General features: G+C 38.9%; 1 non-coding gene and 1 pseudogene across 1 annotated transcript; both read left to right on the forward strand.

Moving 5' to 3' along the window:
- The first annotated feature begins 42,048 nt into the window (after nucleotides 1–42,048).
- Nucleotides 42,049–42,155, forward strand: LOC118730981. Its single transcript, XR_004991705.1, has one exon. It is a non-coding gene; the product is annotated as a U6 spliceosomal RNA (small nuclear RNA).
- Nucleotides 42,156–55,376: 13,221 nt separating this feature from the next.
- On the forward strand, nucleotides 55,377–56,282 carry LOC118728677 (annotated as a pseudogene).
- Nucleotides 56,283–64,375: the final 8,093 nt, after the last annotated feature.

The raw sequence follows: 64,375 nt of genomic DNA on the forward strand, positions 1-64,375 counted from the left end.
TAATAATAAACTTTTACTATATGTCACTAATTTTATTAGGAATCTAACTTCCATATAGCTCTATTGCTTTATTTTATTTTTATTGATTGATTTGAGAGAGCGAGAAAAAGAGCTAGGGAAACATTGATTTGTTGTTCCACTTATTTATGTATTCATTGATTATTTCTTTTTTTAAAATATATTTTATGGATTTCAGAGAGGAAGGGAGGAGGAAAGAGAGATAGAAACATCAATGATGAGAGGGAATCATTGATTGGCTGCCTCTTTTGGTGTATCGAGCCCGCAACCCAGGGATGTGCTCTTGGCCAGAATCGAACCTGGGACCTTTTAGTCTGCAGGCTGACGATGTAACCACTGAGCAAAACCAGCTAGACCTCATTGATTATTTCTTGTACATATCCTGACAGGAATCCAATCTACAGACTTGACATACCAGGACAACACTCTAACCAACTGAGCTAACCTGCCAGGGTTCACTTTAACTTTTTTTTAAAGTTATAGAAAAAAAGTATAAATTATGAGTTCTTTGATGTAGTAATTTACCGTACTATGGGCAACATAGAGATTGGACTGAGTGAGGTGTATGTGCTTATGTGTGTGTGTGAGAGACAAGGATAAGTATACTTAAAAACAACAGGAGAAAATTAATGGAAATTCAAGTCTAAATTGCCTGAATCAAGGTTCATGCTGTAAAGAAATAAAAGCCTACATAAAGATTGCAAACACTTAAGGAAAATTGGGAAAGAAAACATAACAGGATTCTTACATAAGAGCTTTGGGAGGCATACATTGTTAAAGAGAGAAGAACAAGCAAAAAATAACAAGAGAAAACACTGAAGAGGGAGCAAAAGAAGTAAAAACATACACTATAATGGAAGTAAAGAGAGATCCATGATAAATGCTGCACAGTGTCAAGAAAATTGCTGCCAAATCCGGTTTGTCTCAGTGGATAGAGTGTCGGCCTGCGGACTGAGGGGTCCCAGGTTTGATTCCGGTCAAGGGCATGTACATTGGTTGCGGTCACATCCTCAGTGGGAAGTGTGCAGGAGGCAGCTGATCGATGACTTTCTCCTCGATGTTTCTAGCTCTCTATCCCTCTCCCTTCCTCTCTGTAAAAAATCAATAAAATATAAGTTTTTTAAAAAAGAAAATTGCTGATGAAGAAAAGGCCTTCAGAGTGAGTCATACATAAATGTATTATAGTAACATTAATTTTCTTTTGATTTATAATGAAACACATTCATCATTAAATTTGATGAAATACTGAAAAGCATTTGGAAGACACCAAAGATGTATTGATGACATTTCACTACAACATAATTAGTTCTGGAGAACATGCTGAGTATACACATGTCTATTTTAGTTAGAACTGCAGAGTCAGGGACACAGAGACCTGTTAGCATCAAAAGATGTGTGCTCACGCCGGGACCGGTTTGGCTCAATGGATAGAGCGTTGGCTTGGGGACTGAAGGGTCCCGGGTTCGATTCCGGTCAAGGGCATGTACCTTGGTTGCGGGCACATCCCCAGGAGGGGGTGTGCAAGAGGCAGCTGATTGATGACTCTCTCTCATTGATGTTTCTAACTCTCTATCTCTCTCCCTTCCTCTCTGTATAAAATCAATAAAATATATTTAAAAAAAAAAAAAAAAAAAAGATGTGTGCTCAACCAGTAAGAATGAGACGGAAGGAGATAAGTCCAAAGTTAATCCTAGGGGAAGTTTTACATAATTAGGATTTGTTAACGAAAAGCACTTTGGCCTGGCTGGCATGGCTTAGTGGTTGAGCATTGACCTATGAACCAGGAGGTCACAGTTCAATTCCTGATCAGGGCACATGCCTAGCTTACAAGCTTGATCCACAGTAAGGAGCGTTCAGGAGGCAGCTGATCAATTATTCTCTCTCATCACTGATGTTTCTCTCTCTCTCTTCCTCTCCCTTCCTCTCTGAAGTCAATAGAAAAAAAATTTTTTTTTTTTTTTTTTTTTTTTTTTTTTAAGAAAAGCACTTTGGATTCAACCAAGCTTTGGTTCAACTTTGAGGGCAACTCAATTCTTTTCTGGCTGTGTGACTTCAGATAATCATTTAATCTCTTCAAGCTTCCCTGTAGTAATCCCCCTCACCCACAGTTTCCCTTTCTGAGATTTCAGTTACACATAGTCAGCCAAGGTCCCAAAATATGAAGTGGAAACATTCAGAAATAAACAATTCATCAGTTTTACACTGTTGGCAGTTCTGAATATGATGATGAAATCTCATGCTGTCTGGTTGCATCCCACCTGGGAGATGACTCAGCCCTTTGTCCAGTGTCTGCATGTATACAGCCCCTGCCTGTGAATCACGTAGTGTAGCCACCCAGGTTATCAGATTGAGTGTGGTGGCATCACCTAAATGCTGTGTGCAAGCCATCCCTGTTTTACTTAATAAGGAACGCAAAGTGCAAGAGTAGTGGTGCTGCCACAGAGAAGCTGTGAAGTGCTTCCTTTCAGTGAAAGGTGTCACAGTGAGTACAGTACAGTGAGGCAGCGAGAGAGACCACAGTCATATAATTTGTATTACAATACGTTTTCACAATTGTTCTATTTTATTATTGTTATTAATCTCTCCCTGTGCTTAACTTATCAATTAAACTTTATTATAGGAATGTATGCATGTAAAAAAAAAAAAAAAAAAAAAACACCCACCAAACCTATAGTATCCATAGGGTTCAATGCCACCCATGGTTTCAGACATCCACTGGGGGTTTTGACATAACCCCCATGGATAAGGGAGGACTACTATATTCTTTGCTATAAAATGAAGGAAGTCCTACCTATCTGAGAGTTGCATTTAATAGTATATGCAAATGTAGTTGGTAATACATAAAGTGCTCAGTACTGCAGTCATTTTTTTAATACCTATACCTATGCAGTAAGATTTCAAAAGCTCCAACTTGCTATTTCCCTTCTTCCTCACCCCTACCACCATCAGAAAGAAAGAAGAAAAAAGAAACACCTCCTCCTGATACTTAGATTGAAACCTGATAAATCTCATTTTAGATTAAACCACTTGGCTAAAGACTGTAAATTTCAAAATTTAAAAAATACTGAAAGATAACACATTAGGCTTGTGTCCATCATTTCTACCTCAATGGAAACATTTATGAAATCCTTGGCTGAGAAGGTATGTAATAGAAAGTCTATGAAAGCCCTGAACTTATTTGCTGGCATAGATGCATCCTCCCAAGAAGGAAAAAGGGGAACCTGAGAGCACAGAGACGATTTTATCTTCTCCATGGTTATTTCCTAGGGACTAACTTAGAGTTTGGAAAGTGTTATTTGGGTGCGTAGCAAGGTCTGCTTGATAGTCAACAGTTGTGACTTTGTAGAGTGTCACAAGGATAAAATATAAAAGCCTTTATTAATATTCAGGCATTCATAATAAATTTTATTTATACATAGTCTTTATTCCCAGAGCTCTTGGCACTTTGCAGATACATTACCACTCAGCCTCAATTTATCTTTACGTGTGTGTCACTAAAGTGTGTAAGGAGGAGGTATAACTCTATTATCTTCAGAAGACACATACAGAAAAGGAAGCAGAGGCAGATAAAGCACTTATCTGTGGTCTCATTACACGTAAGGGAATAGAATTGGTCATAAAATAGATATCTCTTTTGTCAGATAAGGACACCAGCATTCCATCCCAGCTGGAACCTGCTCTTTTCTGAACCCTTAGACCTGAGTGATGGAAGGCTGGGGAGATGGGGTCCCATTAAGAGAAGTAAAAAATGAAGAGTTCAGTCATTCAGACAAATCATTGCCGTTATGGTTGCTATGGATTTGGTGACTGTTAGCTGAGACAGGCGTTGAGACAAGTCTGAAGCCCAGAGCATCTTTCTGTTCATTCGATGAGCATCTGTGTTCTGTGTGTCAAGCCTTCGGGGACCCTCCGCTGCTGCCCTTGCACCATACCCTCCTTTAATTAGCTTCAACCCCAGTGTTGTTGAGCAAGTCACTTTGCAACTCTGGCAGGGCTGAATGCGTCTTGAATCTTAATGTAGCGTCTCCACCCACCAAACCAGAATCACACCACAGCCGTGCGATTAAGATTAGAACACATGCAGCTCTGCACTGAGTTAGTTCTGATGCAAGACTTTCCCTTGATTTTTCCACCACTATCCCCCTCCGCCCAAAGGTCATTGTTTAGATGGAAACAAAGGAAAACCTAGTATGAGTATTTTCACAAAAGGGTAATAAACAGGCTCTCATTCATTCTTTTTGTTTAAAAATGTCTACAACCTCCCTGGCTTCTTCTTTTTTTTTTTTTTTTAATATATTTTTATTGATTTTTTTACAGAGAGGAAGAGAGAGGGATAGAGAGTTAGAAACATCGATGAGAAAGAATCATCGATCAGCTGCCTCCTGCGCACCCCCCATTGGGGATATGCCCGCAACCAAGGCACATGCCCTTGACCGGAATCGAACCTGGGACCTTTCAGTCCGCAGGCCGACGCTCTATCCACTGAGCAAAACCGGTCTCGGCCCTCCCTGGCTTCTTGAGAAAAGTGAGATGAGATGGTAGGATAAACATTAAAACTGAATGTTTAAGATTAAATGCTTAAGACCACTTATTGTGGTTAAATGTGTAAAAAAGATATCTAAAGCCTTAAAGTCTCCCATATTGCTTGTGATTATGCCCAGCTTGAGTTTAGGTAAGAAAAACCAGATTCAAAATTCTCTGAATGGTTTAAGTGCAAACACTTCCCTCTGACACTTAAAGCAACCAAAATAAAGTTTCCATCTTTTTTTTTTTTTAATTAAGACCTTCTTTTAGAACAATTTCAGAATCGCAGCAATATTGAGGGAAATGTACAGAGATTTCCCATATACCCTTAAGGGCATATGCATAGCCTCCCCCATTATCAACCTCCCCACTAAAGTGACACATTTGGCAAAACTGATGAACCTATACTGATACATCATAAGCACATAAAGACCATAGTTTACATTACCATTCATTAATAGTGGTGCACATTCTAGTGGTCAACAAATTCATTAGTCAACAGAGCCAAATATCAACAGTACGATTGAAATTTCTTTTGAGAGCCAAATCTTTAAAACTTAAACTTCTTCTAACGTCATTTCTTCAAAATAGACTCACCCAGGCCATGGTATTTTGTGGAAGAGCCACACTCAAGGGGCCAAAGAGCTGCATGTGGCTCGTGAGCCGCAGTTTGCCGACCATTAGTTTAGGCAAATGTATGTTAACATGTAGTCTTCTTATGGTATTGTGAAGAGTATTTGCACTGCCCTAAATATTCTCTGTACTCAGCCTTTTCATCCCTCTCCATGTCCCAACCCCTGGCAAAACCCAGTTTCCAGGATGCTGAATAGTTGAAATCATACAGGATGTAGCCTTTTCAGTTTGGCCTCTTTCACTTAGTAATATGTATTTAAGTTCCTTCCATCTCTTTGCCTGGCTTGATAGCTCCTCTCTTTGTAGTGCTGAATAATGTCCTATTATCTGGATGGACCACAGTTCAGTTATCCATTCACCTACTGAAGGACATCATGGTTGCTTCCAACTTTTGGCGATTCTGAATGAACAACCATGTGCATGTTTTGTATGGACATATGTTTCCCACTCCTTTGGTAAATACAAAGGAGCACAATAGCTGGATTGTATGGTGTGTTTAGTTTAATAAGAAACCACTAAACTGTTTTTCCAAAGTGGCTGTCACATTGTGCATTCCCACTAACCATGTGTGGGAGTCCCTGTTGCTTCATCAAGGACTCCCATTCTCACCAGCATTTGGGGTTGTAAGTGTTTTGGATTTGAGCCATTCTAATAGTAATAGCTCATCGTTTTAATTTTCACTTCCCTAGTGACATGTGATAAGGAGATCATGTCATATGCTTATTTACCATCTGAATATCTTCTTAGTGAGGTCTCTGTTTAGGACTTTTGCCCATTTTTAAATCTGATTGTTTTTCATATTGTTGAATTTTGTTTTTCATATTTTGTCTTCTCATTCTCTTGACAGTGTCCTTCATAGAGCAGTTTTTCATTTTGATGAAGCTCAGCTAATAAATTATTTTGTTCTGGTGTTGTATGTAAAAAAGCATCACATACATAAGGTCATATAGATTTTCTCCTATGACATCTTCTAGGAATTTTAAATTTTAAAAATTTGCATTTAGCATTTAGGTCCATGATCCATTTTGAGTTAATTCTTATGAAAGGTATAAAATCTGTATCTAAATTCTCTCTCTCTCTCTCTCTCTCTCTCTCTCTCTCTCTCTCTCTCTCTCTCTCTCTCTCTCTCTCTCTCCACGAGGATGTCCACTTATTCCAGGATCATTTGTTGAAAAGACTATTTTTGTTCAATTGTATTGCCTTTGCTCCCTTGTCAAAGATCAGCTGACTACATTTATGTGGATCTATTTCTAGGCTTCCTATTCTATTCCATTGATCCATTTGTGTATTCTTTCAACACCACATGGTCTTGCTAATTGTAGTTTTATAATAAGTCTTGAAGTCAGGTAATGTCATTCCTCTGACTTTGTTCTTCTCCTTCAATATTGTGTTAGCTAGTTTGGGTCTTTTGTCTCTATACAAACTTCAGAATCATTTTGTTAATATTCACAAAATAATTTACTTGGATATTGATTGGAATTGCATTGAATCTCTAGATCAAATTGGGACGGAGTGACATCTTAGTAATATTGAGTCCTCCTATCTATGAACATGGAGCACCTATCCATTTCTTCAATTCTACTTTGATTTCATTCATCAGAGTTTTGTTGTTTCCCTCATAAATATTGTACACATTTTGTTATTTATACCTATTTTATTGTGGGGGGTGATAATATAAATGGCATTGTGTTTTTCATTTCAAATTCTATTTATTTATTGCTAGTATATAGGAAAGCAATTGATTTTTGTATATTAACCTTTCATCCTATAATACTGCTATAATCATTTATCAGGTTCAGGAGTTTTTTGCTCAATTCTTTCCGTTTTTCAACATAGATGATCATGTAACTGTGAATAAGGACAATTTTATTTCCTTCTTCCCAGTCTGTATTTTATTTTATTTTCTTCAATTAACTAAAACTCCCAGTAAAATATTGGAAAAAGAACAGTAGTGAGAGTGGACATCCTTGCCTTGAACCTGATTTTACTGGGAAAGCTTCAGTTTTCTTACTGTTAAGTTTAGGGTTCGTTGTAGTATTTTTGTAGATGTTCTTTATAAAGTTAAGAAAGTTTTTTATCAGGAATGGGTGTTCGGTTTTTGCCAAGCACTTTTTCTGCATCTAGTGATAAAATCATGAGATTTTTAAATTTTATTTCAGCCTATTGTAATGGATTGCATTAAGCTTTGAATGCTGAATCAGCCTTACATACCTGGGATAAATTACACTTGGTGGTGGTGTATAAGTTTTTTTATACATTGTTGGATTTAATTCGCTCATAGCTTGTTGAAGGTTTTTGCATCTATATTCATGAGAGATACTGGTCTGTAGTTTTTTGTTTGTTTCTTTGTTTGTTTGTTGTAATGCTTTCGTCTGGTTTGGGTAATTTGTTAAGAAGTACCCCTTGGCCGAAACCGGTTTGGTTCAGTGGATGGAGCATCGGCTTGCAGACTGAAGGGTCCCAGGTTCAATTCCAGTCAAGGGCATGTACCTTGGTTGCGAGCACATCCCTAGTAGCGAGTGTGCAGGAGATAGCTGATTGATGTTTCTAACTCTCTATCTCTCTCTCTTCCTCTCTGTAAAAAATCAATAACATATATTTTTTTAAAAAGAAGTGCTCTCTGCTTATATATTCTGGAAGATATTGTAGAGAATTGGTATAATTTCTTCCTTAAATATTTGGTAAAATTTACCAATGAACCCTTCTGGGACTGGGACTTACTTTTTGGAAGGTTATTAATAATTGATTTAATTTACTTAATAGTTATAGGCAATTCAGATAATTTACTTCTTCTTGTGAGAATTTTGGCAAATTGTTATCTTTCAAGGAATTGGTTCATTTCATCCAAATTATCAAATTTGTGGGTATAGAGTTGTTCATAGTATTTATTATTGTTGTAATGTTCATAGGATCTGTGTTAATAGCCTCTCTTTCATTTCTAATGTTAGTAATTTGTGTTCTCTCTTTTTTTCTTAGTTAGCCTGGCTACAGACATATTGATTTTATTGATCTTTTCAAATAAGCAGCTTTGGTTTCATTGATTTTTCTTTATTGATGTCCTGTTTCTAATTTCATTGATTTCTGCTCTAATTCTTTTTCCCCTTCTGCTTACTTTGGATTTAATTTGCTCATCTTTTTTTAGTTACCTAAAATAGAAGCTCCAATAATTGATTTTATATCTTTCTTCTTTCCTAATACATGCATTCAATACTTATTAAGTTCTTTCTACACAGTACTTATCACTGCATCCCATAAATTCTGGTAAGTTGTTTGATGAACAAGAATAGATCTAGAGACAAATGGTGAGAGCGAGGGGGAGGTTAGAGAGCAACCAAAGGACTTGTATGCATGCATATCAGCATAATGAATGAAGACAGACACTGCAGCAGTGGGTGCTGGCCCAGGGTGGGAATGACTGGACAATGCCATGGAGGGGGGGGATAATAGGGGGGGATCAATTGGGGAAAAAGGAGACATATGTAAAATTTTAGACATTGAATAAATAAATGAATAAATGATTCTAAAATAAGAAAAGGATGCATGAATTTTTGAAAGTTGGATTTCTCTTTATGAGCAAACTTATACTGTGAGTAAGGATCAAAATTCATTTTTTGTGACCTTGTTCAAAAACAAAATTTATTGGAGCATGAAAAAAATTTTTTGGTAAGTTGTATTTTCATTTTTTTCTTAGTTCAAACTAATATTTTATTTCTCCTAAGATTTCTTTCTTGATCCATGTCTTAAGTGTGTTGCTTAGGCTGGCCAGTGTGGCTCAATGGTTGAGCATCAACCTATGAACCAGGAGGTCGTAGTTTAATTCCCATTCAGGGTACATGCTCAGGTTGTGGGCTCAATCCCCAGTGTGGGATGTGCAAGTCACAGCCGATCAATTATTCTCTCTCATTGTTGATGTTTCTACCACTTCCTTCCTCTCTGAAATCAATAAAAATATATTTAAAAATAAAAGTCTATTGCTTAATCTCCACATATTTTAGGATTTTTCTATTTATCGTTGTGTTATTGATCTCTAGTTTAAATCCATGGTAGTCTAAGAGCAAATATTGTATTATTTTTATTCTTTGAATTCTTTAAGGTTTGTTTTATGGTCTGACTCAGTGAATGTTTCATGGGAGTTTGTGAAGAATGTGTATTTTTTTGCTACATGAAATAATCTGTAGATGTCAATTGTATCCAGTTGATTGACGATCTCTTGTAATTTTACAGCTTCCTTTCCCCTTTTAAGTGGACCTCACAATACAATTAAATGACATTATTTCCTATCCCAACATATATTTCACATTTTCCTCTACCTGTACTTTGTTTAGTGTTCCACTGCTTAGAAGGCACTTCATCATCCCAATAATAATAAATGGTTTAACTCATCAGAAAGGTATAACAATTCTAAATTTATATAAATCTAGTAACATAGTCTCAAAGTATAGAGAGCAAAGTTCTATCAAAACTACAAAAAGAAGTTTTCAAACCCACAAACATTTTTAACACAACTATTACTAATAGAATAAGGAAACAAAAAATCAGTAAGGATATAGAATATTCCAATAACATGAGAGTAAACTTCATCTTTTCCAATATACATAGACTATTTACAAAAACTGGCCTCTCAAGAAAATAGTGGAGAATAGAAATTAAATCAAAGAAATAAAGGGGAAGGAATTATAAAGGAAAGAGCAGGAATTGAGATCTTTGTCAAGCTGAAACCGGTTTGGCTCAGTGGATAGAGCATCGGTCTGCGGACTGGGGGGTCCCAGGTTCGATTCCGGTTGGGGGCATGTACATTGGTTGCAGGCACATCCCCAGTGGGGGGTGTGTAGGAGGCGGCTGGTCGATGATTCTCTCTCATCGATGTTTCTGGCTATCTATCTCCCTTCCTCTCTGTGAAAAATTAATAAAATATATATTTAAAAAAAGATCTTTGTCAAATATTTTTGTGTGCATATGTTGTTGTTTATTTTTAATAGCCCTTTAAAATATAAAAGTCATTCATAGATCATGGGTTCAAACAAAAGCAGGCCATGGGCCAAATTTGATCTGAGATCTATGTTTTCCTAACTTCTGCCTTAGATCATACAGACATAAAAATGATCTCAATAGGATGTTATGAAAAGCTTCGTGTAATAATCTTTAAAATTTAGATGTATGAACAAAAACATAATTTTCCACATCTAACATAGTAATAGAAAGTTGAAAAATTTCTATAACTATTTAGAAACTGGATTCTCAGTTTAATTCTTTCCCACAGAGAAAAACAACAGGCCCAGATGGCTTTGCTGGTGAATTCTACCAAACATTTAAACAGACTTTTCTACCGAACAGTAAATGAGGGACTATTTCCCATCATTTCCCATAACCTTGAAATCAAAACATGACAAAAACATTATGAGAAAGAAAAACTCCAAGCCAATATTACCCAGAACACAGATTGAAAAATTTTACAGAAAGTATTAACAAATCAAATTTAACAAAATATTAAAATTTGGGTTTATTCCAGAAATGCAAGGTTGGTTGAACTTATAAAAATTAATCAATGGAATGTATCACCTTACTAGAATCAAAGTGCAAAATGATATGACCATCTTAATAAATGGAAAATACATTGGAATAAAGTTCACCATCTATTAATAAAAAATTCTTAGCACACCAGGAAAAAGGAGAATTTCCTTATTTTGAAAAAGTATCAACAGAAAATACACAGCAAGCATTAAGCTTAGTGGTGAAATAATGAAAGTTTTCCTACTGAGACTTAAAACAAGATGAGTATGTCTACCATCATCACTCCCATTCAACAGTGAATTGAAGGTCCTAGCCAGTGTGGAAAGGGAATGCAGCAAATACAGAAAAAAGAAAAAATAGAGGCAGAAAACATTGGAAAGAAAGACAGGAAAAAAATAAAATCTTTATTATTCATAGATGATATGTATGTGTGTTTATTAAATTCCAAAAGAAAAAGGTAAATTGGTGCAGCCTCTGTGAAAACCAGTATGGGGGTTCCTCAAAAAAATTATAAATAGAACTACCATATGATCTAGCAATTCCATTTCTGGATATTTATATGAAGGAAATAAAATCATTCTCTGAAAGAGATATCTGCACCCCTCAGTTCATTGCAGCATTATTCATAATAACCAAGCTATGGAAACAACCCAAGTGTCTGTCAAGAGACAAATGGATAAAGAAATGTATGTATATACATATATCAAATTATGACATTGTACACCTTAAATTTATAAAATATTATATGTCAATTACATCTCAGTAATGTTGGGAAAACAAGAAATTCTAAAACAGTTATAAATAGTTAGCATTAATAAGAGAGTTCAGTAAGGTGGTTATATAAAAATACACAGAGTGGCCGGGACCGGTTTGGCTCAGTGGATAGAGCATCGGCCTGCGGACTGAAGGGTCCCAGGTTCGATTCCGGGCAAGGGCATGTACCTTGGTTGCAGGCACATACCCCGTGGGGGGTGTGCGAGAGGCAGCTGATTGATGATTCTTTTCTCATCGTTGTTTCTAACTCTCTATCCCTTTTTCTTCCTTTCTGTGAAAAATCAATAAAATATATATATTTTTTAAAATACACAAAGCATATTTTCCTCCCCAAGGTCATGAAGTATATTTCCCTGTTCACTTCTAGAAGCTACAAATGCACTAAAATGCATTTCTTTATATCACCAATTAACAGAAAAAAAGGAATTTTAAATAATACCGTTTATAACAAAGTAGAAAATATAAGTTTATCAGATCTCACATAATATACACAGAATCTCTAAGCAGAAAACTATAAAATATTACTGAAATACATTAAAGAAGATCACATTAAATGCAGAGACATACCGTGGTGATGAGTGTGAAGACCAAGTGACGATGTCAATTTTCTTCAAACTGTGCTACACATTCAGTGCTTCTGAGGTAAAATTCCATCAATTTTTTAATTTATTTTATGTGTATGTTTATGTATATTGTGCATGTTTATGTGTATGAGTTGTTTTTTTTTTGTTATTGTTGTTTTTATGCAATTCAGAAAGCTTATTCTAGAAAATATATTAAAATGTAATGGGTTGGCCTGATTCCAAAATGAAAATGCAATGGACTAAAAGTAGTGAGAACACTCTTGAAGTTCATGGCAAGAGGATTTATTCTACAGGTCATTGATATTTCCCTTAATGTACAATTAAGACATTATTGGTAATGTTAAAAGGACAGACAAAACAATGGGGATAAAGAATAAGATTCCAGAAATAAACCCATGCATACATAGGTTCCTGACTGACTAAGATGGGACTTCAGAAGGGAAAGAAGAATTTTACAATAAATATTGCTGAGCATATTGGATATCCTGGGGATAAAGGGGTAGAATTGACCTTAAGCCCAGTCATGTACAATTCAGAAAAAAATAGCTCCAAATGGATTACAAATTTAGATGTGCAAAACAAAATTCTGAAGCTTCTAGAGATAATATAGGAATCTATCTTCATGGCCTAGAACAGGGGAAGTACTATTCATAAACAAGATACTAAAGGCATAATCATAAGAGAAACATTTATATTAAAATTTACTATATTTAAGACCGGTTTGGCTCAATGGATAGAGCGTCAGCTTGGGGACTGAAGGGACCCGGATTCGATTACGGTCAAGGGCATGTACCTTAGTTGCGGGCACATCCCCAGGAGGGGGTGTGCAAGAGGCAGCTGATTGATGACTCTCTCTCATTGATGTTTCTAACTCTCTATCTCTCTCACTTCCTCTCTGTACAAAATCAATAAAATATATATATTTTTAAAAACTTAAAAAAAATTTTTTTTTAATTTACTATATTTATATTAAAATTTATATTAAGTTTCTCAAGAAACCAGTATGAGAGTAAAAAGTAAGCCACCGAATGGAACATAATATTTTGACACACATAAAGGATTCTACAAATCTATACTAATAAAAGAGAAATATGCAAATTGACCATACCTCTGCAATAACCATTGGCCAATCAGGAGTGGGTATGCAAATTGACCCAACACCTGTTGGGTCAATTTGCATATGTAGGCGTGGAGCAGCTGGGCAGGGTGGGTTGCCTGCTATGAAGGGGAAAGCAGGGGGCAGAGGGAGGTACAGGAGCAGCACTCTGGCAGGGAGCAAAGACTTCCAGGCTCCTGGGCAGCCAGGAGCAAAGAGAGGGGAAGGAAGGTCTATTCTAACATGAATCTTTGTGAAACAGGCCTCTAGTTAATAAGAAGAAATAAAAATAATCAAGGCTGATAACCAAATAAGAAAATGGACAAGAGATTTAAACAGCCTCTTTACAAAAGAAATCCAAATACCCAATGACTATATAGCCCAGCAGGTGTTTCTCAGTGGTTGAGTGTTGAACTATGAACCAGGAGGGCACAGTTCAATTCCTGATCAGGGCACATGCCTAGGTTGTGAGCTGCATCTCCAGTGGGAGTCATACAGGAAGCAGCTGAACAATGATTCTCATTATTGATGTTTCTATGTTTCTCCTCCCTTCATCTCTGAAGCAAAATTTTTTTTTAAATTATATATATATATATATATATATATATATATATATATATATGTGTGTGTGTGTGTGTGTGTGTGTGTGTGTGTGTGTGTGTGTATAAAGAAAACACATATGGAAAGCACTCAACTCATGAGTTAATGTAAACCCAGGGAAATGTAAACTAATAATAAATGAGATTACACTACTATAACATAATAAAAAATATATATTTAGTCTCTGCACCCAGTTCCTGGCACAGAGCTCCTAAAACCCTTACGTTTATTTATTTTGAGAGATGAATACCACAATAATTCATTCAGTTAACCATCACCTCAGGCATTTCAATTATTTTTCTGTAATGAGAACTTTTTTAAGATCCACTGTCTTAGCAACTTTCAATCAAATATGCAATACAGTAGTCACCATGTCACAAATGGCAGGATTTCACTGCATATGTTTTAAATTTCAAAATTTTAAAACTTAAAGATACTGGCTACATGAACCAGTTGCTCGTGTCAATGACACTGCTACTTGCAGCCAATGGCCTATTAAATTCAGCCCTTGTCTTTGTGTTGTACTCTCAGTAATCTTATATTAAAGCCCAACACAGCAATTTTTTAAAAATATATTTTATTGATTTTTCACAGAGAGGAAGGAAGAGGGATAGAGAGCTAGAAACATCGACCAGCTGCCTCCTGCACACCCCCTACTGGGGATGTGCCCGCAACCAATGTACATGCCCTTGACCGGAATCGAACCTGGGACCTTCCAGTCTGCAGACCAACGCTCTATCCCCTGAGCCAACCCGGTTTCAGCCCAACACAGCAATTCTTACTCCAGCTATCATCTCACAGATTTACATGAAGGACATAAGTGAGAGTTTTCTTTTTGTGAAAAGTGATTTGCAAGGATTGTCAGAAGAAAAAGAACAGCAGCCATTTGAACCACATGTAGTTTTAATTAAACTCTCCCAGTAGGGGGGGGGGAAAATCTCTGCTGCTGCTCCATCTACGGACCCTTGAGGACCTCCATTGGAGGGCTCTGTTTTCGGGAGACTAACTGTCAATATACACATTTAAAACCAATGAGAGCCAACAGCAAGGACACATCCCTGTGGCAGCATCACAGGAGGGAGCACCATTGCTGAGTGAATTATCTGTTACCACTGAGCAGCCTGCTGTCCTGACAGGCATTTAATGTATTGGTTTTGGCAACCCTCACCTCCTTTGTCATTCCAATTAAGTTATTCAAGTTAAAGTGCTTAAAGCTAAGGCATTTGGTAGTTCTTAAAGAACTCAGAAATCTGTGCCCTGACTTCTTAGCAAGATGCTTTCCCATTTTTTTTACCTCAAAGAGAAAAAATTCTAAAGGTTCACATCTCTATTTTTGTAGCTCTATTGGTTTCCTCAATTTCCATTATATCAGATTAAGGTTCAACCTCTCAATGTTAAAAAAAAAAAAAAAAAAATCTCTTGCCGAAACCGGTTTGGCTCAGTGGTAGAGCGTTCGTCTGCGGACTGAAGGGTCCCAGGTTCGATTCCGGTCAAGGGCATGTACATGAGTTGCGGGCACATCCCCAGTAAGGGGTGTGCAAGAGGTGGCTGGTCGATGTCTCTCTCTCATCGACGTTCCTAGCTCTCTATCTCTTTCCCTTCCTCTCTGTAAAAAAAATCAATAAAATATATATATTTTTAAATCTCTATTTGATAGGAGAAAATAAAAATTTACATTTAAAAATCCTCTTTGCTGGTCCACTCCCTCCCTCAACTAAACCTCAACTTTTCCTTGACCAAATTCTCAAAACTAGTATCTAGACAAGGACACAAACTTAGAGCAAAATATATCGAAAGGGAATTTTTATGTGCTCATTACAATTGAGTTAAAATTCATTTGTTTGGTGAAGAAACAGCAACCCTCTTTACCATGCTAGAGCAAATTGGCTCCTTGAATAAAGTTTAGTGGTCATGGCTGCGGAAAAAGGACATATTTTTTATTTCTTTTGCTCTAAGTTTATGTCTTTGTCTAGATACTAGTTTTGAGAATTTGCTCAAGGAAAAGTTGAGGTTTAGTTGGGGGAGGGAGAAGACCAGTGAAGAGGATTTTAAATATAAATTTTTATTTTCTCCTATCAAATAGAGAATTAAAAAATTCTAGATTAGCCCTGGCTGGTGTGGCTCAATTGGTTGTGTGTTGTCCTGTGTGTGTGTGTGTGGGGGGGGGGGGGGGGGGGGGAGAAGGTTGCTGGTTCCATTCCATTCTTGCTCAGGGCATATACCCAGGTATGCAGGTCTGGTCCCTGAGTCGGGTTGCCACCAATTGATGTTTCTCTCTCTCTCCCTCTCTTCCTCTCTCACTCAAATCAATGAAAACATCTTTTTTTTTTAAGTGAATTTTTTTTTAATTTCCTGATTAAATACTACAGAACTTTCTTAGCGAAGATAATTTCCAGCCTAGAGCAAACTCCAGAGATAAATGATTTAAAGTGACATCATATGAGACATTTAAATTATAGTGGGTAAAATACTCAAGCCCACCGTGAAGAAACACTCCCCGTAGAACTCTTGGAACTATTACTGGGATTTATACTAGGCCTTTTCTAGGAGGAAGTGAGCCTGGGAGGCAGACCTGCTGTGGAATAAGTTATTTTAAATGGCGTGTGGCTGTATTGTAACTCGGTTCCTCCTTTTGTGGAGAAACCATAAGTGGTTAGGTTAGCCAAAAATTAATAAGTATTTTTAAAAAGCAGTGGATTTCTTCACAAAGCCTAATAATCATGTGAGTTTTCCCTCAAGAACACATTTCAATTCTCATTTTCTTTTAACTATTTTTGAAAAATGTATCTATCCTCAGGGCTTCCAACCGCCTTTCTCTAACAAATCAGCGTGGAACAGAAAAGAAAAAATCTGAACTGACACAGCTTTGAATTCCAAATGCTTAAATTCAATTCCACTTTTCCAACTAAAAGGAAGTTAATGGTGACCCTCCAGCGTAAGGCTTCCCCGTTGCAGGGTTGACCCAGCACAGCCCCAATTAAGCATAAAGGGTTCCACAATGAGTAGTAAGTAAATCATTTATTTGTTTGGAATCAGCCCTTATGAGGAAAAAAAAAACCTACTTCCATGAAAGCCTTCATTTAAAAGTGCAATTGCCAGAAGTGCCAGCATGGCTAAATGGTTGAGCATCAACCTATGAACCAGGAGGTCACAGTTTGATTCCTGCTCAGGGCACATGACTGGGTTGGTGCTGGATGCCTAGTGTGGGGCATGCCAGAGGCAGCCAATCAATGCTTTTCTCTCATGGTTGATGTCTCTGTCTCTCTCTCTCTCTCTCTCTCTCTCTCTCTCTCTCTCTCTCTCTCCCTCCCTCCCTCCCTCCCTCCCTCCCTCCCTCCCTCCCTCTCTCCCTTCCTTCCTCTCTGAAATAAATAAAAATGTTCTTAAAAAATAAAAAGTGCAGTTGCCATATTCTAAAAGCCTATTGATTTTTTCTTCATTGTTGAGATGAAGAATGTAAACAGAATGGCATATTTACTCGTTTCGTTTTCTGATACATTTGCTCCGAGAGCTCCACACTTCTGTCCTACGTGGAGGAGAGGCTGTTATTTCCAGAGCTGGTCCACAGAGATGACTGATGAGTGACCGGGCAAAACTCTGATTAATGCGCCATAACGAGGAGTCGCCTGTACTTCGACAGCTTTTTATAAGTCCACGCTTTTGACCCCACAACCTTCTTCTCCCTTTGGTAATTGCTGAAGTTTGACAGTCACTGTGTGCGCTGCCTATAACATATGGCTAATTGAATCCGAGTTGGGGAAAGAATGACCAGACTCCTAATTATGATCCTCTCCACAGATCTGGAGCCTGAATAATAAGAAACAAGGAAAAGGCTGCTGGGCCAGAAAACATATTACCCAGTGATTATAGCAGGCTGCAAGTATTGCCTGGATATATCACTTTATGGTTTGTTCTTTCTGTCTCTTAATCACAGAAGGCAGATACAGAGTAGACAGACTTTTGCTTTATCTATGTGTCTGTGTTTTTTTGGGTTTTTTTTTGCAAGTCTGGACACCTGACGCTGTCTCCTGAAATTCACATAATCTTATATTCGAACACTTTGCATTTCTAATAAGGCAAATGCTGGATTTTTTCATATTGTAGATTCTTCTCCATCCTCACTACTCCAGTAATGAAGATACACGTACATATTTTAAAGGGCGTGCTTCGATTTTAAATGAATTCTTCTACAGCAGTTAACTGAATGGTAACATACTTCCTTGGAATTGCTTCTCTGGAGGAAGGGGGACGGCAGTAACTAAAACGCAGCAAGAATATTCACTCTCAAATATTTTTGCGGAACATGTAACTAACAGTGCAAGGCATAGTATTAGGTGTCAAAAGGATATACCGATGATAACCAGGCACAATTTTACAGGTTGTTGTTTTTATTCAGTGCTTCTATGCACTGAAAGCAATGTTATCAAGATAAACAACTAGTACATGAGAAAATATTAGTTGGTTAATGCCCCACACTAGGCTATACTAGTAAATGCCATGAATGAAGACACAAAGTAGGTATTGGGCATTAATAAAGGAAAGAATGACTATGGCATCCAGTTATATTGGATTTAGAGAGAAATCACTTGTGATTGTGGGATTCTAGAGAAGCTTGAGAGGAAGGGAGAAAAATAGAGAGTTAGAAACATCGATGAGAGAGAAACATCAATCAGCTGATCAGCTGCCTCTTGCACACCCTCTACTGGGGATGTGCCCGCAACCAAGGTACATGCCCTTGACCGGAATCGAACCCGGGACCTTTCAGTCCGCAAACCGACGCTCTATCCACTGAGCCAAACCGGTTTCGATGAGAAGCTTTTTTAAGGAAGTAAATTGAGAAGGGGGGGTGGGGGGGAGGAGAAAGAACTCAGGAACATGCACAACAGTGAGGTGATTATAGTGCTGGAGGAAGGTGGGTGAGGCTGAAAAGTGTCTAGGGAGGAAATGGTGATAGAGAAAAAATAAAGAAAAGGGAACTAAATCTTTGTTTTAAGTCTTAAATGAGTGGATAAAGTTGTTAGAGTAGGTATGGGGTCACTACTGAGGTGGCGCAAGCATAGGCAAAAAAATTAAGATTTAAGATATATGTGGGTGGCACAATAGCTCTAGTTTCTCTGAGAAAATCATCTGTAACACTTGACATTTTGCAACATGTCATAAATTTTATAAAGATACATGAAAAAGAATTGTGTGGGGTAGGCCTAGCAAGGTATAACCTTCATTACAGGCTAGCGATCATGATGAAAAGCAGCAATTCATCCATGTCTGCGGGCTAATTCAATGTGAACCATTTCTTTATAACAGGAAATGTTGAAATCTCTCAAGAACCCACGTGCTAGAATTAACATATTAGAGTGAAAAAGATAAAGTATGGTTCTCCCTGGAATTCGTTTTCAGGATCAACCTGGAAGGTGGTAGATGTAGATAACCCCTCTGAGATGAAATAGACGTGGGAGAAACTTCATTCCCTCTCCTCCTTTCTTTTGGCAGCTTGCCAGCTATCACTAAAAATAATCTAGAAATTTAATTTAAAGGATGACATCTTTATTTATTAACAATTCTATTTTCATTTTAAAAACCAGGAAGAAGACAATGAAATGTTGCTTTAAAGACTAGGTAGTGCTGAGAATGCAGTGTTTTGGGAATTCTGTGGCAAAGACTACCAATTGTTTGCATTAACAGCCATTCTTCCCCAATCGTATATTAGCATCATAAAATCCATTATTTTTCACAGGAAACATGGCCACCTGGAGACTTCTAAGAATAAAGTATAAATTTTTAGCTTCTCTTGCTAGCATAATTATGCAAATAATTTCTGGCCAATAATATGTAAACGAAAGAATTATGTGCAACCTCTGGGAAGGGAGGAAATGTAACTTTTTTCACTCTGTTCTTCATCTTGCTGTCTGGAAAGTGAACTTAATGGCTAAAGCTTAATCATCCATCTTAGGGCCTAGAAGTAGGAATAGAGCTAGGGACCGGATTCCTAAAGATTATGGAGATACCATGCCATTTTAGGTTGCTTTTCTTTTCTTTCTTTTTTTTAATGGCTTCATTTATATGCACAAAATAAAATTCTATATTGTTTAAGCTACTATTACCCAAGGTTTTTTAATCCTTTAAAATTGAATCTAAACTTAAGTAACTTAAAATTTGAGGCATAAGAGAAAGTGATAAGTAAGGCATCTTATGGTAGATTAGATTGTTGCTAAGAAAATAATCACTCTTGCGCTTTCCGTGGGAGAAATATACTTCCATATCCCATGGATGTTGGATCTGACCATGTGACTTGCTTTGACCAATAAGGTGGTAGGATACTTGACACGATCAAAGGCTGGAACTGAGCCTGTGTAATTGGACTTGCCCTCTGGCACTCCTTCTCCTTGACATGAGAGAAAACTTCCACAGGGTAAAACTTCCATTACCCCTTTGACCCAAGCCCTGGAAAGAATATTCCAGGAGACCTAAACCCAATCCTCAGCCAGAGCTTGGAGCAGCTGAACTCCAGTTGGCCCACAAATGGGTAAACAGAATAAATGCCTGTTGTTTTATGCCATTAGATTTTATGATTGTTTGTCATCTAGCATTAGTTGACAAATGCACATCCGATCAAATTTTTCAGGAGTTTATGCATTGAGAACTGTAATTTGTGATTTTCAAACACCCCAAAATCATCATTGCAGTTCCTGATAGCATTAGGCCAGCAGATTGCTAACCTTTTAGTGCCAGTAAAGTGAGTTGAAGAGATGAGCACTTAATTCATATTTACACTATAATAAACTCCATGTAATTAAGGTCAGAATTGAGTTACATGGGACGGCATGTTCTCTCTGTGCTCATCGGCTTTTACAGTTGTGACAGTTTCAAACTGAACTCATAAACCCAGTTTGTCTGAAAATATGGCAGTAGAGTAACTCATAAACCCAGTTTGTCTGGAAATATGGCTGCCTTTCCCGTGATCACCAAGCATTTGAAGGTTTCCTCTTGTATTATAAACTTGGAAACAGGAATCTCTTCACACCATTTAGCCCTGATTTCCCTTATTTTTAGCAACTGGCACAACAATCATTCTTATGGAGGACATTAATAATTATTAGAGGTGCAAATTATTGCAAGATAGGTAATCCTTCTCAAGAGAGCATGTCTAGTTTTATTATTTTGTCTAAAACTTTCCTGTCCACTGTGGGTTGTTTTTTGTTTGTTTGTTTGTTTGTTTGTTTTCTCTTATGAGGGCTATTTGCTTAGCTATCTGAAAAGGCTGGCCTCTCCTGATCTTCCTAAATAAAACTTCTTTATTTGTTCGGCTTTCCTCCTAATTCTCTCCAACCACCATCACTGCGCATATGGGGATATTTTTCCTCTAGGATCCTGCTTTACTAACAGTGACTCCTGAGACTTGGCTGTGGACCCACAGGGCTAAATTGCCCAGAGACTTCTCCATGAGTTCATGCTTTGTGTTCTGTGTGCTTGGCTTCTTGGATTTTCCTGCAGTCTTTTTTTTTTTTTTTTTTTTTCCAAGTTGATTTTAGAGAGAAAGAGGGAGAGAGCAAATCACTGATTTGTTGTTCCACTTATTGATGCATGCATTGGTTGCTTCTTGTAATGTGCCCCGACTGGGGATTGAACCCACAATCTTGGCATGTTGGGATGATGCTCTAACCAATGGGGCTACCTTGCTAGGGCTCCTGCAGTCTTTGACTTGTCACCACAGATTGATTAAAACCCATTCCTCTCATCCCCCCCACCAACCCCATTCCAAACCTTCACTTCACCGAGCTCCTTGCCTTTACTATAATAAATCCCTTGTTCCAATAACACTTCCAATGGCTCTGATTTCCTGACTGAACTCATTTGTTTTTATGGCATTTGCTTTCCACTATGTTCTGTTCCCCTGCTAGCAGCCCATCATTCACAGCTGCCAATCAGACAGGTAGGCTTTCTGAGCTCCAGCGCACAGGAAGGCACAGAGCAGCAGAGATGGGGCGCCTTCTTGGATTTTGTGTTTCAGTAGCCCATGCCCGCAGCACCCTAAGCACCTTGGTGAATTCACTAGTACAGGACCATTGTGGCATATTTGAATATTTGAGCTGTCGATGCACCTACTACTGCTGTTAAATTGTTTGAATCTAACTATTTGATAAAGGAAACCATCAAGTGTTTAGATATTTTATTTGTTTGGTTGCTTGTTGTTTGTTTATTTGTTTGGGACTAAGGATGCCATGAAAAAAATTATTCTCATACTAAGGATATCATGAGCCTAGGCAGGTGGGGAACCTCTGCAGACCAGGAAAGACTCAGAGCATCCGAACAAGCTAGGAGAAAATATAAAGAGTGAGAGCCCCTCGCCTAGGCTCCTCACTATCATAAGGCTCCCTGGCACCTAGAGGGGACAGAATCACAAGCTAGTGCTCTTTTTTTTAAGAACCAAGCAGTTTGTGGAGTCTTAGAACAAAGGAAACTGGTCCCTGCATTCTGAACAGGCCCCTAAAGTGTGGCATAAAAGGTCTTAACAGTCTCCCTGAGCTTTACAAATCCTAGAATGGTATGGAGCAGCAGTATGATTTTTCAAGAACACAAAAAGATGTGAATGTATTATAGATAAGAACCCTGCCAGATCTGAAGGCCTCATTCAGGCAGAAATAAAGAATGCATGCATGATAAGGTACCTGAACAGGATGGGGCAATGGGTATCACAGAGATTCCTGTTTGACCAAATGTCCTTTTTAGCCCTGAGGGCTTAGATGTAAGTCCTGCAGATATTAAATGCAACCCAAGGTAATGAGAAATAGAGGTACAAGGGAACTGACCACATTAACAACAGTTAGTAGTATAGGAATGGGTGTTTAAACAGAAATTGAGTTATTGAAACGTAAAGGTACACTGCTTACGTACTTTGATCTGTGGATTGAGATTTATAACACCATGACCATATAAAATGGAAATGATTTCACCACTATTAGGGCACTATTATTTCTAAGAGACTTTGCTTTCTTTTTCAAGAAAAATATCCTGTCTAAACACCAAGAAGAAAAAAATTTGATACCCCTAAGAGAGAGAGAATGTGGTTCAAATCAAAATCCACTTAAAATCTGTCATGCCCAGTGTGACATATTTTATAAATATTGGAACTAGAAGACACTAAGAATATTTTCCAGTGGTATTCATTCTTAAGTTCAGAAACTATTTCCCAGATAGAATATTACAAGTATCGGGTCTAGTAATAATTAATGTCCTTTTTTAACATTTGTTTAAAATCTTGCTTGGCGTTGACTTGTATTGACCTTCAAACACGTGGTATCTACAGAACGTGTGAAGTGCAATTAACAAGTTTTGCTTGAAAAAGTTTGTGTTTGGTTTGGTTTTTGTTGCAAAACTAGGGCTAAGAAGATGGCGGATGAAGAGCATATTCGGCACTGCATGCTTTACGAGTTCCAATTAGGAAGAAAAGCAAGTGAGGCTGCAAAAAACATCTGTAGTGCTCTTGGTCAAGATGCAGTTAGCGCCAGAAAATGCCAGCGTTGGTTTGAGAAATTTCGCGAGGGAAATTTTTCGTTAGATGACAAGAGTGGTCGAGGCCGTGTGTCCAATTTTGATCAAGAAGCTCTTCAAGCTCTTTTGGTGCAAAATCCTCAAATTACCCAACAAGAGCTTGCGACAACTTTAAATTGTTCACAAAAAACAATTTCCAATCAATTGCATGCACTTGGCAAAGTCCAAAAGTTTGGAAAATGGGTTCCTCATGAGTTGACCGACAACAACCGTAATCAGAGTCACAATTTGCAGTTCGCTCCTCTCTCGTCAAAACCGTTTGCCGTTTTTAGAGCAAATTGTTGCCGGAGATGAAGAATGGGTGCTGTATGTTAATTTGAAAAGGCGGCCTCAATGGTTGGACAAAAATGAGGCTCCGCAGCCCACGCCAAAACCTGACTTGCATGCGAAAAAAGTGATGTTGTGTGTTTGGTGGAATGTTAAAGGAAGTCTTCATTATGAACTTTTACCATCTAACCAAACCATTACAAGTGCAGTGTATAGTGCCCAATTGGAAAGGTTAGCCCAAGCTTTAAGAGAAAAAGAACCCGCGCTGATTAATCGGAAGGGCGTAATTCTTCACCACAATAACGCACGACCGCATACTGCAAGAATCACTGCTGAAAAACTGCGCCAGTTGGAATGGGAAGTTCTCCCTCAACCTGCATATTGCCCCTTCCAATTACCATTTGTTTCGTTCTTTGCAAAACTTTCTTCTTGGGAAAATATTTAATAATGAAGAATGCCTCAAAAATGCATTGACCGAATTTTTTGCATCAAAATCACAAGAATTTTACAACAGAGGGATTAAAATGCTTCCTGAGCGTTGGGCACAAGTAGTAGAAAACAACGGCAACTATATTGTTGATTAAATTTTGTTGTGTTGTTTAAATAAATTCGATTTAAAAAAGTATTAGAAAATGACATTAATTATTACTAGACCTAATAGAATATTATTAGAGACCCTAAGGGATAAAAGTGATGTTAGAGTAACAAAATTTCATTCTTAATTCAAATTATAATGTGCATTGATTATTTTTTTTTTAAGTGAAAACACTACGGCTATTTTACCAAAGCAAAAATATAAAAAATTGAAGGTAATTGGTGTCAGTTGTAGTCTTAAATCAAACATGCAGTCCTATTTCAGCTATGTTGCTCGGTTTATTTCTAGTAGGAGAACTGAACACAGTATTTTGTATTCCCCATTTCTGTTACCTGGTTCACAAGATAAGTAGATGGTAGTGGTAATAACTTTTTAATGGTTTATCTTTTTGTCTCAGATTATTCTTCAGTGCTCTAATTACCTATTGAAATGTTTAAAAATAAATAAAAATAAAAATAAAAATAAATAAAATTTAAAAAACCTACTCTAAAACCTAGTGGCTTAAAAAGCCACAATTCTTTAAGTCCAGAATTGAGGCAGAATTTTGGATGGTTGGTTTCTTCTGCTTGGTATGGCAGTGACTGGAGTCACTCTTCAGTGATACTCAGCTGATAGATGGTCTGGTCTTGAGTGACCAAAATGACTTCACTTACATGTCTGATGTTTGGTGGGAGCAGCTGGGAGATAGGCTCAGCTGGGCCCTTCCTCCTCTTCATACAGACTCAAGGCCTCTCCATGTGGTCACGGAAGCAGAGTAGTGAAGTGTTTTGTATGATGGTTCAGGGTTCCAAGAATGAGCACTCTAAGAAGCCTTTCCAGAAGCTACAAGTCTTCTTGTAACCTAGCTTCAGGAGTTCAGAACATCCTTTCCAACATATTCCATTGACCCAACAAGTCACTAAGGCCTTGTGAGGAATGGACTCTACCTCTCAATGAGGAGAATGGCATGTGCATAGAAGGAATTGAAGGAATTGATAGTGGCCCTTTGTAGAGACAAGCTACCATATTCAGGGAAACCAATCAAGGCATTTGAAAGAAAAGTGCCATTTCAATTCTACCTTATAAAAGGGTGATATGCAAATTAACAGTCATTCCATCACAAATATGGTGGTGCCCATTGCCACAAGATGGTGGCGCTCAATCCTCTCAGCCCCACCAGAGTCCCCAAGCCCTAGGGGAGAGAGGGGATAGCTGCTGAGAGCAGGCAGCATAAACAGCCTGGCGGAATGCTTCCTTCACTGCCACAGCACAAGGCAAGCATTCCGCGCCCAGCTGCAGATAGGCCTCTGGGCTGCAAAGAGCCTCTGGGCAGTGGGTACAGATTTGCCAGGCCCCACAGAGAGCTACTGGCACACGGATTCTTGTGCAGGGCTACTAGTATTTAATAAGTAACAATATCTATAAACAGTCCCTAAATGGCAAATGTTCTGTGTGGAGAAAATCAAGATTTTTCAGAATCTCATTGTTAGGTAGAAAAATAATTTTTAAATTATAACATGGTTAATGGTGTATTTTTAAAATTCTAGAGACTTGCCCGGCTGGCGTAGCTCAGTGGTTGAGGGTTGACCTATGAACCAGGAGGTCACAGGTTGATTTCCCATCAGAGCATATGCCCAGGTGGTAGGTTCAATCTCCAGTAGCGGGCACAGGAGGCAGCCGATGAATGATTCTCATCACTGATGTTTCTATCACTCGCTCCTTCTCCCTTCCTCTCTGAAATCAGTGTGTGTGTGTGTGTGCGTGTGTGTGTGTGTGCGTGTGTATTAAAATTTCAGAAACCTGAGGAAACATTGTCAAATATTTCCTAAAATGTTCAAGATAATCAGATTTATGTTGTTTTGTACATTGAGTCTAAACTGTTTTCATTTCTTTACTGACACTTGTATCTATAGTTGTAAATCATTGGGATCTTGAACTGTTGAACAAACATGAGCTTGTTCAGATTCTACAGTTTACTATTCATATCATTACCAATAGTCCTGAATATCCTGTAATTAAAAATTTAAGCTCTAATAAAATTGAGATTTGCATACACTATATGCAAAGATACTAGAATCTTCTTTTTTTAATAGCTAGTGATTGTCTTATATAATATATGACTAATTAAGTAAATTTTGGCAACAACTTTTCTACTAGTCACAAATTATCTGATGTTTGTCTGCCCTTACCACTGCTCTTACACAGTCATTGAAGACATTTCTACATTTGGAAAAAGATTTTAACTCATCTTTTCTTTCTGGCTTCTCTGAATGATGTACTTGATGAAGTACTATATTGTCTATATTTCTGTATGCCAGAACATACCATATAAATTGGGAAAAACTGAGAGATCCAGACTATTTGCAGTATCACCCTTTGTATTGTAAAGAATTCTCAACTTCTTTTAAAATTAAATTTATTGGGTGAGGTGACAATTCTGTATAATAAAAGGATAATATGCAAATCGACTGAACAACAGAACAACTGGTCACTATGACATGCACTGGCCACCAGGGGGCAGATGCTCAATGCAGGAGCTGCCCCCACCCCACAGGCTCTGATAGCTGGGAATGAGGAACCAGAGATGGGTGGCGATAGATGCGGGCAGCATCAGGCTAAGGCCCCCTACCCACCGGTCCCCCCACACACAGAGGGCAACCCATGGAGGGAGCAGAGCCAGCAAGCGGGCAGGAATGACCAACCTCTTGGTCCCTCCCCGCAGCCAGCAGACTCCAATTGCCCAATGGCGAAAGGGGAACCAAGGGTGGATGAAGGAGGGGGGCAGGGCTGGCTGCCGGCAGCCAGGAAGATGGCCCTGATCTCAGGCCAGGCCTAGGAACCATACCCGTACGCGAATTTCATGCACCAGGCCTCTAGTGGTTAATAAGATTATATATGTTTCAAGTGTAGATCTCTATAATTTTTTCATTTTTTTATTAAATTTAAGCCTCTTAACTAATACAAGTTCAATATACATTCTTAAATATATTCTAGAATATGTATGTTATCAGATAATGTTATTGATATGCTCCCATAGTTGTTACTTTAACAGTGACTTACAAAATAACTTGTTATTTTCTTACAAGTCCACTGGTGTGCCTGAGTTCACTCTTGTAGTTGCATTGTTCAGGTGACTTGCCTGGGGGCAGGAGGTCTAAAAGTTCTCACTTTTATGTCTTGGGACTTGGTGATGGCTGTTAACTAAGCTTAATTTCTGCAGCATTTGTCATCATTCAGTTGCTTGACTTCTTTTCATGGTAGCCAGAGCATTGCAAGAGGGAAGGAAAGGCAAGACCTCCAAGGCTTTGGAGGTCTAGCCTTTCAGCAGTATAACTTTAGCAATATTCTAGTTATAAAAGCAAGTCAGGAGGCAAGCTCAGATTCAAGTGGGAAATATATTCCGTCTCTGGATTGGAGGAGTTCACAATATTTACGAAAGAATCTGGAATTCTCATTTTTATATTTACAAAACTTTATTTCAAAATGGTATTATAACTTGTCATAGAACATAGAAGTATCTTGCAAAATTTCAATGTGTATATCACATTGAAGATTTCGGCATTTTTATTACCATAAAACCAAATTCCAGGGATAAATAAAGGATATAAAAAAAAATAGTGCTCTCAAGTTTTCATTTCTTTCCTGACACTTTAATCTGTGGCTGTAATTCACTGAGACCCTGAATTGCCAAGTAAATATAAACTTGTATCATAGTGACTTTAAAGAGAATTTTTTGCATATTGCTTTCATTTGCATACTGTTGTCAGTTTGGTCGATAAGATTTGAAGATGCATTTAGTAGTTTATAGTATGAGGGCTTTTTTTTCTGAGCTTAATCAATACAGCACATCTATCCTAAAATGTGAACCTGATCAATATTATCATTTTCATCTTCATATTTGCTTTTTAAATGTCCTTCTTTTAATCAGTAATTCATTTCTAGTTGCAAGGACTTATTCCACTTCATCTAAAAAAAAAAAAAAAAAAAAAAAAAAAAAAAAAAAAGGATATATGTAAAAGTTAAGCACAAAACTTCCAAAACATAGTAACAAGCATCTAAAATAAAAACAAGCATTAAAACACACTGCCAGCCATGACTGGTTTGGCTCAGATGATAGTGCATTGGCCTGCGGACTCAAGGGTCCCAGGTTCGATTCTGGTCAATGGCATGTACCTCGGTTGTGGGCACATCCCCAGGAGGGAGTGTGCAGGAGGCAGCTGATTGATGTTTCTAACTCTCTATCTCTCTCCCTTCCTCTCTGTAAAAAAATCAATAAAAAAAATTTTTTTAAACACGCTGCCATAGGCATTCTCAATGGAGGCAATCACTTAGATTGACACCACTGAAGCTTATATAGTCAACAGAATCAGGCCAGACAAATGTGCATGCATCTGATTTGTCATTTGTTTGATGGGAGCCTCTGTGTTCACTTGTATGGTTTCCTATGAGAGGACATAGGCCTAAATTTGCAGGAAATGTGCAGAATTTTCAAGAATTAGGTTCTTCTTAGTCAATGACACATTTATAAAGCAGTCAAATATAGTCATAGAAGGCTTTATTCCATGATTAACACAGAAAAAGAGGTTGATGTAACAGTGTTTGGGTGGTCTCAAGTATGCTAAAATTGGGTATGGGGTAAAGGGGGTCAACAGGGAAAAAAACAAAGGGAACATCTGTGATACCTTCAGCAACAAAAATAAATTTCTTGCCAAAACCAGTTTGGCTCAGTGGATAGAGCATCAGCCTGGGGACTGAAGGGTCCCAGGTTTGATTCCGGTCAAGGGCATGTACCTTGATTACGGGCACATCCCCAGTAGGTGGTGTGCAAGAGGCAGCTGGTCGATGATTCTCTCTCATCAATGTTTCTAACTCTCTCTTCCTCTCTGTAAAAAGTCAATAAAATATATATTTTTAAAAATAAATAAATAAAATAAATTTCTTAAAATGCTAAAATTGGGGATTATACATCTTTTGTTTATACCAATTGAAATTTTTTAACAGTCTAAAAAATGCCTTTAAAGTGAAATTTGAATCAAATGTTTTAGAATGTCTGTAGCAGTGTGAAAAACACTAATTTGGTCAAGTAGACAATATAACTTAAAGAAGTTAAGAATCTTGCCCAAGGGATTAAGGAACTGGGGCAAAAATCCAGGTCATGAGAGTACCAGTTGTCATCTTACTAGACTTTGCCATCCCTTAGCTCTCTCTAGGTTTCATCCAACCTTCTGCTGTCCTTCGATCTCAAAAATCTGAAGAAGTTTAGAAAGAGAAGAGGACAAGTTTTATTAAAATAAACAACAGCACCATATTCACAGAACTAAAAATGACATTGAAAAATTATTCTTTTTCTATCAAGTTTGTGTGCATGTATATAACGTAATATATCACAGAGAAGATGCATTGCCATCGAAATTTCCCTTGGAACAAGACAAAGCAAATCCTCCATGTAGTTTTTATTTGATTTAAATTCTTCAAAAAATTAGAGGGAAAAACTGTTGCTAACATAAGTTTTCAAAGTCCTGATTTTTGGGCTCCAATTCCTCCCCAAACTATTTATTGATTTAATTCCTCAGATTAACCCATAGATGGAATCAAGATCTAATCCGCCCAGTTTTCAAGGACAATCTCTTACCCCCTTTAAAGTTATAGAATTACTACTTTCCTGGCACAACTTGAAAACTTCATGCTAAAAGCTGAAGCAAAAACAGTATCTAGTGTTGAGGAGATTTTAGGAAACTAGCTATTATAAATTGTTTCAATATTTCCAGAGGGCAATTTGGCAGAAAGTGTTTAAAAGTCTCTTAAAAGTGTGCAGTTCTTTTGACTGAGCAATTTTACTTCTAGCAATTTAACATAAAGAAGTCGTCTCCTTATGAATATACATTTCCCATTAAATATGGCAGTCATAATATATTTTTTTCACATCATCAAATTAGCAATCACCTAAATGTCCAAGAACACAAAACTGGTTAAATAAACTGTTATTGCCACACATGAGCCACTCATTTATAGTGACTAAATCCTTAGTATTTGGAATGATACAAATCTCGGTTCATGTTACATACTACCTGTGGACAATGATGAAGTTAGTTATTTAAATTTTCTAAATCTTGGCTTCCTCACATTAAAATAACCTTGGTGAAGCCTTTAACATGAAGGTCCTAGGGAGTTCCCCTCCAGGAAGCACACCCATGCTGTTCCCTACCTCCTCTCCTTCTTCCACAGGCATGCATCTCCTAAACTGTAAGGGTCCCCACCAGACTTGCAACCTAGAGAGCAACGGGCAGCGGCAGCACATCCTGAGCTAACCCCCTTAACCTGTCTCCAAGGCTCCCCTTTCTCCGACTTCTCAGTGAGCCAAAGCAGCCCAACCTAGACCCTCCTGTTGCTACTTCTATGTTCTTCCTTGACTCACTGTCCTAAGTATATTTTTGCTATGGTCAATAAATTCTTGCTTGCTTTTCTACAAAAAAATAAATAAATAAATAACTTCAGTAAGTAATTGTGAGAACTAAATAAGTATTTAAAGTATATCTGGATTTAGCACACAGAAATGCTCAATAGACTTTAGCAATTAATATTATTGACTTAATTGAATTACTTGGGAGCTATTAAACATCGGTTTATAAAAGAATCTTGAGTCTTACTGAGACTAAAAGTTGCAAAATAGTATGCATGATGATGCCAAGTTTGTGCACACATTCCTTTTTACATTGAAAAAAAGCATTGGAAGATCATCATCAAAGTGTTAAAAATTATACCTCTAAATGTTCAAATTCTGAATGATTTTCATTGTTTTCTTTTTCATATAGTCCAAATTTTTGACAATACAGTTCTTATTTTGCATGCAGAAAAAAACATTATTTTTTTTTTAAATGTCAGTTACTATTTAAACTGCACGCTGGGTTTTCTTAGTTCCATTTTACAGGAGGGGAAAACAGACCTCAGGCTAAGTCCCTTGTTGAATATGACTGCTTCCTACCATGCCTGGAGGAATCTCCCGCCTCACTGTAAAACAAACTAGTTATTGTTTATACTTTATTATCCTTAGATTCTATAGGTAGACGGTAGTTCTTATACTTAGGAATGTGAAATTTTAATGATTGTTTGTTAAACTGTGAATAGTCAAATAATCTCCAAGGGCATAAAATAGGGTCTTCTGCCTTCCCTCATCCTTTGTTCTATTTTATGAATAAACAGATGTTTCTTGCCTAGTACTATGGTGTGGATGTGGGATTTAGAGCTCAGAAATAAATAAGATATATTTCTTATGCTGAAAGTGCTCATAATTTTTAAAAAGTAACATTTCTATAACAATTTACAATTTACAAAGCACTTTGCATTTATACCTATAGTATTACTATACTGATGATCGATTTATGGTTGATGTGAAGAGGCATAAGTAATTTATTCAATTACTGGTAATCTTGAGACAGATCCTACATCTCCTTATTTCAAGTCTGCTGTTTTCCCACTAAACTGCCACTAAAATGTATTAGTTAGGCATATGTGTGTGTTATATGCATTATCAGTTGTGTGCATTATCAGTCTTTGGTCTGTTTTGAATCTCTCCAAAGAGGCCCTCTATCTGTTTCTCATATCAGAACATATAAATTCACTATTATAAGTTGTTAAAGACATTCTCTTCTGATGCGCTATCTACTACATCAAATGCTGTATAAATATTTGTGCTCTCATTGTTGTTGTTTTATAATTTATTACCAGAGAAAGCTTTATTTTCCCAGAAGAAACTTTGTATCTCCTCCTATCTAATAATAAGACATGTAATTGATGATACCTTTTTTCGTTGAGTTGGCTTTCCAACCAACTCTCAGCCATATTTGAACCCATGAATGGCTAGTAATAGTAGGCATCCACTAAATGTTTGGTGGGTGGCCCCAGACAGTGTTTCTCAGTGGGGAGAGCACCGGCCTTTGCAACAAAGGGTCACAGTATTGACTCTAGGTCAAGGGCATGTACCTGGGTTGCAGGTTCAATCCCTGGCATTGGTCAGGGTGTGTGCAAGAGGCAACCCATCAATGTGTCTCTCTCACCTCTCTCTCTCTCTCTCTCTCTCTCTCTCTCTCTCTCTCTCTCTCTCTCTCTCTCTCTCTCTCTCTCTCTCTCCCTCTGTCTCATCCCTTCCTCCCTTCCACTATCTCAAATAAATAAAGAAAGAAACAAATAAATAAATATTTGGTGGATAAATGAAAGAATTAATGTCTAAAGCAACTATGTTGACCTTTATGACTTGCATATTTGTATTATTTTGCTTAGTCCTATTTCTGCCTATGTGTTATTATTATTTGATTATATGTACTCTTTGTTATAATCTGCCTCATATTCTTTTCAGAATAAGCCAGGAGATAAATAAATCAATAAGCAAATATCTACTATACCGACTGAATATTAAGGCCTTTACCCAGGACCTCTAATACCAGCTTCAACACTTTTTAGAAGTAGGACAGTTCCTGAGAACATGCAGACATTCACTCATAATGCTTCCAAGAGGCAGTAAATCGGAATATAATTTGATGAGAAGAAAGAGGTGGCCTTGTTAGCAGATGCTAAAGAAAACAAAAGCTTATACACATTTTAAGAGCCTATTTACTGCAGTTCTCAGGCTCCCAAAGCAGACATGTAGATTTGCCCTTCAGCCCTTCACAATCACATGCTTCAGCTGGCCTTGATGTCTTTCTTCCTTCTCTTTGTTTTCTTACATATAAATATTTGCACCTGATTTCACCTGTGTGAAAGTTGCTATAGGAAGTGCAGAGTGAAGATGAAGAATTACTTGCCTGGGTCTCAGATCCTCCCAGATACCCAAACACCTCTTTCACAATAACCTGCACAATGCATGCGTACATATCAGATTCTGTGCAACATGGCTTTGTGACATGGTCGCTGTACAAGGAGTTTCACAGTCTTGGTGTTTACAATACTAATGTTGAAACTGTAAAGAGAGATATTTTCATCTATTTAGGAGGCATAGAACCAGGCATTTAAGGTATTAAAGCAAATTTTTTTGGAGAAAATCTGAGCTAATTTTGAAGGATGATAGAAATTAGCCAATTTGGGTTGTGGGGGAGGACAGGGCAAGTGTAAAGATACAGATAGAAATCTACACTTAACATTTTGTTAAGAGAGTATAGATTTCATTTTTTTTAAATAAAAAAGTAGATTTAATTTTTTCAATAAAAAAAGAAAAAAGGCATTCATAAAATAGCTAAAGAGTAAAACAATTATAAAATAGTATTGAAGAAGGAGAAGGAGGAGGAGGAGGAGGAGGAAAAGGAGGAGGAGGAGGAAGAGCAGGAGGAGGAGAAGGAGAAGGAGGAGGAGAAGAAGAGCCTTAGTCAGTTTGGCTCAGCGGATAGAGCATGGGCCTATGGACTGAAGTGTCCCAGGTTCGATTCTGGTCAAGGGCACATGCCCTGGGTTTTGCAGGCTTGATCCCCAGTAGGGGTCATGCAGAAGGCAGTGGTCAGTGATTCTCTCTCATCATTGATGTTTTTATTTCTTTCTCTCTGAAATCAATTATATATATATGTATATATTTTTAAGGTGAGTAAATAGTCCCATTTTCATTGTAATATTGGAAGCCAGACTGAGGTGGACTGAAGGAACATGAAAGGAATTGAAGATATGGACAGGAACGGACAAACCTTTCTGGAGCAGGATGCAATGAAAAGGGATATGAAACTGGGTGGTAGAGAGAGGGTGGAGGCTTGGCTGTCCATGGAATTTGCTGTCAGCACTTTTCTTATCTGAGAGATAATCCAAATTTTCAGTTTATCTAAACTCAGCGTTGCAAATTGGCTCTGCTAGGAACAATAGTTTTCTACTTGTCTCTAATGATGTTGCGGTGGAGCTTTTCCAGTTGCTTTCAGCACACCCTGGAATTGCTCCCTGTAGTGTTCTAGTCCGCTCTGTTCACTTGGTTGTCATCTACCTCCTTTCAGGAGCCCTACCCAGAGAGCTGGCGCCTGGTCCTTGTGGCCTACATTGGCAAGGAGTGGCACATTCCAGGGCCTTCTCCCGAAGATGAAGTTTTCTGATTTGTCAAGTGATGCTAATGGCATCTCTGGACAGTCGTATTTATAATGGTACACCATTCTTGTAGATTTTTTATGAACATTCATCTTTATTCGCAAAAGAAGATTTAGGCCCTTACTGGGTTTTGGTTTCTCTTGGCTTTGATGAAAAGTTGTAAATTGTATATTGATGTTGTGCTGTTGTGAATTACGTTCTTTGAAAGTCATGGGAAGGTTTTCAGAGTCAAAAGTGATGTAAGGTGCTTGGATGATGTGGCTCGGTGGTTGAGTGTTGACCTATGAACTAGGAGGTCCTGGTTTGATTCCAGGTTGGCATATGCCCGGGTTGCAGGCTCGATCCCCAGTGTGGGGACTCCAGGAGGCGGCCGATCAGTGATTCTCTCTCATCATTGATGTTCTATTCTTTATCTCTCCCTCTCCCTTTCTCTCGGAAATCTATTTTAAAAATATATTTTTTTTTAAATGATGTAGCATATGTCAATTATATCACAATTCTAAAATCTAATTTTGTTTAGAAAAGTGATATCAGAAGACTAATTCTAAACTGTGACTCACTTTAATTCAGCAGTGTAAACAGAAATAGGAAGATGTTTCTTTAAACCTTCAGAATAGAAATCACTCTACAGGACTTGCTTTATAAATTATTTATTTCATTCATGTAAATACTCAAGGCCGCCTCCCAAGGCAGGCAGCTGGGCTGGGTGGAAACCACACCTGGCTTCCCTTCAGAAGGGGTAAGTGGGAGGCTGAAGGATGGCTTTGGGGCCAAGTGAGCATCCAGCTGCCCTGGGAGGCCTGTTTTGCCTGCCACTCTGTAGAGGGGTCCCCTCTGGTGGGCACACTGCGCAGGCTGAGCCCCTCCAGGTGCTGAATGTCAGCACAGACTCAGTGCCCGCAGTGCCTGGTGGGGGAGAGAGGGGTTGGGGAGGGATGTGGGGACAGGAGGGTTGCCCACCTGGTGTCTGCACCCTTCTGTCGAAGGGGTCAATGCATCGACCCCTCCCATACTGGTTTGAGGACCCTGGGACTGCAGGCAGGACCTGAAAGACTAGTGACAGGCTGGGGCCCTGGGCTCAGCAGGTCCCTGGAGCTGCAGGGGAGCGCTAAGGGTGCTGTGTGCTGAATGAGGGCTCTAGCGGGTGAGAGATGCTGCCACGGAGGTGGGGTGGCATCAGGTAGCAACAGGGTAGAGCCACGTCTCACAAACTGACTGCAGAAAGTCAGTTGGTTTGTACATACTGAATCAATTTCTTTTCTAGGTAAACAGAATCTGCCAGGGGAGGCAGGCAGAGGAAGCCAGATACAGGAAAGATAACAGTACTTTACAACCCAAGCCACAGATGGTGAGGGCCCTCCCAAGGCCCTCACCCAATGCAGTTAGACTCCGCCAAGATTTCCAGCTGGGAGGGACCTCGGGACAAAGAGAGCACCCACCAGAGGCACTGGAATTGCAATGACAGGACCCCTCTCCACTGTGGGTCCATCATTGTGAGCAAGGGTGAAGCCCATCAGAGCTAATGGTCACAGGGTGAGGGGCCGCTTGCCCAGAGGTCACAGGTAAAGGAGACATAGGCTGTGGGCAGCCCAGGGTTCCATTTTTAGCTGTGCCCTTTTAACTGCTGTGTGCCCTCAAAGAAGTCGCTCACCCCCTATGTGCTGCAGTAGCCTCACCTGTACAGTGGGCCACAGCTGCTCCTCAGAGGAGTGTGGAGTGATTATGTGTGTGCCTCACTTGCCCTGAGGGCTTTCCCCTTCATAGTCATCACCCCTACCTCACCACCCTTCTCTCCCCCAGCCTTGGAGGGACTGCATAGGCCCCTCTGGACCTCTTGCATGGACCCTGGACAGACCATTGCACTCCTGTCTCTTTTACAATCCCAGCTCTCACAGTCCCAGCAGGAAAGAGTTGGCACACACAAACAATTTTCTGGAAGGACTTTGGCAAAGGGACTATTGATAGGTGTGAGAGCAGGGGCAGACAGCGAACCAGGGTTCTTTTGTTTATGACCAATCCCAGTTTTGGGGCCTGTCCCCAAACACCAGGTCATGTTGGGCTTTCTTGGCAACCTTTAAGTGTCCCTGAATGAGATTCTGTTTCATGACATTCCTGCTGATTCATTCTATAGCTGGCCCCCCTGGTCATCTGTGCTATTTTGGTGGAGGTAGCCAGGCTCTGGATCCTTTCTTTCTCCACTCTGGCCCATCTAGCGCTGATTAAACTCTGACCTAGTTTTCCTTCTATTAAACAGTGAAGATTTAATTTCCCAGTTTTAAAAATATAACATACTCTTGATCATTTGGCATAGCTCTCAGTATAAGTTAAGATATCCTATATAATAAAGAGGTAATATGCAAATTGACCCCTCATGCCCTCACACAAGATGGCTGCCCCCATGTGGTCAAAGATGGCCGGCAGGGGAGGGTAGTTGTGGGTGATCAGGCCAGCAAGGGAGGGTAGTTAGGGGTGACCAGGCCTGCAGGAGAGGGCAGTTAGGAGCAACCAGGCCTGCAGAGGAGGGCAATTGGGGTGACAAGGCTGGCAGGAGAGGGCAGCTGGGAGTAACTGGACAGGCAGGGGAGGGAAATTGGGGCAACCGGGCCTACAGGGGAGGGAAGTTAGAGGCAATTGGGCTGGCAAGAGAGCAGTTAGGGATCTATCAGTCTGGCAGGGGAGTGCTTAGGTAGTGATCAGGCTGGCAGGTAGGCACGTGGTTGGGAGCTAGCAGTCCCGAATTGTAAGAGGGATGGGGCCTAAACCAGCAGTTGGACATCCCCCGATGGGTCCCAAATTGGGTAGGGTGCAGGCTGGGCTGAGGGAGCACCCCCTGCCCCACTACATGAATTTCATGCACTATACCTCTACTTAGATATAATTAGATATGGTAACTACATAAGATAAAGGCTTACATTTGGATAGAAAATTCTTCATTCACTGAAAATTAAAATAATAATACTGGTAATAATAAGCTTTAAAACCTCTACCACATTTTTCTTGCATGTCAAAAAAAAAAAACCTGCCTTTTTTAAATTACACAGTTGTACAAAATCCCTTAGGCCATTTATTGTTAAAAAAAAAAAAAAATCTAGTTCAGCATTCATGTTAGACGAACACTGCTTTTATTGCTCTATTGTTTGCAGACTTTTTTCCTTAAATATGATACCATACTTCTAAATCTCTGCTCTTTCTTAGTTCTTCTTCTCTCTATTTAGAAAAGATTAGGTCACACTTTCTTAGCTAATTACAACTTTTCAGTGTTAGACATTTGTTTTTCCACAGCCATTCTCCTATTTCAGAGTATTATTTTCCTCCAATGTTTTTATTCCTTCCTTGTTTTCCCAGTAAACTTTCACCCAGTGCCTTTAATTTTATTTCATATTTGCTAACCAAAGGCACCTTTTTATTACAGAAGCTGAGTTCTCACTATTTTTTTAAAAAGATATTTTCCATTAAATTCTTCCCTGTCCACTGTCCTACCTACCTACACACACATGCACACACACAACAGCAACAACTAGTACTACGACAACTACAACAACAGAACAGCAACAACAAAAAACAGTTCTTCCAGGCTGAGTGCCATTGAGTTGCTCTCAGAAACCTAAGCAGGTTGAGAGCAGAACCTTGCCCTTGTTTACCAGCTGTAGCTAAGCCGATTGGCTGCTGATTTTCAACAGACCTAACCAGTGTTTCCGGAAAAATGAAGCAAAGCTTCTGTAATTAACAGAACGTGGTTGTTACACCCTAATAACAAAAGTAAAGGGCCAGTTCCACTGAATTAATTCTTATTCTAGATGAGGGGTGCTGTTGAACTCCTGCTGAATTCCAGTTTAGTGAACAAAATCAGGTTTTCTCGAATTATGAAACAGTACAACATGACAAGGCTAATCTGGTACTTGTAAGTAGAGCCAGAACCACTGCCTTCCCCTCACCTGCATTAACTATGACCAACACTCCTTGTGGGGGCACTGCATTGCTGGGACCTTACTGATGGGGTCCAGTATGGAAAAGTCCATTTGGTTCTTGAATGAAGGCTTTCTTGGTAGGAATGGTGATGTTCAAACATTTCTTCTACCCTACTCTTTTATTTCATTTCTCAGTGTGTTCAGAATCTAGAAGGAGAAGAGCAGTGTCTGGTGGACCTTCAAGAAGATTCCCTAAAGTGTTTACCATATTTTTCGGACCATAAGACGCTCCGGACCATAAGACGCACCAGTTTTTAGAGAAGGGAAATGAAGAAAAAAAGATTCTGAAACAAATAGTGTCCTAAAATATTTTATGTGCATTAAAACCCAACATCCCAGTCATAAACACATGTAATCAACCCTGTAAAGTAAACAGCAGCATTTAGAACCATTTTAGAACCGGGCAAGCACACAGAGACCACACAGAGCCGGGCAAGTAAAAAAACTTTTTTTTTTTAAGTATATGTGTAGGCTATATTTGGACCATAAGACGCAGGACTTTTTCCCCCCACTTCTGGGGGGAAAAAAGTGCGTCTTATGGTCCGAAAAATACGGTAATCGGATGCTAACATTTAGAAATAAAGCAAACAAAGTGGAATTAGAGGGCAGAAATAGAGAGAGAGAGAGAGAGAGAGAGAGAGAGAGAGAGAGAGAGAGAGAGAGAGAGAGAGAGAATGGCATTTGATGAAGTCAGGACAGGTGGTGACTTTGGGCTTTAGATTTTCGTGTAATGGTGAGACATTTTGACCTTAGTGGTTTGTAGAGATTTATATTAGCCAAGCTGACGTTAACAGATGGGCAGATTCCTACTACAGTCTGACAGTGAGGTTTTGAGTTTTAATTCATGCATAATGGTGACTGAAATGTATGGCAGTTTTTTCCAGAGATGAACAGCTGTTTCCATAGAGGCAGGGGCCGCAGGGGTTCTACTTATGGGTAGCATCCAGCAGACACCTTTGGGCCACTGAGCCTTGCAAAGGTTGCAGACTCGTCCATGTTAATCTTATAAACAAACTAGAGGCCCAGAACACTATTGAAATGGCGCGAGGAGGTGCCCCGCCTCCCGCTGTGTGAGGAGGCACCCCATGAGCTGCCATAGACCACTGCCATGGGTGGCCGGGACCCACAACTGAATTCCGCCCCAGGCCCCCTTTGACCCCCTGCCTGTGTCCACTCCAGGGCTGACCGAGCTGCCACACCAGCTTGGGCAGACTCCCTTCTGCCTCTGTCTTCATCTCTGCTCCGGGCCTCACCTGGGATGCAACCTATCCGGTCGTCCCATTTTAGCGTCCTGGCCTAATTTGCATATTACCTCTTTACATATTAAGTCATGTGGGTCTTAGGAATGATAAGGGCAGCCCCAGGATGCAGACTGCTGCAACTTACTACCTTGATGCAGCTTTCCTTCTGCAGGCTAAGAAACCATTCAACTAAAGAGAAAGAGCCTCTGTGCACAGGCCTTTGAGACGTGAAGGAGTATAACAAATTTTGCTATTTTTACCTTGTTTGTCAGCCAGGGCTGAGACTAAATGAGACAGATGAGTACTTTATGTGCACTGAGCACTAAGGAGACTCCAACTTCAATGATTTGCTGCAAATGTAAGAAATCTGCTGCTCCACAGTTCATTCAGCAGTGGGGTTTGGGAAAAAGGGAAATGTGGAGTGCCTGATCTTGACACCTTGTGGCTTGTGCATGAGTTTAAATCATCTCCAACTATATGGTCTCAAGTTGACCCTGGATGTGTTAATTACAAATGAGGCAGACACTTCTCAGCAGACAGATTTCTTAGCTCTAAGCAGCTCAAGGGTGAAATAGAAAGGAAAAAATTTTGAATATAGTGTATGAAAAAGAAGAGACTTCAAATGAGACCCTGTGGCCAAACTGCCATCATTGCAATTTGTTGGACATCCCCTGAGGGCTCCTGAGCTGCCAGAGAGATGTCTGACAGCCTGCTTAGGCCCCCTGAGGACTGGGCATAAGCCATCAGTCAGATATCCCCCAAGGGGTCCCACACTGGGAGTGGGCACTGGCTGAGCATTTTTGTGCACCAGGCCTCTAGCTCTCAAATAAAAGTGGCAAAATGCAAAAGCAAACTCTTACCCCAGCCATGGTCAATGCATACTGCCAAAGGTAGCATCTTTCTGAGAGATTTCTTCCTGTTAAGATTTCAGAGTGAAGATTCCAGATAGTTGAAAGTTTTTTAGATGAGAGAGTGTCTATAGCAGAAATAAGAGTCAGGAGTCCTGGCTTTGTTTTTTGCAATGATTTTTTTTTTTATTCTTGACATATATTGTCTATAAGACTAAGGGCAGTTAGTGTTGCCTTCAAGAAAGTTTGAACAAAGGTGGAATATTTGTACAATACCTAGAACTCTAACCTGAACTATATATTCCAAGTATAATTATGAGAACTATGCTTTTAAAAATCATCTGAAACTCCTGTCCAATGGCTCAGTTGGTTGGAGTGTTATTCTGTACACCAAAAAGATTGAAAATTGGATTCCCAGTCAGGGCACATACCTAGGTTTTGAGTTTGATCCATGGTGATGGTAAGTACAGGAGGTAATTCATTGATTTATATTTCTCACATTAATGTTTCTCTCTCTCTCTCTCTCTTTCTCTCTCTCTCTCTCCCTCCCTCCCTCCCTCCCCCCCTCCCTCCCTCCCTCCCTCCCTCCCTCCTTTCCCCTCTCTCTCTCTCTCAACTCAATAAACATGTTTTGGGGTGAGGATTTTTTTTTAAAAAGCATTTGGAGAATATTTTGTATATGTGCCTTTTCTTGAAGTAGCCCCACCCCAAGTAATATAGTTTGTTACTTGTTTCTGATTGTATGATCATCCATACTTCTCCTAGTTTTCTTTTCCTGGACTTTAGCTCATATTTTAATGTCAGCCTGGATAAATACTGTATACAGGAAAACTATCATTAAACAAAGCAAATGTAGTACAGAATGATTTTAGCACCATAACTCCTATTGTTTTTTTTTTAAAAAGGAAATGAAATGTAATGTAAATGCCACGTTTTAAATAAAACATCACCTTTTTTAAAAGGCAGTTTAGGGAATTCATTTAGTTTTACAGAATACTGCTGTTAGAACTATTATTGCACCATTATGTTTTCATAGAGCTTCTCATTTAACCAGACAACACAGTTTATGTATTATCCCGCTCAGCAAAGAAATAGCTGTTGGCTCTTCTTCAACAGTTGCTTCCTGCACTTAGTGAGACTCTCAAGTCACCTGGTCACAGGCGGTAACAGAAAAACCATAATATCTACGGAAACTTTTATCATGATACTACTCATCTACAATCAGCATATTTGCAGCTGATTATCCTGCAGATCCCCTGAGCCCATCTGAACCCTAGATCTAGAATACAAAAGACTTAACCTCAATTATAGGGCAAGGAATTCACCTTGACATAATTTCATTATTCTTAACCAAGATTAATTTTTACTTCCAAAATGAATCCAGAGTAGGTGGAAGCCAATCACTATCCAGAATCATCACATTAGACCTCATCTAAGCCTAGGTGGAAATATTCAAATAGCTTCTTAAAACATCACCTTTTTAGTGATTCACCTAAATTAATTCTTATAATTGAAAATAAGGGGATCACCCTGGCCACTGTGGCTCTGGGTTTGACTCCTGATCAAGGGCACATACCTGCATTGCAGGTTCTATCCCTGGCCCTCAATCAGGGCAAGTGTGGGAGGCAACTAACCGATGTTGTCTCTCACATCAATGTTTCTTTCTTTCACTCTGAATCCCCTCCCCCACCCTCAAAATCAATGGGGAAAAAACAAACAAACATCTGGTGAGTATTAACAACAAAAGAAAACAACCTAGGCATGTTTTCCAAGGTGACCTCTTGAAACAAACAAACAAACAAAAAAAGTGTGTGCTCACTTCGGCAACACATATACTAAAAATTGGAACAATACAGAGAAGATTAGCAATGGCCCCTGTGCAAGGATGATGCAAATTCGTGAAGTGTTCCATTATTTAAAAAAAAAAAAAAAAAAAGAGTGGGTGGATTGGTGAAGTAACTGACCTAAGTTAGACCTTTGGTGGTGTGGTTCTCAGTTCCTGCTCTGGATTTCTGTAAATTCACTTATATTTACCTAGCACCCTACCATTCCATTCCCCTTCCTGCAGAGGAGTAGCAAATGGGGCTCCCCTCCTCTACTGAATTCTGACAAACTGTTGCATCCCACTGGCACCTGGACTGCTCTGCAGAAACCCCACTGCTCTCTCGGCTTCCACATCCCAAATCTGGTCTGAGAGTAGTCACCATATTCTATACCTTCCAGTCATTATGGTCCAGGGAGGTGCATCCTGTCTGGGAAGAAAGGTACTGATTTCTGCACATCCTTCCTTGGTCTCTCAGATGTATCTCTCTGTTTGTCATGCAAATTAGACTTTATAATAGTAAACTTCTCAAGGGCAGTGTTAGATTTTCTATCTTTTTTGCATTTCCAGTGAACAGTATGCCTTTTATAAATTTTTGTTTAGGTGGCTTTAAAATCATTCTCTTTGCACACCTATGTATTTTTATATGTCCTTACACATGAGTGAGGTGTCACATTTAGTGGAGAAGTAATAGACTTCTATATTTAAAGCGTCCTCTCTTTTCCCTCCAAGTTGGTCTGGAATTGGCTGATATAATTTTGTTTCTTTACTGCCAGACACTAGTACGTCAGTGTCCCATAGGATTTCATTTCTTATACTCATATGAAATGAATTACATAACAATTCTCCGGCCTTTCAACCTCACTTTTCTCTTTAAAGGCTAACCAAGAAGAATCAGAGCCTCCATGCACGGGAAGGCAGGGAGTCCATCTCCTCCCCCATACTTTATGAAGATACTCAGAAGTTCTCACATGTTCCACAAATGCATGCTGGGTGTTTTGTGTCAACTCCTCTGGGCTGCTGCTTCAGATTTCTCCCAGAGTCCACTGAATCCCCCTGGCAAAAATAATTTCCTTTTTGATCTCTTTTTCTCTCTCAATCCATGTCCTATATCCCCAGACTCTGATTCAGACTCTACTAGAGGAAGCAGAGTCAGGCCATAAATTAAATCTCTTCAGAGAAAGATGTATCTCCTCCCCCAACCCCCTCCAAAGACTTGGGGATCTATTTTTGGAGATGATGACTTTATCAGTAAGGGTAATAATGGGTACTTAATTTACAGATTCTCAACTAAAAGAAATATTATTTAATTAATTCACAAATGACTAACTCGTGAAATATGAGTGCTTCTGAAACAAAGAAGGATAATACTCTAAAACAACTTCACCTTCCATTTTCAAAGGAGTTGCAGTAAGGAATGCATGGTGGTTTAAAACATGTTGTTTTCTCTCTCTCTCTCTCTAAGAATTTAGAAATATTAAGATCTACAGTTCTAGATCAGTTCACAAGGGTATCACAAACTCTCTTTTTCTTTTTAAATATATTTTTACTAGAGTCCTGGTACACAAATTTGTACATGGGTGGGGTCCTGCCAGCCCGCTCCTATTGGGGCTGGCTGGGGGGTAAGGCCATGGACAGTTGGCAGGCCCTGCCCCCTGGATGAATTCCCACGTGAAGGGGAAATTTGCATATTAGCCTTTTATTTTATAGGATTGATTTCAGAAAGAAAGGGAGCGGGAAAGAGAGATTTAAAAAAAAAAAAAACATCAATGATGATAGAGGATCACTGATTGCCTGCATCCTGCATGCCCCACACTGGAGATCAAGCTACAACCCAGGCATGTGCCTGACTAAGAATTCAACTCCAACCTCCTGGTTCATAGGTTGATGTTCAATCACTGAGCCACTCCAGCTGGGTTATTTTTCTTAAGTATGGCTATTTCTATAAGATTTTCCCCTTATTGTATGCATAAGAGTTTTAAAGACTTTTCTTACATTTAAGCACTATCCTATCACAATGAAACTTATTGGACAATACATAAGAGCTTTCATATGTCTATTCTTGGAACACTGAACTATTAGATTAGTAAGGGACTAAAATTAAGAATAAATTTCCGAAAAGCACCTACTACTTGGAAGGAGATAATGGGGTATGTGGCATTTTGTTGGCAAGAGTCACCTTGAGAAAAGTCTGTGAGCCTTCGTTTTACAGGAAGCTTGTGCTTATTCACCCATTGAACTTTGTTCTCTTCTGATGGGCGGGGAAGGTTTAGTCAGAAAGAAAGAAAGGCTTCCAGAAGTTCTGTACCCTTATTTTGAATTCTGACTATTTCTGCATTACAGAGGTAGTATTCAATGACCTTTTTTAAAAGATTTTATTGATTAATTTTAGAGAAAAAGGAAGAGAGATAGAGAAAGAAGTAGCTCAGTTCCATGCATTACTTATGCATTCATTGGTTGATTCTTGCATGTGTCCATGTGTCCTGACTGGGGATTAAACCTACAACTTTGGTGTATTGGGCCAATGTTCTAATCAACTGAGCTACCCAGCCAGGACCAGTATTCAATTATCATAACTATTTTCTTTGTGTGCTATAAATATTCCTATATTAGGAAACTTAACACTGATTCTGAAGGAGTTTAAGGAGAACCAGGGATGATAGATAATGATAGATAGATAGATAGATAGATAGATAGATAGATAGATAGATCATTCATGATTGTTTTCCTTAAAAGATCATCAAATTAAGGCAAAAGATTTGGATACTGTCTCAACAAGTTAATCATATTTGAAATTCTGTCTAATAGTTTCTGTGCAACCCCTAAGTGAACCAATAGTTGACATGCTGAAACTTCTAATAAAACTTGATCACCTAATATATCAATATTATAAATTTCAACACTAGTGGGAAAGTTCACTTTTTTTTTTTGGCTAAAAAATTTACACTTTAAAGTATAATTTTAGGAAATGCCATTTATTTTATACATATGTACCTAACTCTAGGGCAAGCTTTATTGTTCTGGGTTTTTTTTTTAAGTTATTATACAAATGCTGTATATGTACATTACCAAGTACTTAAAATCTTAGTTGTCATTATCCCTGAACTTCTGATGAATACTCAGGGACAGCAAAGACATGCTTGAACAGGTAAGTCAGCACGTAGCTAAATGACATCTGTGTCCCTAGTATTGCAATCTTCTAAGCTCTAACTATGACTAGTTTCTATTGCATAATTCTCAGAGCAGTGCTTTTTTTAAATGTTGCACAAACATGATAAGGACATGAAAGACTTAGTTTTTTTTTTTTTCCTCTGGCCACGGAACTTTCATGAGAATGTTATGAGAACCTTATTTTTTTTTTTACCACATCCATCCCCACTCTTGACTGCATTGCCCAATAGAGGCCAGATTTTCCAAATATGTTCTAGCTGGGTTTGCAACAATTACAGGATTCAGTCAGAATCCTGTGCATATGGCAAGGTTTATCTTAGTAATATTTTAAACTGAATATAAGCAAACAGAGTTTGATTTTATTTGCATGTACAACACTGTCCATTTTAAGTAATTTACTTTTATTATTCCCAAGTCATTCTTTAAGAAAAAAATTTGGAGGGGAACAAAGGAAATTTTTAATTATCCACTATGGGACTTTTTTTTTTTCTTCAAATGGGATAAAAGTGCTTCTTAGATGTAATTTTATATAATCTCGGTGGCATGTGGAAGAATTGGAGGCAAAGATTGTTATGCTATTACTAACTGTGTTGTATAAATAAGCAAACATAAAGATAGAGATATATTACTATACCATTATTCTAATGTTTTGTCTTCGTTTTTAATACCTAAAAAATCTCTGAAGAATGTCAAAATGTTCCCTGTATTATAATGTAAGATTGGTGTTGTTGTTGTTATTCTAAGGTTGTATCTATTTCTTTAATAGAGAAATCTACTTTTGATAAATGAATTTATAATTATAATCTAAAGTTTAATTTAAACAAAATAAATAAATAGATAAAAGTTTTCTATCAAAGTAAAAAATAAAATAAAATAAAACTCAATTTAGTAAAATTTGGCAGAAGTTTTGGTGGCATCCAAAAGAAAAGATTTGACTGATATATATAAATGTGATTACTGATAAATAGAAGCAAAAAATACATTACATTCATTTTAGCAAGACAAGACAATTGAGCTCTGGTATAATAACTATTACAAATGTGATTCAAGCATGGCAGATATTTTATTTCAGTCTACCTCCCCAACCCCCCTCCCCCAACCCCCGCCTTCTCCACCTCCCATTTTCAGATCAATTTCCAAATTTCCCCCCCAAAATGATTTCTCAGGGCTACATGTCTCCTGCTTTGAGACAGGAAGCTGTGGCTCCCATACTCTTCAGTCTATTCTCTGGGGTGGCCAGATCTCAGCTAAGGGCAAATCATTCTCAGAATCGTTGCTCTGTTCCCATGACCTGGACCTGATTAAATAAATTACAGTGGCAAGCCCAGAAGTATTCCTCTAACCAGTTAGGCAGAAACTTGGGGCCTAAGCGAGAAACAAGTCACAAGGCAAAGCTACAAAGTGAAGATAATTTTTCAAGCATATGAACAGAAAACTAGCACTATCAACAAGGCACAGAATTCTGTTAAGATGGAACGGTAATGGTGAACAGCAGCATGAAACAAATGGAACACCATGAGATGCTGAGCAATTCTAGATTCTACAGTAAGTTTATTAGCAAACCTGATATATTAACTAGTTGGAATGTTTCAAGTAAAGAATCTATGAATCTAACAAAAGATATGGAATAATAACTAGTATTTAAATTGCATATTAAAAACTGCCCCTCGGCGCAACTTTATCCGGCCTATGTTTTATTTTCATAACTAATTTTCTGTGTCTCTAGGTCAAGTTGGCCATAGTCCATCTTGTTTTAAAAGTTCATCACCCCAGATCAACCCACTGGTTAAAATAAGCAATCTTTCCACAACTCGTAAGCATAAAACTTGGATGGAAAGAGCCTGATTGTCTTTCCTTTGTAAATGTTAATCATTTCCAAGTTAACAGCAGACTTGAAATCGAATTCACTTTGGTTAGATATTATTTCAACTGGCTTTAAAACTTTAAATAAAAATTTAAAAAAACTAGTAAGCCTAAACCGGTTTGGCTCAGTGGATAGAGCGTCGGTCTGTGGACTGAGGGGTCCCAGGTTTGATTCCGGTCAAGGGCATGAGCATTGGCTGCAGGCACAACCCTGGTTCGGGGTGTGCAGGAGGCAACTGGTCGATGTCTCTCTCTCATCGATATTTCTACCTCTCTATCTCTCTCCTCTCCCTTCCTCTCTGTAAAAAATCAATAAAAAATATATTTTAAAAAATAAAAAACTAGTGAAATCGTTAATACAAAAGAGGATATGGACATTGCTTTATCAATATTTGAAATGAATATTTACAAGTGTTCCCAAATAAGGCAAGTCAGAAGTATTTGATTTAATATTATTATTCTGTTCCACAATGACTTTATATTGAAAGGTTGTATCCATAGAAAATTTCAAGGTCAAATTCTTTGTAATATTTTTATGTAGTTAAATTAATTAACAAAAAGCGATTTCTCTTTCTTCTTGAGACTATAACTCAGCCAAGCTACAATTTATCAATTTAATAGTCATTTACTGGGCATTTATGAATACCAGGCCCCAGTTAGGACCTAAAAATCATCATAGACAAGACTAGTATGTTCCAAAATCATTACAAAAAAAGGGGAGCTTTCAGCAACAGAAAAAAATCTTTGTTTCCTCACAATGTTGTGAGAAGACATTCTTTCTCATTTTCACTAACTGATGGGGCTGAAGATCGTGGAGAAAAAAATGAAATGAGAAATGAGTGGGTACCAATATTAAAGACTATGTGAGTCCAGAGATGCATTAATAGCTAGGACCTTCCTTCTCTCTGGAAATTCCAACAACATGAGGATAAGGGATGAGAAAGTGGCACAGCAAACAGGGAACGCCTCAAAGATTCCTCCCTTTAACAGTGTGGTAACCATAAGTAATTCATTAGTCATTGTTTTGTTTTGTTATGGTTCATATTTCCCCCAAGCGTAATGTGCTTTCTGTTCATTGTAAATTATACTAGAGGCTCAGTGCATGAATTCATGCACAGGTGGGGGCCAGCTGGCCTGGCCCTGATTGGGGCAGATAGGGCCAGACCTGTTGGGAGAAGGAGACAGAGGAGGTTGGCCGGTCGGCCCACCCTGATCAGGGCCTAGTCAGGGCCGGGCCGGCAGTGAGGAGGGGCCACAGGCAATTGGCCAGTGAACCCTGCCCCTATTGGAGTAAGGGGGGCAATCAGGAGTGGGGCCAGCTGGGGAGAGGCTTTGCAGGGGGTTGGCCAGCTGCCTCGCCCTTGATCAGGGTGGAAGAGGCCAATTGGCAGTGGGACCAGCCAGGAGGAGGGGCTGCAGGAGGTTGGCTAGCCTGCCTCACCCCCTATTGGGCCAGTTCACTGGCCAAAGTAAGCATCATAGTGACCAGTCACTGACTTTTTAAATATGTAGCCTAGAGGCCTGATGCATGAATATTCATGCAAGAATGGGCCTTCCTTCCCCTGGCTGCCAGTACCACTTTCACTCCAGCCAGGAGCCACCTTTCCGCCTTTCCACGCTGCCCAAAGGCCTGGAGCTGGTGCAGAGCAGAACGCCTACATCATCGTCATGGCAACAACACAAGTGCCCCACCCCACCCCCAGCTGCTTGGCGCCTATGTATGCAAATTAACCCACCATCTTTGTTGGGTTAATTTACATACTCACTCCTGATTGGACGGTGGGTGTCGTGAAGGTACAGTCAATTCGCATCTTACTCTTTATAAGTGTGGATATTAAAAACTGATGATAAGCAATAAGAATAGTTTTGCCCTTAAAGACAATAAAGTAATATTTATTTCAAACGAATTATCTTCCTTTGAATAATTCTATTTTTATAGCTTATACCTCTATCTCATAAAGCCATCAATATAGCAAATGACATTTTTGTTGTTGTTGTTAATACTCTGACAATTTTTCCATTGATTTTTAGAGAGAATGGAAGGGAGAGAGGAAGGGAAAGAGAGAGAGAAACATCATCGATCTGAGAGAAACACATTGATTGATTGTTTCCCACAGACATCAGGAATCGAACTTGCAATCCAGGTACATGCCCTTGACCAGAATTAAACCCACAACTCTTTGGTGCATGGCCACTGCTCTGACTACTGAGCCACACTGGCCAGGGCACATTTTTTTCTTAGATAGTAACATGATTTATGAGACAACAAGAGAAATTTTATATTTGTAAAGTATTTTATAGTTTCAAAACACTTTCACATACATTTTTTCATTTGATTAACAGTTCTGGCAGGTAACCTGGCATATTTATCTATCCCTGCTTTAAAGAAGCTGAGACAGAGAGAGTATGAGCCTTGCCTAAGTCATCACAGTAAATAGTAACGAGAGCTAGGATATAAACCCAGACCATGCGTTTTTTAGCCCAGGTCAGGTTCAATTTTCTCCCCTCCATGCTCTGTTTCTCATAACATAATGACCCTCAGAGGATTGATAGTACTTTGACTTTTAGTCATAGATGTTGATCATACAGATGATTTTATCCCCTATTTAGTTAGTATCGTGTATCTGATAGGTAATAAATAAAAAGTCACCAGCTACTACTGTGCATAAAGCAACCTGAAAACAGGATTAAATCATCATGTAAAGAGTATTATGAGTGGCCCAACGTGAAGCAAGAAAACACAAGGGCAATGGTCCATCAAAAGAGGTTTTTAAAAATTGTTTAATAAAAGAAAAGCATTTAACCTGAAATTTTAAACTTTTGTTTTAATACATTTTATTGACTTTTTACAGAGAGGAAGGGAGAGAGATAGAGAGTCAGAAACATCGATGAGAGAGAAACATTGATCAGCTGCCTCCTGCACACCCCCACCTGGTACATGCCCTTGACCGGAATCGAACCTGGGGCCATTCAGTCCGCAGGCTGACACTCTATCCACTGAGCCAAAAACGGTTTCGGATGAAATTTTAAACTTTTTAAAATATGTTTTTGTTGATTTCAGAAAGAGGAAGGGAGAGGGAGAGAGAGATAGAAATATCAATGATGAGAGAGAATCTTTATCAGCTGCCTTCTGCATGCCCCACGTTGGGGATCTAGCCTGCAACGTGGATATGTGCCTTAACTAGGAATCAAACCACGACCTCCTGGTTTATAGGTCAATGCTCAATGACTGTTCTACACTGGCCAAGTAATTTATGTACTTTTAAAAGATATCCATTTGGTAAAATGTGCCCAAGAGGAAATATTTGCTGAGCTTTTTAGTCATTGAGCTTTTTAGTGATTTCCTGTCTACACTATGTCAAATCAACAAATGTCTCTATTTGATCCCTTATTATATATTACTAGAGGCCCAGTGCATGAATTCATGCACCAGTGGGTCCCTCGGCCTGGCCTGCAGGATCAGGACAAAACCAGCTCTCTAATATCTCCTGAGGGGTCACGGATTGCGAGAGGGTGCAAGCCATACCAAGGGACCCCACCAGCGCACTTTGGGGCCGGGGAGGGACACAGGACGTTGGCCAGCCAGGGAGGGTCGGGGGGGGGGGGGGGGGGGGGGGGAGCGCTCTAGGCCATGTCCAGCCCATCTTGCTCAGTCCTGATCCGACAGACCCCAGCCACAAGCTAACCTACCAGTCAGAGCATCTGCCCCCTGGTGGTCAGTGCACATCATAGCAACTAGTCAACTAGTCGACTGTCTGCACCCTGGTAGTCAGCACAAGTCATAGTGAGTGCTTGAGCAGCCTTAGCATATCATTAGCATATTGGGCTTTGATTGGTTGAACGGACATCCAGACAACCAGACACTTAGCATATTAGGCTTTTATTACATAGGATCCTCTAAAACACATGTGTCAAACACAAGGCCCGAGGGCCAAATCTGTCCGGCCAGGCCTTGCAATGTGGCCCTCACCGCGCTGTCATCACTGCACTCCGCTGCGTTTCCATCACAATGACAGTTTATGACTGTTCAGTAAACCATTCGGCCCACGATTTAGGCTGGATTTTAGATTTTGGCCCCTTCTCTGATTGAGTTCAACACCCCTACTCTAAAAGCAACATGGTTACCAACTTAGAAGACTAATTCTGGAAAATTGCTCTGGTCTTTATTCACATTTTCAGATACTCAAATAAACAGAGAAATAGAATGATTTTCAAAATGTTTCTTGTTTAACTCAATTCACCAGCATGTATGAAGTACCATATGCCAGACCCTGGGGAATACATGACCAATAAAACACTTGGTATACAAACTCAACAAACTTGTAATAGCAACTTTTATATGTATAACAAGATATACTTATAACCTACATTTATATTTATTAGGTAACATTTGGGCCTGACTCATCAGCACTTACCCCTCTGCTGACAATGCTTCCCACCTATAGAGATAGGCCTTAGGAGGGCCTTACTCACGAGGGCTGGCCACTGGCCCAAGCTGAACTAATTAGATTCTCCTCCTTGAATTTTGAATTAGGACAGAGAAACTCCTGTAAATTAGCTCTGGTCATGAATCAGGTAGACCCAGTAAATGAGGACACTGAGTTGGCAGGCATGATTTTGGAGTTACCAAGTAAAATACAGGCTCCTATATTTTTATTTGCTCAATCTGACAACCTTACATGATGTGCCTTGTAAAAGGGGAGTGAAGAAAGCTGTTCTGTAAGAGAAAAGAAACATAGAGATAAGGAGAATTAAAGACTATGGCAAATGTGTGGTGCGGGAGGGAGTAAAATTGAGAGAAAGGAAAAATGTACCAAAAGTTGTCTTAGTCACCATAACTTTTCAGTCCTCAGTTCCTTGGGAGATTTGGCCATATTTCTTGCTCCACATTCAGCAGATGCTTTCTTTTCTTTAGAAAGCTTAGAGAAAATCTTTTTTCTTTCTTTTTTTTATTATTTTTTTTTATAAAAGATGTCCTAAGGCATGTATAATATTGTCACACTTTGAGGAAAAGTTTTTATTTTACTAACTTTAAAGAATTCACAGGGCCTTGAGATATGTGAGTAGAAACCTTTATTTATCAAGAATATGAAAGTTTGTCTCTCTATAATAAATATACCATGAAATGTCTGGATCAATATTTATAAAAAATTCTATATTTGGAAACCTGGGATTCAGAATATGTCTCCTTGGGTTCCTTAGAAGTATCAATTAAACAGTAAACTCGTTTAATGAACTGCCTCCAGATGTTATTCTAAAATGTTGATCCAAAGTAAAAAACCATGAGGTGGCTAACTTATGAAGTCTTTAGGTGCTATCACTTTCTATAATCCTTCCTCATCCCTCCTCTTACCTTTCTTTGCCTCTTTCCTTCTTTTTTTCCTTTTCCATAGCATCCCTCCTCCATTCTCCAACTTCCCTACATTCCTTCTGAGGTAAAAGGCTATAAAAATAAATAAATAAATACTAACACCTCAGTGTAAATTAGTTGAAAGTGTTATTCACACTTGGAGTGTTTGCATTTTAAAGAAAGACCTTAAGAAAGGAGCCAATGGAACATTTCTGAGGTTGCTGTGAGCAACAACTGTCCATAATGGGAAGTTTATATTAAACTAGAGGCCCAATGCACAAATTCGTGCATGGGTGGGGTCCCTTGGTCTGGCTGGCAATCAGGACCCATCGGGGCTGTCTCACCCAATCCTCATCAGGGCTGATTGGGGCCAGCCAGGGGAGGAACTGTGGGAGGTTGGTCAGCCGTGGGAGGCTGGCTATGGGAGCGCACTGACCACCAGTGGGTAGCTCCTGTGTTGAGTGTCTTGCCCCTGGTGGTCAGTGTCTGTCATAGCTGTTGGCAGGTCATCTAGTCATCCAGTCGTCAGTCGTAACAGTCACATAGGCTTCTATGTATATATAGATAGATAGATAGATAGATAGATAGATAGATAGATAGATAATATTAGTTAATGGATTGGGGATAGATCATCATGCTGAATGTTCAAGCAAAACAAATTGGAATGGTGCAGTCTACCCAAGCTGAGACTGTGGCTAGTGCTGGAACAAAACAACTCTTCATGGGGTGGATCTGGGAAAAGGAATCTATAAAATGTAAACCAGGGAAAATTGTTAACTGTGCAACAGCTCAGTTTCCAAAAGGAAAAAAACACAAAAAACACACAGAGATGACCATGGTTCTAATGGAAGGGCAAAAATGATCTAAAATATGTACTTGGTAGTATATGCTAGGATCAGAGGCCAAGAATCTTAAAGCCTGAACAGAACACAGTTAGGTGGACCTCTTAATTTTATCTACTTCTACAAGTTATCAAATTGTTCCCTTTATCTAAAAACATCTGCCCCCTGCCTGAAACTCTACTAATTGAATGTTTTATCTACTAATAAGCAATCTCTTTTTAGAATTTTAGGGCAGAATATCAGTAATTCATATCTTAATATGGCCTATGAAAGGACCAATTAATTCCTAGATGTAGATTGTTTTTAAATGTAGAAATATTCTTATGGCTTGGGTGAAGGAAGAATTTATTTTGGAATAGGGGTAATTGGAAGGGCAGGCAGGCCCAGTCATGACCAGAAGGCAGCATTGATGATGCTTGGTACTGGAAATGCTGGAATCATAAGAATTGAAACACAACCACAAAAAGACCCTTCAAAGTCAAAGTTTTGAATAGAGGATAGCAATAATCAAGTCAAAGATCTTAAATACAAAGAAGCAAAAAATACTCAACCAGAAAAGCAAAAAGAAAAAATAATCCAAAAAGTTGGAGATAATGTAAGAAGCCTCTGGGACAACTTCAAGCGTACCAACATCAGAATTATGGAGGTGCCAGAAGAAGAGAGAGAGAAAGATACTGAAAACCTATTTGAAGAAATAATGACAGAAAACTTCCCCCTACTGGTGAAAGAAATATACTTACAAGTCCAGGAACCGCACAGAACCCCAAACAAAAGGAACCCAAAGAGGACCACACCAAGACACATCATAATTAAAAAGCCAAGAGCAAAAGACAAAGAGAGAATCTTACAAGCAGCAAGAGAAAAACAGTTAATTACCTACAAGGGAGCATCCATCTAATTGTCAGCTGATTTCTCAACAGTAACTATTCAGGACAGACAGGGGTGGCAAGAAATATTCAAAGTGATGAATAGCAAAAATCTACAACCAAGATTACTCCACCCAGCAAAGCTATCATTCAGAATTGAAGAGCTTAGAAAGAGCTTCACAGATAAGAAAAAGCTAAAAGAGTTCATCATCACCAAACCAGTATTATATGAAATGCTAAAAGGTATTCTTTAAGAAGAGGAAGAAGAATAAAAAGGTAAAGATAAAAATTATAAGCAACAAATATATATCTATTAACAAATGAATTTAAAAATCAAGTGAATAAAAAATCTGAGGAACAGAATACACTGGTGAATATAATAGAATCAGGGCATAGAAATGGAGTGGACTGACAATTCTTGGGGGTGGGGGGAGGAAGGTGGGGAGGTGGGAAGAGACTGGACAAAAATTGTACACCTATGGATGAGGACAGGGGTGGGGAGAGGAGGGTAAGGGCAGAGGGTGGGGTGAGAACCTGGTGGAGGGGAGCGATGGAGGGAAAAAAGGAATAATTGTAATAATCTGAACAATAAAGATTTATTTAAAATAATAAAATAAACTCAAAGTTTTTTTGGTTTAAATTTTAATTGACAGTCAATCTGTCCACAAAACTACTCCTACAAACCAGATGGAAAGAACAATATAGAATACCTTCATACAGTCCTCGCCCTTTCCCAGTTCGGCTCAGTGAATAGAGCATCGGCCTGCAGACTGAAGGGTCCCAGGTTTGATTTTGGTCAAGGGCATGTATCTTGGTTGTGGGTACATCTGCAGTAGGGGGTGTGCAGGAGGCAGCTGATCTATGTTTCTCTCTCATCAATGTTTCTAACTCCATCTCTCTCCCTTCCTCTCTGTAAAAAAATCAATAAATTTAAAAAAAAACATTTTCATATAATCCTTTAAACAATTTTCTCTGCACATTTTTTCTGTTTTTAAGGACTGCCAAAACTAATTTTATTTTTTCACACTTTATTAATAAAAAAACAACTAATAATGATTTTTCTCTTCTTTTCCTCCTGAGATCCTTAAATCCAACTTCAATGACATAAAGAATAATTTGTAATAACTTCCTACATATTTTTCTTTAATCTGTTTTGTAAACTATAGTCAACTCTTGGATCATCTTAAGAAACCTATTTTTTAAAAAGTTTATGCCTTCAATAAAAATGAATAATTTGAAAATCCATGTCGATGTGACATTTGGCTGGAGCAGCCAGAAACTGCCTTTTGCTACAGGAAGAAGTTAATATCACATGAGGTGCTGTGACCCAGGAGCAGAATCAAGATTCAGTGGCCACTGAAAATAGAAGCATTGTTGAGAAAAGCAGACATTCTGAGCCCTGCATTTATTTGCCTGCTAAGTCACTTGAAAGGGAGCCTCAAGAACATACAACAGAATTAGACAAAGAACTAGATGAATGCATGAGATGTGCAAAGAAAACAGGCTCAAAGGAGGAGGAAAAGGTCATCTCAAACAAAAATGACCTGTCAAAGATAGACTAGGAGACAGATTAGAAATGAACCATAGAGGCTGGTATGAAATCGAAAAGAAGGATTCTCAGGAATAAGGTGCTAATGAAATTACTTACAGATTGTAGGAACCAAAGAAAGATCTAGTAGCCTAAGTAGTGAGTATATTTGTAAACAAAAAGGCAATTGAACTTCTGATGAAAACTACTGATGTTGAATAAAATGGGGACCATTTTATAATGAGTGACAGTGGGAGAAGAACAGCAGGTGAATTTTCCCTGGCTTTCCGGGAAAACACGCCTCGTATCAGTGAGGAACAATTTAAGGACATTTCCTACATTGAGAAGCAAAAGGAATTTGAAAATAAAAAAGCTGTTGGGAAGAAGAGAACACAAGTGTTGGGGGAAAAGAAGAAACAGGCTGTTAAAAGTCTAAATTTTCAAGAGGATGATGATATATCACAAGAAATGTTTGGAAGCAACACAAACGAGGCCCTGGCCTCTCTTGATGAATCACAGGAAGGACACGGAGAAAGCAAGTTGGTTGCAGAGGAAGCCTTTGAGGTTGATCATTTTCATGAATTGCATGTGTTTTCTTTATAAAATTTGGATTTTAAAGTGAACCAGACTTCATATTATGTTTTTTAACTTTATCCTATATAATAAAAGGCTAATATGCAAATCAACCAAATGGTGGAATGACTGGGTTGCTATGATGCGCACTGACCACTGGGGGCAGGTGCTTCCTGCAGGAGCTGCCCCCTAGTGGTCAGTGCGCTCCTACAGGGTGAATGCTGCTCAGCCAGAAGCCAGGCTCACAGCTGGAGAGCGCAGTGGCGGTAGCTCTAAGGACCCCTTGGGAACATCCCCCGAGAGGTCCCAGACTGCAAGAGGGTGCAGGCCAGACAAAGAAACCCTCTCAGCTACCCACCTCCCACCCCCCGCTGTGTATGAACATCATGCACCAGGCCTCTAGTTGAGATATAATTGTGAAATAAAACTGAAAGATATTTAAAGTGTGCAATGTGGTGATTTGATATATGTACAGATATCAGATATCAAAAGATATGAAATTAATTAACACATCCATCACCTCACATATTAAACCCCCTTTTTTTTTTCTGGTGAAAACAGTTCTACATAGCAAATTTCTATTGTACAATACACTGTTATCAACTATAGTCACTATGTTGGACTATATTAATTAATCTTATAGCTAAAAAGTATGAACCCTTTTATTAATCACTAGCAACAACCTTTCTACTCTGTTCCTATGAGTGTAAGTATTTTCCATATTATTTTGCATGTCTTTCCGGTGTCTTTAATTTCATATTAATTTTTGAAAGTTACCTTTTCGTTTTAAAAAATATAGTGATTCTTTTAAAAATTTTACCCATGCAGTTACAAAAATAAAATAAGTCACCAAGGGAGGTTCTAAATGAGCCCCTTGCCTTAGGTAGACCAGACTCTGTGACAGCACTGTAGGTGAAGAGCTCCTAATTCCTCTATCTAGGGGTTTAAAAACAGAGTTTCTGATGAGTGGTGACCCTAAATAACAGGTACAGTGGCCAAAAGTCAACTGTTCATTTGGATGGATGTTTCACAGAGTGTCTATTCAATAACACACCCACTCCTTTACCATGCACAGTTACACCTAACATCCATAGTGAGGTCACAGAATATCAGTGTTCTGGTTTCAAATAAGCTTCTCTTTGTTATAATTTAGCTAAGATCCACTTTTTCATGACTGAAATAAATCTATGTCTAAATTCAGTAAGTTTATATTACTTACACAGGATATTATAGAGTCAATTTTGTCATTTGGAAGATTAGATTATATAACCTGTAAAAATCCTTTCAACTAACTGTAAGGGGAATATTTCAAGCTTATGATGAACATTTAGTTTATTCCATCATAAACTTTGATATATGAAAATTAATCATTAATATTTTTCTGTAGTAAAACAGAATTGCTGCTTTTCTTCTCTAGGCATTTAAGAAAACATTAATGATAGAATCATACACCTGAAACATGTATAATTTTATTAGCCAATGTCACCCCAATAAATTCAACAAATTGTTTTTAAAAAAGAAAAATATATAGATTTCCATAGTAAAAATATATGTGGAACTTAAAATTTTGTTATAACTGGACAAAAATCATATACCTATGGATGAGGACAGTTGTGGGGAGGGGGTAAGGGCAGAGGGTAGAGTGGGGACCAGGTGGAGGGGAGCTATGTGGGGGGGGGGGAAAGGAGAAACAATTGTAATAATCTAAACAATAAAGATCTATTAAAAAAACAAACAAAAAAGGATTATATGTGCTCAATAAAGAAATATTGGGAAATATAGCCAAATACAAAGGGAAAAACTAATTACAAAAAGTTAATCACTGTTAACATTTAGGCATATGTCCTTCCCAAAATATCTGTTACAAACAGATATTTTTATTTTTTAATACATTTTTAATGATTTTCAGAGAGAGGAAGGGAGACAGGAAGATAGAAACATCGATGATGAGGAAGAATCTTTGATCTGCTGCCTCCTGCACACCCCTCACTTGGGATCAAGCCTGCAACCCAGGCATGTGGCCTGACTGGGAATCAAATTATGACTTCCTGGTTCATGGTTGACACCCAACCACTGAGCCACACTGACCAGGATACAAACATATTTTCTAACAACAAAAATTAATTTTTAAATATTGCTATACTACTTAAACTTTGCTTTTTTACTAATTATATGTTATAAATGAAATTTTAATGGTCATTTTTTAACATAGACAAACCAAAATGTGCCTAACAAAACAAAACCCCAAATTCTTGGGCATTTATGAGGGAAAAATATCACTATGATGAACAGCTCTGTATGTATAATGTTGCTCACATTTCATATTACTGACTTAGATAAATTCCAAAAAGTGTTACTTTTGGGCCAAACAAGTGCCAAAAAGAAAAGAGAGAGGGAGGGACACAGGGAGAGGAGGAAAGAAGTGGGGGGGGGGGGTAGGAAGGAAGGAATAGAGAGAGGAAGGGAGAAAGAGAGAGCCATTTTAAGGCATTTGTCTTGTATGGCCAAGTTGCCCTCCAAATGTTTGCTGAGTTCTTAATATAGTTCCTGCCACATAGTCTGTGCTCAAGAAATATTTATTAAATAATGAATGAGTAAATCTATGTTATTCTAAGCTAAACAGGAAATAAATATAAAGAAATAATAACATGCAGAAGAAAGAAAAACTAAACAAAGAATCAGAACGTTAGATCTGCTCCTAACCAGTTTTATCACCTTCGGCAAATCATTTAACCTGCCTGACCTTGTCTCGGGAGTGGCTCTGTGAGCACACAGGCTGAGTAGTCACAAAGGACCCGCTCTCAGAGGCATCCTGTGATGGTTGGAATGCTCTGCCGTTGCCATTGAATGCCTAAGAATTTTTTAACACGGAGCTCAACATTCTCATTTTGCTTTGGGCTCTGCAAATTATATTGTCTTGTCTATGCTTCCTCCTGTACAACAAGATTTAAAAAAATGATGCCTATTCAAGCCACAGCAATTCTGATTCAATGAGTTCCTGAACACTGCACAAGAGGCTGCTATTTAGGTACATAAACACCTTGGACCAATTCTGAGAGCCATTCGGGCTGCCTGGTGAAGAGTCTTCCTTCTGTGAGGCTCAGCCCTTTGCTCTAACCCATCTCCATCAGTAGTCTCCTTCAGCTTCTCCCTTCTGATTCTGCTTCCTAATTGCATTGAATTATATTTACTCCCACAGCACTGCAACCATTAACCTTTAAGTGTGAAGGGACTGAAAAAGAGAAAGTTATTTCTGATGATCATTTTTTTCTGGTCTGAAAAGAAGGAGTTACCAAACACAGTTGTCTGTAATGGAGGTGCTGAACAGGAAAAAAAGAAAGACTTTGAAAAATCAATTTGAGCTTCAAAAGCATTAGCTCATAGATAAATAGAATCATGGAAACGAATGGTTCCTCCCTCTGTCCCCTCCTCCCTTCCTCCCTCTTTTCCTTCTTTTCTTCCTTTCTCGTTTCCTCTCTCTCTCTCTCTCTCTCTCTCTCTCTCTCTCTCTCTCTCTCTCTCTCTCTCTCTCTCTCTCTCTCTCCTGCTTCTAAAAGCAACGCATCTCCATCCTTAAATAACCATAGAGGGCAATTCTAATATACCACTATATCAGAATGGAACAACTACTACCCCAGTTTTATTTCTGAGTGATCATTTTGAAAATAAGTGATGGACCGCCTGGCCAGTGTGGCTCAGTGGTTGAGCCTCGACTATGAACCAGGAGGTCACAGTTCAATTCCCAGTCAGGGCATATGCCTGGGTTTCAGCTGGATCCCCAGTGGGGAGCATGCAAGAGGCAGCTGATTGATGATTCTCTCTCATCATTGGTGTTTCTCTTTCCCTTTCCCTTCCTCTCTGAAATCAATAAAAATATATTTTTTAAAAGTACGTGATGGATAACAGAGCAATAAATCACAGCAAGCTGCTCAGAGATGGGAACAGCATGCAAATTGCACTAATTTAAATTACCTTTCCTCTGTTCTCTAAGAAAACACCATCTTTATTTTAGAGCATTTATATCAACAGTTCAAGTTATTTCATGATGTTATCTATTTTCAATGCACACGATGAAATGTGGTGGGTAAACATGCCACCATTTTACAGAGATGGACAGTAAAAACAAGCTGCCCCAACATTACACAAAGCTTAGGTCTCCAAGTCTAACTTTTTTTGTTGCATATCAAAACATGAAATAAAAACACACTACCAGGTAATGGACTAGCATAATCTGAAAGGTTGGGTTTTTTCCCCCCCTTAAAATGTTTACTCTTTAGACTTCATCATATGTAGAACAAACTACACGATATAAATCTTCTTGACAACTTTGTCTTGACCCTAATAAGAGCTTTTCCACAGAGCAAGTGTTTGGGAGAATTTTAATGTTGGCATGGTTGGTATTCTGAGCATCTTCCGGAAAGCTGGGTAAGCAGAACATAAACACAACACAACATATGTCCATCGGCGCACAATTGGCAAAAGTACCTATTTTGGTTCAAGTTTTCTATCAGTTTTGTTTGCTATTTGCAATAATAGGATAACATATTGCCAATGCATAGTCTGTAAAGAGAGGAAAGTAGTGCAGCTATTTGGAAGGTCAACTAACTTTTGACTGTTACACTTCAAATGGAGATATCAAAGAAATTAATAGTCCAATTACCAGAATGAGTTAAAGCAACTTCTGTAAAGACCTGTCTTACTCTCAGGAAATAGTAAGGTAAGCAATGAGAATATCTGGTTCATCTAAAAAAAAAAAATAATTAGGAGTTATCGAAGCATGAAGCAATTTTTATGTATATAATTTTGATGTGTGTGTGGAAATTCATGCATTCATTCAAAATCTTGAGCACCTGATATACAAGGCATTGTGCTAAGTGCTGGTAAGATAGACATGATGTATAAGGTAAGAAGAGTAGCAGATTATACCTCCTGCCCCACCCCCCAATAACATTAGCTTAATCAAGATAGAATTTCTTTGAGAGAAGTTCAGAATTTATAATGGAATTTATATCTCAGGTTGACCAATATCATCCCAATAAGTTTAGAGAAAAAGCTGAAATTTTAAAAAATAATAACAAGAAAATTTTTTAAAAAAATTATATCTCAGCATTTTTCCTTCACTTTTAAATGTGAAGGAAGCCACTCAAGAGTTGTTATGTTGATGATGCTGCCTCAAGTCCCAAGCGTCCCAGAAGTTTCCATAGATCCCTTTAACAAATAAATATAGCCAAAGCGGGTTTGGCTCAGTGGTAGAGGGTCGGTCTGTGGACTGAAAGGTCCCAGGTTCAGTTCCGGTCAAGGGCATGTAGTACATTGGTTGCAGGCACATGCCCGGTAGGGGGTGTGCAAGAGGCAGCTGGTCAATGTTTCTCTCTCATTGACGTTTCTAGCTCTCTATCTCTCTCTCCCTCTCTGTAAAAAATCAATAAAATATATTTAAATAAATAAATAAATATAGTGTATTTCTGTCCTTCAATATCTCATTCAATATAATTATAGGTAGACACTTTATAGAAACCAGCTACTGCAGATACTGCTATGTTGCTTTGGGGCCTGTGCCATTTTTTTCTCCTCTCTATGGAATCCTATATTATAAAAGCCCAGCGACTGAAATAGCAAAATGACCAGAATGACCAGAGACCAGAATGACCATGGCCCCTCGCCTCAGCCGGCCACCCCCAGCGAGCAGTTAGGGGTGATCAGGCAGGCAGACGAGCAGTTAAGGGCCATCAGGGAGGCAGGCAGAGTGGTTATGGGTGATCAAGCAGGCAGTGGTGGTTATGGGTGAATAGGCAGGCAGAGTGCTTAGGGAAGATCAGGCAGGCACAGGCAGTTAGGGGTGGTCAGGCAGGCAGGTGAGTGGTTAGGGATGATCAGGCAGGCAGACAGAGTGGCTAGGGGCGATCAGGCAGGCAGGGGAGCAGTTAGGGTCCAGCGGTCCCAGGTTGCAAGAGGAATGTCCGACTGCCAGTTTAGGCCCAATCTCCGGGCTTATACTGGCAGTCAGACATCCCCCAAGGTGGTCCCAGATTTCAAGAGGGTGCAGGCCAGGCTGAGGGACCCTTCCCCCACCCCCGCCTTCGTGCACAAATTTCATGCACTGGGCCTCCAGTAGTCTATAAAAAGCTAAAAAGAAGGTTAAATCTAAGAAAGGGTAGAAACATGACTCAATGGTAATACAATACAATACAAACAGAAATAAGAATTAAACATGGAGTATTTTATAAAATATAGGGCACTATGTAAATGTAAGTACTATTATTCATTCATGGAAGTAACATTTATTATACGCTCAGTGATGAAGATAAAATATTTTCGTGTAGGGAACTTAGGGAGGAGAAAGAGAAGCAGGCTATACTAACAATTATTGTGGAAGGAGTGACTACGTTGGCCCAAAGGAATCAGGGATGGTTTCTGAGTGGAAATAACTTCCGAACTAAGGACTTAAACATAAACATAAGTATTCTAGGCAGAAAGAGTAGCATGCACAGACACTTGAAAGAGCCTGGCTTGTTCAGAGAACAGTAGGCTGTTCCATATGGCTAACATGTGGGAGGGCAGGGCTGAGATCAAATAAGGCCTCCAATGCCAGGCAACAGGCTTTGGATTTTATGAGAAGATTTTATGCAAGAAAGGAATATAATCAGATTAGCATTAAAAAAAAGGATCCTTCTGATGGCAGGATGGATGCTCATATTAAGATATGAAAAATGAGGAAAGCGAGATACTTTTGTGATACATTTATTGGACAGTTAATGTAATTTATTAACCAACTTGTTTGGAAGGATGATTCCAAATTTTCTGATGTGGATGTCTGTTTGGATGCTGGTACCTTTCACTAAGAGGGGAATGCAAAGGGTGATGCATGTATTTGAAGGAAAAGTGACTTATTTTAGAATGTTGAGCTTGGCTTACTTAAGGAATACCCAGAAGGAATATTCCAGATGGAACATGTCTAGAAGGAAATTTGATTTATGATCTAGAGCTAAGGAGAGAGGTCTAAGCTGAAATGTAGACTCAACAATTACAGATGATTTTTGAACAATGTGTTGGGTAGGGACTCCCATCACCACCCTTTCTCTCCATGCAGTGAAAAATCCAGGTATAACTTACATTGGCCCCCCACCTACTGGGATTCCCAGCCACAGATCAAAAATACTGTTCTCCATCCACAGTTGGCCGAATCCACAGATGTGAAACCCAGGGATATGAAGGCCAACTGTATACTTACTAATAAAAGTCTACATATACGGTAAGCCCTAGCTGGTTTGGCTCAGTGGGTAGAGCATAGGCCTGCGGACTGAATGGTCCTGGGTTTGATTCCAGTCAAGGGCACATGACCGGGTTGCAGGCTCCAACCTCAGTATGGGGCGTGCAGGAGGCAGCTGGTCAATGTTTCTCCCTCATCATTGAAATTGTGGGGACACTGATGACTCAGAAAAGCAGGTGCAGTGAGGTGGTGAGAGCAGACGGAGTACAGTGGGTGTAAGAGGGATTGGGGTAGGGAGGAGTACACAGTGAATAAGAGAAGGAAGGGAACACCTTGTGGACAGAATTTGAAATCTAATAGCCAAAGGTCCTGGTCAAAGCCCTAAGTCTGCCACTTAATGGCTATATTATACATCTTCACACATTTTCGTGTGTGTGTGTGTGTGTGTGTGTGTGTGTGTGTATGTGTGCGTGTGTGTGTGTGTGTGTGTGTGTGTGTGTGTGTGTGGTTTTTGTTGTTAATCCAGTGGGGGGCATGCAGGAGACAGCCAATCATTGATTCTCTCTCATCATTGATGTTTCTCTCTCTCCTTTTTCCTTTGTACAAGTTAAGTATATGATATTGCATGTGAACAATTGTTGTAAATTATGCTTCAAAACTCTTCTATTAACAAATTAAGTGGCAGATAATCCTAATCAGTTCTATGCAGCAGGCATCTCACTTTGTGTACACCGTGGCAAAACATCCCCAATTTTAGTCATTGGAGCGCTCACCCCATAAAAGCAGAAGGCTTAGAGGGGAAAAGAATCCTATGTGATGTCTTAAGTAGATCACTGCACTTACTTTACATATGAGGATCCAGAGGTTTGAATGGGAATGGAGGCTAAATGATTTGTTCAGAGTCATACAGCTA

Source organism: Pipistrellus kuhlii, unplaced genomic scaffold (genome assembly GCF_014108245.1).
Source record: "Pipistrellus kuhlii isolate mPipKuh1 unplaced genomic scaffold, mPipKuh1.p scaffold_m20_p_3, whole genome shotgun sequence".
Lineage (NCBI taxonomy): Eukaryota > Metazoa > Chordata > Mammalia > Chiroptera > Vespertilionidae > Pipistrellus > Pipistrellus kuhlii.